Source organism: Ascidiella aspersa, chromosome 2 (genome assembly GCF_963924565.1).
Source record: "Ascidiella aspersa chromosome 2, kaAscAspe10.2, whole genome shotgun sequence".
In the NCBI taxonomy this organism is placed as follows: domain Eukaryota; kingdom Metazoa; phylum Chordata; class Ascidiacea; order Phlebobranchia; family Ascidiidae; genus Ascidiella; species Ascidiella aspersa.
Window position 1 is genome coordinate 9,794,061 of NC_139448.1, and position 67,952 is coordinate 9,862,012.

The 67,952-nt window shown below is 37.7% G+C and overlaps 8 protein-coding genes and 1 non-coding gene across 9 annotated transcripts in view; 1 reads left to right on the forward strand and 8 right to left on the reverse strand.

Annotated features, from left to right (window-relative positions):
* LOC146163518 (protein Wnt-10a-like) overlaps positions 1-1,975 on the reverse strand; it is a 4,565-nt gene extending 2,590 nt beyond the window's left edge. Inside the window, exons 1-4 of the mRNA XM_083380531.1 lie at positions 1,925-1,975; positions 1,323-1,428; positions 340-454; positions 160-266 (exon numbers count right to left, since the gene is read on the reverse strand). Coding sequence (XP_083236657.1) covers positions 160-266; positions 340-454; positions 1,323-1,428; positions 1,925-1,975 — 379 coding nt within the window. The remainder of the gene's footprint in view (positions 1-159; positions 267-339; positions 455-1,322; positions 1,429-1,924) is intronic.
* Positions 1,976-17,784: 15,809 nt separating this feature from the next.
* LOC146163519 (serine--tRNA ligase, cytoplasmic-like) lies at positions 17,785-26,456 on the reverse strand. Its single transcript, XM_083381052.1, has 10 exons — positions 26,286-26,456; positions 25,807-25,958; positions 25,282-25,440; positions 24,524-24,668; positions 24,248-24,402; positions 23,711-23,932; positions 23,033-23,116; positions 22,159-22,356; positions 19,745-19,874; positions 17,785-18,683 (listed from the first exon to the last, which is right to left on the reverse strand). The coding sequence occupies exons 1-10, from the start codon at positions 26,419-26,421 to the stop codon at positions 18,553-18,555; spliced, it is 1,512 nt and encodes a 503-aa protein (XP_083237178.1). The 5' UTR covers positions 26,422-26,456; the 3' UTR covers positions 17,785-18,552.
* A 1,171-nt stretch (positions 26,457-27,627) lies between these two features.
* On the forward strand, positions 27,628-28,974 carry LOC146163520 (cytochrome c oxidase subunit 4 isoform 1, mitochondrial-like). Its single transcript, XM_083382017.1, has 2 exons — positions 27,628-27,963; positions 28,508-28,974. Exons 1-2 carry the CDS (start codon positions 27,765-27,767, stop codon positions 28,849-28,851), a joined length of 543 nt encoding a protein of 180 aa, XP_083238143.1. The 5' UTR covers positions 27,628-27,764; the 3' UTR covers positions 28,852-28,974.
* A 1,148-nt stretch (positions 28,975-30,122) lies between these two features.
* LOC146163521 (solute carrier family 35 member E3-like) lies at positions 30,123-33,033 on the reverse strand. The gene is made up of 5 exons (XM_083381603.1): positions 32,583-33,033; positions 32,365-32,475; positions 31,902-32,055; positions 31,269-31,472; positions 30,123-30,863 (listed from the first exon to the last, which is right to left on the reverse strand). The coding sequence occupies exons 1-5, from the start codon at positions 32,970-32,972 to the stop codon at positions 30,781-30,783; spliced, it is 942 nt and encodes a 313-aa protein (XP_083237729.1). The 5' UTR covers positions 32,973-33,033; the 3' UTR covers positions 30,123-30,780.
* Positions 33,034-35,854: 2,821 nt separating this feature from the next.
* LOC146163522 (mesencephalic astrocyte-derived neurotrophic factor homolog) lies at positions 35,855-38,543 on the reverse strand. Its single transcript, XM_083382257.1, has 4 exons — positions 38,341-38,543; positions 37,985-38,109; positions 37,388-37,529; positions 35,855-36,326 (listed from the first exon to the last, which is right to left on the reverse strand). Exons 1-4 carry the CDS (start codon positions 38,438-38,440, stop codon positions 36,160-36,162), a joined length of 534 nt encoding a protein of 177 aa, XP_083238383.1. The 5' UTR covers positions 38,441-38,543; the 3' UTR covers positions 35,855-36,159.
* Positions 37,071-37,145, reverse strand: Trnat-ggu (transfer RNA threonine (anticodon GGU)). Its single transcript has one exon. It is a non-coding gene; the product is annotated as a tRNA-Thr (tRNA).
* Positions 38,544-40,748: 2,205 nt separating the features above from the next.
* Positions 40,749-41,665, reverse strand: LOC146163524 (RWD domain-containing protein 3-like). Its single transcript, XM_083380532.1, has one exon. The coding sequence runs from the start codon at positions 41,502-41,504 to the stop codon at positions 40,749-40,751; it is 756 nt and encodes a 251-aa protein (XP_083236658.1). The 5' UTR covers positions 41,505-41,665.
* A 10-nt stretch (positions 41,666-41,675) lies between these two features.
* LOC146163525 (proteasome subunit alpha type-5-like) lies at positions 41,676-44,241 on the reverse strand. The gene is made up of 5 exons (XM_083383117.1): positions 44,013-44,241; positions 43,861-43,928; positions 43,526-43,633; positions 42,803-42,964; positions 41,676-41,958 (listed from the first exon to the last, which is right to left on the reverse strand). Exons 1-5 carry the CDS (start codon positions 44,233-44,235, stop codon positions 41,794-41,796), a joined length of 726 nt encoding a protein of 241 aa, XP_083239243.1. The 5' UTR covers positions 44,236-44,241; the 3' UTR covers positions 41,676-41,793.
* A 47-nt stretch (positions 44,242-44,288) lies between these two features.
* LOC146163526 (COP9 signalosome complex subunit 8-like) lies at positions 44,289-45,255 on the reverse strand. Its single transcript, XM_083383118.1, has one exon. It carries the CDS (start codon positions 45,207-45,209, stop codon positions 44,628-44,630), a length of 582 nt encoding a protein of 193 aa, XP_083239244.1. The 5' UTR covers positions 45,210-45,255; the 3' UTR covers positions 44,289-44,627.
* Between the last annotated feature and the right edge of the window lie 22,697 nt (positions 45,256-67,952).

Below are 67,952 nucleotides of genomic sequence, written 5' to 3' on the forward strand. Positions count from 1 at the left end.
ACGCTAGCATAACGTTGTATTGTAGATATTTGTAAAGTATTCTGTAGCGGTTTATATCACCAGTTTAAGACGTAGGCTAATCTAAAAAAATAGACCAAAAGGTGGTCCATTGTAACATATTTTTAAGAACCAATAATTACGAATAAAATTCGGTTACACCTTTAAGTCCGATCGGAAGAACGCGATCGTCATATCGGCCAACAATTCTGCTGGTGTCATTTTTCTCTGGTAATGCTCGAAAGTCCCGAACCAGACTGCAGTTCCACCTGAATAATTTTTTTTAGTATAGACAGTCATTTTTAGCATTCAGCTTTCAATTGACTATAGTACTGAACGCACATTTCGTGGTAGAACACTTCCTCGCAAAGCTTGATTGCTCTTTCGTAATGCTGTACCACGGCACGAGCAGCTACTGGGTCCATGGAACAAATTCCCCGCTGTAATGCTGTCATTTCTGTATAAAATAGCAGTTCTGTAATACGTATAGATCTTTGCGAATAATGGTGAACATAAAAAGAGCCTACTGGCTTAACATAGTTTAGGGTCAAGACATTTTGAAATAATATAATCACAGAACAAAAACTTTCAATAATGAACAATTTTCCTATTAGCAAACGAAATCGCACGAATTGAAAATAATCTTTAATGTGGAAATTTAAAGCGTATCGGTTAACAAAACAGGTTAATTTTCTACAAGTATAGCATGAATTAAGAGACAACAGTCTAAACAAATATGAAATTCATTTTAGCAATGTATACAAAACCATGGTACTTGTGTCATCGGTGAGCGTTTAACCTTTAATTTTTTTTAATAAATTGTCAATTGTTAGTCCAGCGGCATTTCATAACTATCTAAGCTTCGGTAAAACACCTTAGTACAGTGATTCCCAACCTTTTTTTGGCGCGACCCTTATTCGGGTGTGGCAAAAATCTTTTTCGATGGTCGAATAGTCACCGTTTAATTTATATTAGACAAGGCCATTAGTGTAAACTATATGCTTTGGTCGCTGACTGAAAACAATACTTATTGTCATAAACACGACTGGTTTACTTGCAAGTCCCATCAACACAATTGTTAGATTGGCGGATGTTCTTGCCCCCTTCTACTGCTAAGATTTTACATATTGTTTGTTGTTTCTTGTCTTTTTTTCGTTTCCTGTCAAACTTTCGATCAACAAATCGTACATGGCAAACCCCCCTGACAACCTATTGCGATTCTCTTGGTGATCGTGACGCCCAGGTTAGGAACCATTGCCCCTAGTAGTTTCAGCTATAGACGAAATAAGATTCGCGGCTACTGTCGGGACAAATTTAGATTTCACCTTGGTCGCTGAGACACCAATCAGGAAGTTGAACTGCGATGAGCGAGGTTGGGGTGGAGGGGGGAAGGTAATCGTTGACCGAGAAGTGGGAATGCTGAAGCGGATGCTGGGAGATCATAAACCGGGGTTTTCTAGAAAAAAAAGGTTTCCAAGTATATAATATATAATAACAACCAGTTAGTCTATATATATTTTAGCAATCAAAGCAGTATTTTTAATTCTTTTCAGTTTCAATTTTTAGCATCGAGTGACGACATTTCTAATTGATTTTTCTACCTCTCTTTTTGAGTTCAATAATTGCACAATGAAGGACTCTACTAAATAATATTATTAAAAACGACTTTATAAATCTAATAAATTTGAGTTTTAAATTTACTAACCAGCTATGAAAAAAACATTTTTTTAGAAAATCAATTTTGTAAACCATCTTCCAATAAAACTGCTTCATTTACTCACACAAGCGCAGAATCAGTTTCCACCCTGAGCGCCCAGTGGCTGTCAATCAAAAGAATAAATACCAGCAACACATTTCGACAGAAATCGATAGTTCCTCGGCAGGCAGCAAGCATTTCAGTGATATTTCAACTTCCGATTTCCTATACCAAATCGCTCTCAAACACAATAACGAACTCCCTTGCACCTTTACGATCCATTTATGCTCTCTGCAATTCTTAAGAAGTGAGTGCTTCGCTATTCGTGCAAACTTTAGAAACTATCACATATAGTTTGGCTAAACTGCCGCAGGTAGAACCGCCTTTTTCTGCGCCAAATTTCAGCTGAACGCCATTATATCACGATATAGCGCAGTCTGGCTGTTCCAAGATTTTTAGCCTTGACGTAACGGATTACGTATTATTGTGACGTCTCGAAACCACTCACTTTGCTTGATCAAACGTGATCAGACTCTCAATGCCAATACGGTAGTAATTGTAGCTAAATAATGCAAAGACATATATTATATGCCTCAATAGCGAGTAAAAAACAAAAGGTATAAAATGATTGTTTTAGACAGGATAAAACGAGGTCGACTTTCTAATTATTATTTTTAATTATAGCATTTTGTGTATCGTTCTTCTTGCCAGTATTAATAAATGCCAGTTTCAGAGCAGTTGCAGTATTCTACGTTTTTCAAATCAAGTCTGTCTTGATCTTTCTAAAAATGTACAAGAATTCACCATGATTTTTTGAGCCATTTATCTTTATTCTAGGTTAAAGAAAGCAGTTTTAAAACAAATTATATAGGGCTGTCAAATAATTCATTCCTTGGTGATGGACGATTTGCTGTTTCGCGCCGAGTGTCTCTTTTCCGGTTTTGCACAGTTTGACAAAATGTTATGTTGCTTGAAGATACAGTCGACAGTTGAAAGTTTATTTGCGAAAATAGTTTAAGAAAAACATAGGCTGTGTTAGCTTCAAACGTTAGTTCACTTGAATTTTTGTTTTGTAGAAATTCACTATTTAAAATAGAAAATATGCCGCTCATGCCTAAAATGCACATCGGTAGCAATACAACTTAGTATTATTTATTGCCTTTGATCAGATAGCATCGGACATAACTATATAAAACAGGTTTCTGGTACTATAGTCAAATAAGCAAATACATTGGGATAACTGTTTCAGGGTTATAAATATTTGTTTTAGCGATTAACAGTGTGATTAGTTTTAGTTGTTATCGGATTTTGTTCTGTCAAAAATATCTTTCAAGGTAAAAATATGAATTACATCGATCACAATCGGTTGTTAAATCGCCTATAATAATTTAAAATCGAAAGGCTACTGATACCAACTTAGCATGAAAAGAAAACCGATTGTATTGCTTTGCATAGAGTGTGGACTACGCGCTGCGTAACTGCGTTTTTACTCAATGTTCTCCCTTGATGGTATTTTTTTGTTAAAGTTTTATCTAGCTAATACCATTTTACATAATATTGTTAATACTTTTTATAAAAGGCACGACTTGCCGCGGATCTGTAATGTTAAATTTCCATAAAGCTTGCTAAACGGAAAGTATCCGAGGTTGTGTGCAAACAAGAAAGCCCAATGCTTAGTTCTCAAGAGAATACACAGCTTTCAGAAGTGGAAACGAAACTCTTCAAGCGAAGATGGGTGTTTCTTGTCGCGCAGTGTTCGCTTCAAGCTTTAAGCGGATTATCGTTCAGCTGTTTTGGCGAAATCAGCAACTTTTACGTGGAGTACTTTGATGTGTCGTACTGGGAGGTGGACTGGCTAACTTTGACCCACGACATACCTGCTTTTGTCATAACGGTTCCACTGGCAATTCTCACTTTGTACGAATTTGTTCAGCTTCGAAACTTGACGCTGATATCAACATGTTGTGCTACAGTTGGATTTGGTTGTTTCACTGCGTCGCTTACTAATCGTTCTATGGTTTTAGTCATGATTTTGGGACAGTTTTTTGTTGGGACAGCAGCTCAAATAATGCAAGCCATCCCGCCTATATTCGCTGCACTTTGGTTCCCAGAAAACGAAGTGGGTACTGCTATTGCAAGCCAAATCATGGGCATGTACATTGGCTGCGCTATGGGCGCACTTTTGCCAGTTACCGTCATACAAAAGGATTCCGACATCCAGGGTAAAAAAGAAACGTTGTTAATCCTGTACGCTGTGCTTTTTGTGTTGGCAGTTCTAGTAAGCATATTTCTGGCCATTTTTATGACAGATGTGCCACCACTGCCACCAACTCTTGCTCAAAGTTTTAAACGAGAAAACAATTGCTCTGTCGAGGCGCAATTGGTGCCAGGAAAGTGTACGAAATTTCGTCAAGCGACCAAGGCTATTTTTACGAACAAAACTTTTGTCTTAACTTCGTTTATTTTGGGGATTGCTTATCAAGTCAACACCATCATGTTCATTCTAATGTCGCAAATTTTGAGGCCGCTTTCTGACACTTTGCCTCGCGAATTGACAGTTGATCAAAGTGCGGGCTATCTCATTGTTGCCTTAACAGGTGGCGGTGCGTTTTTTTCCATATTAGGGGGGTTGATTATTAACAAGTTCAAAAACTTTAAGCTAATCGCAATTGTTGGAAACATTTTCACCATTGTGTTCATGGTCGTTTCTCTGCTCAGCTGGGTATATCCCAGTTATCCATTACTGTTCGCTGGAATTCTTTTTACCGGAGCGTCGCAAAAATTCGTGACTATTCCATCGTACGAAATCCTTATGCAAACGACCTTTCCGATGGACGAAACTTTCGTCGGCGTTTGGATGAGTGGACTACAAACGCCACTTGGAATCGTGTATGGTGTGGTGGGCAGGGCTGTTTTCAACCAATGGGGGGCCCTTGGCGTGTTAATCGTTCCTCCTTTAAATGTTCTAGTTGGTCTTTGTATGTGCTTTGCCTTGTCGTCTGATCGTAAAAGACTCGATTTTGCCAATGTGATGCCAGACAACAACAATGTCTCAGAGGAAACCAACCTAATTCGATAATTCATGCATTAGAGACACAAAACGGTTTAACTGAGTAAGTTCAAAGGCCTCATCATTTCCAGTAGGTTCAATTCAAAGATACAATTTTACTCAAAACGATTGTCGAGATTAATTCTATCACTTTGCATGTAAATACCTTTCATGAACACCAACAAAATTGTGCTTGCATCCTGTGATTGCATTTAAAATAAGTAGTTTTTTGATTTCGCATAGAATGCCGCTTCGCGCAAATCTATTTTATATGTTAGCATGCCCAGTTTTCGCCGTGTGTCAAGTCGCATCTCAAAAATAAAAGTTTGAGCAACTAAAGCTATGCAAAGGCATTTGTTCTGGTCGACCCCAAATGTTGTGTTTTCTATAACTGTTCCGGCGGCATTTACACTTTTCAAAATTGTTCAGCTACGAAATTTAGGAAACTCCACTAGGAATCGTGTACACTGTACACCTTGTCGCGGGTGGGGATGCATGTTTTTAACCAATAGAGAGCCATAAGTGGTTGATTTTTAATCTTCAAATATTATAATACGTATATAACTTGTTAGTGTATCAGATAATAACAAACGGCTTGATTTTACCAAATTGCTGCAAGACAACATCAATTTCTGAAAGGAAGCCCGTCTATTTCCATTATTTATTTTAACGACAACAAAAAATTAACTTACAAAGGGTTTTACAATTTCGTATTTTTCCTTGCATTTCTTTAAAATTAACAAATCTGATTAACCATTGCCCACCTTTTTAATCTCTGAATTGCAATATTTACCTGTTTATAACATGAGTCGTCTTATTGTTAGTGTTTTGCCCAACTATAACCTTCAATATGTGTCTGTTTATCACCTTTTATATGTGCCTGTTTTTAACATCATATCTCTCATAGTTTTTTTTTTTAAATAGCCGGAATAAATGCTATTTACTCGATTCTAATAGTAGCGATCCCCTTTTCCAGATGCTTCTTGGTGAATAAGACAGCAAACTCATCAACGTGGCTTAAATTGCCCCACAACCAATGCTAAAGCAAAACGTTGTGTAACTCAATAGCAGAACCGGGTGGTTATCTGTTTTAATTATGGACGTGATGTTAATTACTTAGTAAAATCATCTAATGTTGCGTTCTAAAACCTCTAAAAATTAAAAGCTAAAAACAAACTCTGAGTCAAGGTATTGGTTCGAATAGGGGCCTCTTAATCCACATTTAGAGGTGTCTTATTCTATTTATTACTTCTTGAGGTGCCGTACGCCATAAAAGTTTATAAACCACCGCATTAAGAAATGGTTCTTAAAACTGGAAGGCAAATATTTGGGGGTTTTTTGGGGTTTTTTTCTTACACGTGAACCAAAGCCATTCGAAAACGTTATGAGACCTAATTTTTGTCAAAAAGTTCCAAAACCAAGACCGGTTCGTGTTTTGAGCTAAAATGAGCCTCTTTATTAGCATAGAAACCTGCAACCGAGCCATGTTGACTTAACGCGCTTAATTGCTGAGTGACAATATATTGAGCAAAGCAATGTGTAATTGTTGTGTGCTCAAAACGTCATGTGTCCTAAATTAAATTTTACACAACTTAAAGCAAATAAAACACAAACTTTCGCGCGATAAGGATTAATTTTGTACTTTCATGGTAACTTAGGGGACCCAAGGCACAGAATATTTACAAAAAGAGGGCGTGCTAAAAAATGCAACAACCACTGCTCTAAAATAAAATTTGATTAAATAATGCAAAGGCTATGCAAAAAATCGTTATCGTGAGTTCACTCTATTGACAGTCGCCGTTCTACCATGAGTCGCTTTTCAGAGCCCGAGCCATATTTTTGCCGTATCAGCTAATGATTTTACCAAACTGCTGCCAGACAACATCAATGTTTTAGAAGAATCCCGTACTTAACTAGTTTATTTTAAAGATACCAAAAATTTAACTTGCAAAGTGTTTCACAGTTTTCTATTTTTCCGTGGCTTGTATTTCTTTGAAAATAACAAAACGGAACAATTTGTTTCACTTTTTTAATCTCTAACATGTAATATTTATCTGTTTATAACATTATTTGAAGGTTTATTTTATAAACTTTAATATCTGCCTCTTTATGGGGGGGGGGGGAATTTACGGGTTATAAGATATATTAAATCTTGTTCTAAATGTCCCTTTAGGTAATAGTTTTATTTTATTTTACTTTTTAGGTCGCTTTTTATTATATGGTATTATTACTTATTGATATAGTAAGTTGTGGATACTTACCTATTCATTTATATTGTTATTGCCGCTATTGCGTGTTGCCTATTTGTTCTTTTGTGCTTTTTTGTAATATTGGTTCAGACTGCGGGCTACAACAAGAACGCAAATGGAATTGACGCAAATGCATAGCCCAGTTAAGCATATCAAACGAGAAGTGTGTTGTAAAGTGTTTTTCAGGCGACTACATAAAGCAAGTTGAGACAATTCCATTTTGGTTTGTATATGCCATAAGGGGTTATCCATCAATTAAAATAAATCATAATCTTCTCTACATACAAGTAGGTGACCGAATTTAAAATAGTACAAGAACTTAGATGAAGTTGAATAGTCATAGCAAAGTTTAAATTACGCAATGTTGTTGATTTCTCCAAAACAGCGAAAGCAAAGTCTGTACGACGTCCAACCATTATGCTCCAAAATCTGTAAGTTATATGCAAAAATGAAATAAGAATAAGGTTGAAAAATTTGTTTTCCACTGCCAGTTGTGAAATTGACCAGTTTTGTTGCGAACACAACTTTTAAATTTGTCCTAGATGGACACTGAAGCAGTGTTGTAAGGACCTAATCAATGACATTACTTAAGTGTACTTATATGTCACTATATTGAAATGACTTGACTTGACGATAGTTATTTGGGCAAAATAATTTGACTTGGCTAAAGAGTTTTAAAAATGAAGTGTTTACAATAAACCATTTTTTATAAAATTGGGTTATTTTTCTTCATTTTTGCGCATAAATATTTACTTGCTATATGTTGCGTTTTTGCTATTTTTTACTTAAGTTATTGATCAATATCGGACGAGTTCATTTAAAGTTTTATGTTAATGACAAGGTTTGACTAATATGGTTGAGTTGATCTAATAATTACTTGACTGGGACTTGGCCGGGGAAACCGATGACGTGTACTGGGACTTGACTTGTTATTTATTCGAAAAGTCTTGTCTTGGGCCTAACTTATTTAATAAATGCCTTGACTGGAACTTTAGTCATTTAAAAATGTCTTGTTTACAACACTTTACTGAAATATGTGCGTTTAGTTTAAACTTTTTTTATAAGACGTGTAAACTTTCTCAAAAAGACATATATGCTTACTTTCAAAACCCGATCTGCTAGAAAGTGTAAATTTTAAGCTTTTAAAACTGGCCTTCGCAACATCGACTTAAAAATAGTCCAGGTTATATTTGTGAGACAGTCACTTGTTTATTAGAACTAAGACCAAAGCACACTTTGGCGATTCTAATTATTGACTACGGATGTCCGATAATGTCTGATCGAAACTGATAGCAGTTACTCAGTGGTAATGTCGGCAACCGCCCGATACTATAATAAGGCGGTATCGGCGGCGATACATTATCAAATTACCATAGATATTTTAGCTATCATTTACAATCCAACGCAAATAAATTAATCTTGATGGGTAAATTTATCAAAAAAAGTGTAGGTTAACAACTGGCGTTAACTAAACGTCTTAAGGACTAAATGCATTGCAAAAAGGTCTTTGAAGGTTTTGATTTGGTCAGTTTGCTTTTAAGAGCATGGTGATGAAGGTGCTTGGTGTCGGATCGAATCCTGGTACGTTTTGTTAAAAATATCGGGTTTTGGTATCGTAAAAAAAATATGGAGTACCGAGCATCGCTATTATAGACTATTTACCAAAATCTGAATGCACAAATGTCCATTTCGGCTACTATAGTGTGGCCGTGTCTACTGCTAATCCTGTTTCTATACAAGAATAAAGTTCTGGCAGGAAACGGCAATTAACTCGCATGAATGGTGGGTAAAAAATAAGTTATATTGTGCATTGGGTGCGCATATAGAGTTTTTAGGAGGGACAAACTAAAAACAATTTCGATATAAACCAATTTGAACTTCAGTTGACAGTTTTGAAAGACGTATTAGTCCAGCAATTTAAGACTTGAAGACAAACAGAATAACAACATTTGTCGTACGCAATTGCAAGAGCTATCAGCCCGTGGTTCAAGCAAATTGCGTGGAAGGGACAATTTTAATGTAACATCTTTTCTGAACGCTCGTACTGCGCATACCGGGGTCAAACTCCAACGTTATGTGCCATCACCAACTATAGTTATTTGTTACATTGTGAGTTATTTAGTGGAAGGTGGAGTGATGAGTCCGTTATCAACTTCACAGATGCATGATTTAGAACTTTCAGAAACTACACTTTTCAAGCGAAGATGGGCATTTCTTGCAGCGCATTTTATATTGCAAGCCATTTGCGGCCTTACGGTCAGCTGCTTTGGAGACATAAACAACTTTTACGTGAGGTACTACCATGTGTCCTACGGAGTGGTTGATTGGCTTACTTTGGCACACAACACGCCTGCTGTCGTTATGACAATCCCACTGGCATTTCTCACTTTTTACAATATTGTTCAGTTTCGCGCCTCAACCCTTATCGCAGCTTGTTGTGTAACACTTGGGTCTGCTGGTTTCGTGGCTTCTCTCACCAGCGCTTCGCTGTTTTCATTGATGATTTTGGGACAACTTGCAATTGGAATAGCAGCCCAAATAATGCAAGCTACCCCGCCTATTTTAGCTGCGCTTTGGTTTCCAGAGAATGAAGTGGGCACTGCTATCGGTGTTCAAGTCGTTGGCTTGTTCTTTGGACTGATAATGGGGGCACTTCTTCCAGTGACTGTAATTCGAGCTTCGACAGGTTCTGGCATGGCAGGCGAAAGAGAAAACCTGTTTATCTTGTACACTGCTATTTTAGTTTTAGCAGTTCTGGTCAACGTATTTCTGATCATATTTATGACAGATGTGCCTCCACTGCCGCCTACTCTTGCTCAAGCTGCTAAAAGAACTAACGAGCACTCGCCGAATCCTGCACTTTGGAAGCTCACAGATTTTGTCCAGGCCACTAAGAAATTTTTTAAGAATCGAACTTTCGTTTTGTCTTCATTTATTTTCGGAATAGTATTTCAGGTCAACATAATTATGTACTTGCTGATTTGCAGATTGGGCAAATTTCGAGCGCTTTGCCATCCGGCCTGACAGTTAATCAAAGTGCGGGCTTGATCATCGTTGCTAGTACCTGCGGCTCAGGCCTTTTCTCCTTTGTAGCTGGGGCTGTGGTGAACCGGTAGGCCTTTTCTCCTTTGTAGCTGGGGCTGTGGTGAACCGGTTTAAAAACTATAAGCTAATCGCAATCGTAGGCAGCTTTGTAAGCTTAATTTTCCTGATCGGTTTTGTAATTGGTTGGTTGTTTGCCCGATTACCCAACGTTGTGCGTTCCAAACTTTTTTACGGGCGCAACACAAAGATTGGTGACGATACCTTTATTCGAAATCGTTATGCAAACGACATTTCCGATGGACGAAACTTTTGTCGGTGTTTGGATGAGCGGGATACACACTCCCCTAGGAATTTTCTACGGGATTGCTGGACGGGTAATTTATAATCAATGGGGCCCTCTGGGTGTTTTCGTTTTCATTTGTTTAAATATCCTTATAAGTTTTTTTCTCTGCTTTGGCCTTTCCTCCACGAACAAGCGGCTTGACTTTGAAAATGCAGTTGCTGACAACCAAGCTCTTTCAGAGGAAAGCAATCTAATTCCAGAAACTTTTCGTTAATTCTGGTATTACCTGTACAAATGTTTTTATGTACTTGGGCGCGTAAAAAATATAACTATACAAAAATATGTATTATATCAACTTTACGCTACCACTGAAAATCGAATTCATGTGATTGTATACGTTTGGTTATTTGCTTTATAATAACCTACTTTGCAAACGAACCGAGGGAGTGAGTATTATAAAATAAAAAAACATTATCAAATTTTAGTAACAATTCATTATGTTTTTGCGCTCGACCAACGACAATGATAAGACTATAAAATAATTGTTTTTTACGTCATTTTTTATACCACAAGTACCAAAACAGACTAAAACAATAAGATAATGCCGAGTAAAACAATAAGATAATGCCAAATTTTAATTTACAATTTTTATTCATCGTCTTTATTTAAAGTATTAGAACCGAACGTTCATTGCATCACAACTCGTGGAATTCGTCGAACAGTTAACTCGGGTGACCAATAACTTTGCAAAACTATAAATAGTCCCACATAACTAAAGCAAACTTTAATGTTGTTATATGCGCAACTTTGCACAAAAGAAAATTAAAATTTTTGAAAAAAGTATAAAAATAAGCAATGTGTCATTGAGGTCGAAGAACAAACAACATGGAACAATTCAAAATCGTAGAAACAGTAGCAACCTATCGAAATCAAACTTATCTGTAAACTTTTCCATCAGTAACGCCATCTAAACACAGCATGGCGAAAAATAGTTTGCAGAGCGGCCAGAAAAAAATCGTTTTTTTAGAGTTTCTATTGCTACTTTTGCAGCAGGACAACGCCCACTTTGACGTTAAGTTTTGTTGCTAACATTTCCCAAAAACGTGAGGCGTTTGCCTTTGAGGCAGGACCGGAACTTCAGCTTCCTAAAAAGTTGTTGTGACATAAAATGGCGTAATTTTAACGCGCGCAATCTGTTACGCCGCTGCGTATAGTTTATATTTTGCGCAATAGGTGCGAAGGATTTGCAGAGAAAAGAAGCAGAATTTCAACCTGGTCACTGTAAATTAACTCAACCGAACACCAAATCTGTGAATAAAGAGAAAACTGCTTTACTATTAGAAAAACAACTGTTGTGGAACGTGCGTTGGAGCTTTAGAGCAGATGCACGTCCTGGACATGGAAACTAAACTTTTTAAGCGAAGGTGGACTTTACTTGCAGCGCATTTCGTATTACAAGCCATGTGCGGACTTTCTTTTACCTGTTTCGGCGAAATCAACAACTTTTACGTGGCGTATTTTGGCGTATCGTACTGGGAGGTGGACTGGCTTACTTTGGCGCACGACGCCCCAGTTTTTGCTCTGACAATCCCACTGGCAATTCTCACTTTTTACAATGTTGTTCAGTTGCGTGTATTGACGTTCATATCCACATTTTGTGTAACATTCGGCTTCGGATGCTTTGTGGCATCGCTTACCAGTTCTTCGCTGTTTTCACTGATGGTTTTGGGACAACTCTCTATTGGAATAGCAGCCCAAATAATGCAGGCTACTCCGCCTATTCTGGCTGCGCTGTGGTTCTCAGAGAATGAAGTGGGCACGGCCATAGCTTGTCAACTCACGGGTTTCTTTATGGGGTGCGCTTTGGGTGCCTTGTTGCCAGTGACCGTTTTGAGAGCCACGACGAATTCTGGCATCGAAGGCCAACGAGAACCGCTTTTCGTACTGCACTGCGGACTCTTGGCAGTCGCCGTTATCGTGAACGTATTCTTGGTCGTTTTTATGACAGACCTACCGCCTCAGCCACCAACCGCTGCTCAAGCAACTAAACGAGGAAAGGATAACCCGTCTAAACCAAGAAAGCTCGCGAAAATTGTACAAGCCACGAAGACTATTTTTACAAATAAAACTTTCCTTCTATCATCGATCATTTACGGCATAGTTTTCCAAGTCAATACTATTATGTTCCTCATGGTGTCGCAAATTTTAAGACCAATCTCTGCGGCTTTGCCTCTCGGCATGACAGTGGACCAGAGCGGCGGCTACCTTATTGTTATCAGGACAACCGGTGGTGCAGTTTTCTCAGTCGTAGTCGGGGCTATCGTTAACAAGAATAAAAACTACAAGCTGATCATAATCGTCGGAATATGTTTAACCATTGTTTTCATGCTCGTTTTCATCGTCGGGTGGGTGTTCAACCATTACTTTGTGTTGTGTGCCACGAATTTTTTCTACGGTGGAGCACAACGGTTAGTAACGATACCTTTATTTGAGGTTGTCATGCAAACTACTTTTCCAATGGACGAAACCTTTGTCGGCGTTTGGATGAGCGGAATACAGACTCCACTAGGAATCGTATACGGGATTGCTGGTAGGGCTATTTTCAATCAATGGGGTGCCCTGGGTGTGTTGATTTTCATTCCTCTGAATGTTTTTATCAGCTTGTTTTTATGCTTTGCCCTTTCGTCTGAAAACAAACGGCTTGATTTTTGCAACACGACAGTTTCTCCCGACGATACCTCAGAGGAAACGAATCTAATCCAATAGCACCTTTGCAAGGTTGCCGATGTGAAATTTATTTTGTATTTAACTCTGGTAATAAAATAATACACAGCATTGTAGACGTTAGACAATTTACACACATTTTAATGTTGTTTTTATAAGAGTTTAAGCAGCGTTAATCCCATATTAAGCTAAGTGAGGTAAAACAAAAAACTAAGTGACTTTAACATAAAAAGAGAAAAAAATTACAACAAACGTCCTGTGGCCCAGCATTTGGTTTAAGTCGCGATTTTTTTATTTAGGAAATATTATAGAGATACGAGATGTGGCCTGACATAATCATATCTAAAGAAACACATTTTAAGTTAGGAAGAAGTATAGTAAAGATACATAAACACCACGGTTTTAAACACACTATAGAAACGTTTTAAACTCTCTAGTCCAAGAGTTCTTAAACTTTTTTTAACGCGGAACCCTAATTTTTTTTTGCTTGGCGCGGACCACTGTAGGCAATTTTTGTTAAAAAAATGACGACATAAACTGACGTCACAATACAAATAGACTTCATAAATGCTGTTTTCGGTAAAAAAAATGTGAAAGTGAAATGGAGTCTATACTCCGATACTTCGTATTATTTTTAATTAAACCGTTTTCTATAAAAAAATGATTACTTCTTAAATATAGACTAATATTCAAATGGACCTTTATGGACCCCCTAAAACTAGGTCACGGACACCCAGGGGGTCATGGACCACAGTTTATGAACCCCTGCTCTAGTCTATATAAATACACTATCAGTGGGTTTTCTCGCAGCGCACAAGCGATGTGCTGTTTAACGGGATACCGTAATCGAAATGCAGCATGTAGTTTTAAGGCTTCGTGCCAAATTTTTAATTGGTTTCTGTGCAGTCACAGAACTGTTGAGCCCTTACAAGGTATATGCAAAATCATCTTAAAATGCCAATAAATCGAACTTAGTTCGAATCAATGATGTTTAATTAAATGCCTCTATCCCATGCAAGTTGAACGTTTAGCCAATTTTAACTGAATTAACGCATACTTTAAGTTTTTTTATCGCACATCGCACGAAAGCTTTGTCGTTGAATGTATTTAGACTCGATTCCAGTTGCACATTTACCCACATGTGTAAAAATATGCATTTACAATGATTTCCACGCGTTTTCTCGTGAATTTATCTATATATAAATAAATTTGTCGAATCAGGAAACAATAAAGAACATCACACACATTTTAGAGCTAGTTTAATGTACTGTAATGCAGAATTCAATCCGAATATTTGTAAAGCATCAGTTCATTAGTGAGTTCGAGCCATGTTAACAGCTACAATGGGTTCATTAACAGTGCAGTACCATGTTTTGGAAATAAAAACTAAACTTTTTAAGCGTAGATGGGCGTTACTGACAGCGCACTTTGTATTACAAGCTATGTGTGGCCTTGCTTTCAGTTGTTTTGGCGAAATCAGCAGCTTTTACGTGGAGTACTTCAACGTGTCTTACTGGCAGGTGGATTGGCTTACTTTGGCGCACGATGCCCCTGTATTCGTTATCACGGTTCCACTGGCAATTCTCACTTTTTATAACATTGTTAAGTTGCGGGTCTTGACGCTCATTTCCACATTCTGTGTAACAGTTGGATTCGTTTGTTTTACCGTGTCACTTACAAACCGTTTGCTGTTTTTAATCATGACTTTGGGACAATTTTTTATTGGAGTGGCATCTCAAATAATGCTAGCTACTCCGCCAATATTCGCTGCGCTTTGGTTCCCAGAAAACGAAGTGGGTACTGCCATTGCAAGCCAAGTCATGGGCATGTACTTCGGCTGCGCAATGGGCGCACTCTTGCCAGTCACTGTTTTATCGGCTTCGCTAGACTCCAGTCTCGAAGAAGAAAGAAATAAGTTGTTCATGATGTACAGCGGGTTATTGGTATTGGCAGTTCTAGTAAACTTATTTCTGGTGAAATTCATGGCGGACGTACCTCCACTGCCACCAACTGTTGCTCAAGCGGTTAAAAGAAGTAAAGAAGACTCGCCGAATCCTGCACCGCGAAAGTTCGCGGAATTTTTACAAGCGATCAAGATAATATTTTCAAATCAAACTTTCATTTTATCTTCTATCTCATTAGGAATAGCGATCCAACTAAGCACTGTAATGTTCTTGCTCGTTTCGCAAATTGTAGAGCCGATCTCCGACGCTTTACCCCGCGGCTTAACAGTTGATCAAAGTGGGGGTTTTCTGATTGCTGCAACCTCAGGGAGCGGTGCTCTTTTTTCATTAGTGGCAGGAGCAATAGTGAACAAGTTTAAAAATTACAAGCTAATGGCAATCGCGGGAGGCAGTTTAACAGTTGTGTTTACCACTGGTTTTGCCGTTGCTTGGTTGTTTCCCAATTACCCAATTATGCTTGTAACAAACTTTCTTTACGGCGTGGCGCTCAGGTTAGTGTCGATACCTTTATACGAAGTTGTTACGCAAACGACTTACCCGATGGACGAAACTTTTGTCGGCGTTTGGATGAGTGGTATACAAACTCCACTGGGAATAGTGTACGGTGTTGCCGGTAGGGCAATTTTTACGCAATGGGGGGCCTTGGGTGTGTTAATCTTTATACCTATAAACCTAATAGTGTCTACCGTTATATGTTTCGCCTTATCGTCCAACAACAATCGGCTTGATTTCCCCAAAGCGCTGGCAGACAACAAAAAGATTTCAGAGGAAACGAGACTTCTTCCATAAAGCATCGTCCGAAGAGGATTATTAACAAAAATATACCGCTGAGAAGTGCAAGACAACTAGTTATGATCTTTTCCAATGAGTTGAACTGCAATAATGTATAAAAATAAATGTTGTTTTTTAGTATGTGGAAGTGCCTTAATGTGTCAATTATAGTATTTTTAGCGATCGTGTGGTCTATAAAACTCAACTCTCTCTCATTCAGCGTCGAAATTGATATAAAAACGTTTACGAGATTCCGGTGTAAACTATTTATCATGCTCGGGTCGTATGCTGTGATCTAGCTAGATATTATTCGTTCTTCGTATTGCGTACCGTATTCTGTATCACATAAACCACCAAAGATAACATTTTATTATTTTCGGAAACTTTTCCGCTCTAAGCGCATGTTAAACGATTTTTAAGTACAGCATTGTGCAACAGCTAATTTAGTGTAGGCTACCCCAGATTAGCTTTAATTTCTGGATTTACTGTTCTAGGCACCTACCCTACACAGTAGCTGAGCAAATAATTAAACAGATATGTGAATTGCTGTAACTGAAGTTTTGCTTGAATATTGCCTACAATGCAAATCTGGTTTTATATATATTGCGAAATATATCCAATTTTCTAGAAATTATCGATTTGTTTGCGCAAGTTTGCTTAAAAATATGTTGACTAGTTAAAATACATTGTCAGGGTGTATGAAAAAGATTAAGTTATTGATGAGAGAACAATTTGCATTTCCGCGTTCATCAAAATAGTAGGTAACCAGCTAACATGGTGTTTTACCTAACAGATACATATTACGTTGTCATTGCAGTAAAAAATGTCTTGGAGCGGACTGTAATAATAAACCATGCGATGCGTACATTTTTTGGCTCTTTTTATGGACAGTAGGATACTCTTTTAGTTTTATTTTATAATGGAGCTCAAGGCTACTGAGTCTAAACACACAATGTGACCTGAAAAGTAACAATACCTAAAGCAAAAAAATCTATAAAACCATAGTGTTAGGACCAATAATAATACAGAATAAAGCTAAATACGCAGTAATATCCACGACAGAAAAACAATTAACTTAAACATAAACTTGTCAGAATAAGTTGTAAATTCAACGGAATATAATGCCTATGGCCAAAATAACGCCTGAAACTGTATGGAGAGGGTATGAGACGATCGGGAGCCATTGGTCAATTAGGTTGAGGGCTTCTGTTAAAATTGGGCGCTTTTATCATAAGGCATAGGTAATAAAACATGGTATAAGTTTTTGTATTCAAGTAGTCAAAATAGAAAAATACAGTTTACCGGGCATGGCCACGTGGTGCCGCCCTTAAATCGGCCCCTGAGTATAAGTAAATTGGACAATAACTTAACACGTTGTAGTTGAACGTTGGGTAGAAAGCCAAATTGAAAAATCGCAAGAATTTCCTTAAATAAGCTGTTCTTCCTCTTACTTTTTAATAGGGCACTATTTAATCACATTTTCCATTTTTCATTCTCACAAATTGCACTTTGGAAACAAGCTCATTTGTGACTCGGTGATTTAAGAGATTTGTCGGCCAACTAGGAAAGGTTTAGTTTACACCAAAATGTTGTGACGAACCCACGCACTACTTTTACTTCTAAGGTAACCGCTATGACAAATCGTTTCGAAATGACGAGGTTCCAGTCAAGTCATTTGTAAAAACAACTTCAAAAAATACTTGAATAAAGTCAAGTTATCTGAAAACAGTTTACAACACGGGATAACCGAGGTGAAAAGCGTTGTGAAAATTATCTTGATAAGAGACAACTAATACCGTAAAATTGCTAAAATACAAACAATTTAGGAAAATTGCATTCCATTATTTTTGTTGTTGGGTGTTAATATTTACCAGTTCAACTTTTTAGTTTTGTTGCCACGTCATCAAGTATTGCATGGTGATTTAAAGGTACTGATCTACACGAATATACCTAGCAGAAAGTAACAGTCAGTTGTAACAGCACATTACCGCATAAAGACCAATACCTCAATTATACATCAATTTTATTCACCAAAACAAGCTAATGTCACGATGTGGAAGCAACTTTTGTTCTTTAAATCAACAAGAAAATAGATTTTTTTATTAGCGGCACGTTGTAAATCCTGCAATTTTTTTATAAGCAATCAATGTTTTTGGACGCGACGCAATAAAAAATACGGCCGTTTCTTAATGGAAAAATTTGGCTGGTTTCCAACCAAAAACTTACTTTTTTGGTCAGATTAATAACAGTAAAAATCTGTTTCGAGACGTAACATGTATTATATTGCCCTACTGTTGTTTCAAGTAGCTTGTTGCTTCAAACTAATCATAGCGCGAATATATTGCCATTTTTAAACACGAATAAAAATAAAAAACGAGCAATGAATTCAATTGAGTAGGTCACCTAAATACCCAGTTTGTTTGTGTACAGCCAACAAGCTCGTTTTCACAGAACTAAACGCCACTTTTTTAATTAATTTACAAACTTATCCGCCTCGCATTCGAAGTTGGAACGTGAAAGGTATAAATGTAATCAAAGTTTAGAAATTTTTAAATATTCGGGATGAAAACAGAGTGAAAGCTGTATTAAGGTAAAACTGAAGTTTTCTACCTACATTTTTTAAATACTGTAAAAAATAACGACGGCAGCCGCAACAGGAAAACTTTGTCGGGCGTCGGACTGATTTTCTAAGCTTAAACTCGCGAGTAGGACACACAAGCGTTGCCTTCACTAAAGCGGCGAATTCTTCCGAGTTACGCGGGATTTCCCAGGGATCACGACTTGACGCTGAGATCCTTCATTTCACCAGTGACGTCACCGCCCTTCTTCTTTTTCTTCTTCTGCTTCTTCGCTTCCTCTTCGTCGATTGGCGCGGGCCGAGTGAACTTGATCATCTCGCGGTATTCTGCGGCATTTTTTAGTTAGAGGCGCCCTGCTGGGTCCAGGTGCGAGGTTGCGGTACGCAGGGTTGTGACAATGTGACGCATATAAATGGCCCGAATTGTGCCGTTTATATGAATATCTCCTTTTTGATATATAGTTTTTAATGTTTTTATTATATTTAACTGACGATGATCGCAAGAACTTGAAATAATTTATTGCCTTCTTATCTATCCTAGTCGGTAGATTAGAACCGGTTATGTTGTAAAGGGTGAAGTCAGTCTGCCTGCCGTGCAAGCAAGTAAAAAAATCCTGTTTTAAAGTTTCAATTTACGACCTTAGAGTCAAGCCGAGCACGTCGCTGTACTGACTTGAGCTTGGTAGGCTCATCTGTTACTATAGTCAAAAACAACTTTAGCACCCTTGCATGCTGCATCATTTTTCTATATATAGCTCAAGCAACTGAACAATGATTCGATCGCAGTAATTTACCCTTGTTTTATTTCGATAGCTAAGTCAATTAGCTATATTTAATTATATGCTAATTTTATGCGAAACTTTACTGATGCGTCGTGTTAAGAGTTATTGTCTGAGTTGGGGGTTCAAGGATTTAGACGATTTTCAAATTCGGATTCCCAAGGATATTAAAAACATAGATAGGTAATAAATGCTGCAACATTTTTTTATGGGTTTACAGGAGTTTAACAGAAAGGTTTTCAGCTGATAATAGGGTATGCATAATTTTTAGTCTGCGAGTTCTTAATTTCCCGCCACCCTTTACGTTTTACAGCAATGGTGGACAAACTTTTTTTGTCTCGGCCTACTCTTTTCAAAATTATGAAAGGCCCACCACGCAAAAGTACGAAAACAGGGGTTTAGCTATATTTGTTTTATGGCATAGCCTTTACAATAAAGGCGACATATCTGACCTAACGTATGCATTATCTTACTAGTATCCCTCCTGGTTCAAACAAAAAACAAGAAAAAAAAAACAGGCTAAACTAACTTCAACGCCACGCAAATCTGGCCAATTAATGCGCTGTTAGTAATAAGCACAACCAAATGACTTAAGGTTCTAGTTCTTACGCTCAGGCATGAAGGGCCGAAGTACTTCAGGAATGACGACTCCCTCCTCTGACTGGTAGGTTTCCAAAATGGCGCACATCACTCGCGTGGTGGCGCACATGGTCGCGTTCAGCATGTGAACGAATTCCACCTGCCAATAGAATACACAACTTATATTGTAAAGTGTACTTGTAAATAACAATTAGTTCAAATGCAAGGTGTTTAAAAATACAACACCAAAATATATTACAACTTTGAGCTGTCAAACATAACATATTTAATGAGGGGACATCTGAGGTTTAAGACAATACTGTGTTTCACATTCTTGACATACAAAATTACTTTTGCCTTTTGTTTCGTGTACAATTTTACTTCATTTTAATAAACTGTATTATAAAAAGAAAAAACATGGCAATAGACAAATGGAGTTAGCCTGTGTAACAGGCAATGGCAAAATACCCTTAAAAAAGTACCAATAACATTGGTAAATATGGAGCTTTAAGGGATCAACCAAATCAGTCGATCAAGTAAGGCCAAAATAGAAAAATCCAGGCTGGTGTTAGATTCCAACTCATGGCCATATAGTAGCTCTATCAACTGAGCCACGCAGGTTCAGAGGAGAGCAAGATTTTTGTAGATACTTAATCGAGTGATTCGGTTGGTCACTTCAAAGCTCCCGGTGTAATAATAATAGTGTTATGATTCGACTTGTGAACACCTAGATCAGTCGTTGTACATGTATGGTCGATTGGTCGTATATGTAATGAGTATGTATGTTTCAACTTTCAGTAGCATATAGTTATGAGCTGATATTATATTTGTACCGGTGAACTGGTGCACCATGATACAATCCCTTAACTCAAAAAAAAGAGCGAAAAAAATATTCTTTTGCAAGATGTCTAGTATTAAAATTTGTTAGTTTTACAGCACGTGAAAGAGGTGCGGGACAACAAAATTATCGTGGTTTAATGACTAGGATTTAAGGAATAAAGAGTACTGCGATAGGGAACAATTAGCTACATCAGCCAGGCTTTAATTAATGTTTGCGTTGTAGAACTATAGTCAGATATTGAACCGCAAAATTTATTCAATACAAGACAGTAACATTCTCGTGTTTTACAAAAAATGAAAATATATATAAAATCAACAAGTGTATTAACTGCACTAAAATGCTGGGCACAAAAAATGCACCCTTTTGGCAGCCCCAACCACTTGGTTTAATTTTTTTTACCCCTCGAGCGTCTTGAAAAATTTGAAAAACTGTACAAATGTATGTTTAGCTTTTGCGCGACATACGATGTACAATTTTACTGTGAATGGAACCCGGACCCAAAACTCCGTTAAACTAGTGGCAGTAAAACTGTTAGGTAAAATTTTTAAACACCGCGAGCGACTTGGAAAGCATAAAATTTGAAAAGCTGTATAAGTGTGTTTGGCTTTTGCGCGACTTACGATGTACAATTTTACTGTGGATGGAACCCGGACCCAAAACTCCGTTAAACTAGTGGCAGTAAAACTGTTATGTAAAATTTTTAAACACCGCGAGCGACTTGGAAAGCATAAAATTTGAAAAGCTGTATAAGTGTGTTTGGCTTTTGCGCGACATACGATGTACAATTTTACTGTGGATGGAACCCGGAGCCAAAACCCCGTTAAACTAGTGGCAGTAAAACTGTTATGTAAAATTTTTAAACACCGCGAGCGACTTGGAAAGCATAAAATTTGAAAAGCTGTCCAAGTATGTTTGGCTTTTGCGCATCATACGATGTACAATTCTACTGTGGATAGAACCCGGAGCCAAAACCCCGTTAAACTAGTGGCAGTAAAACTGTTATGTAAAAATTAAAATCCGATTAAATAGCCTAACCTCCTTCTAAAATTATAACTGAAATAAAATGATCGCTATTTCACTTTTAATCAACCAACTGGACGCTAGACAGTTGACGTTATCTAGTTGACTAATCCTGTTTGTAAATATCCAAGACCACTAAACCTGTCGATTTAAAGCCTTAAAAGAGTTCATTCTTCCACAGGAGTAGATCTTCGCACGTTGGATGGTAGGAGGAGATATTGGTGTTAAAGTATTATCAGCAATAAGAAAAAGATACTAATAAATAAAAAACTAAAAAAATGAAAATAATATTCGACAAAACATATATATAATAACAGAAAAATCAGAAAAAAAATTGTGGTTGATTGTTTTTTTGAGTAATTGTTATAGAAATATTATTGGCGTTTAAATATTATCAACAATATGAAAGAGACTAATAAATTAAAAATATTCAAAAAAAATAAAAAATATATAATAATAGGAAAATCAGAAAAAAAAGTGTTGCGGTTAATTTTTCTTTGAGAAATATTGTTAATGGTTAAGGAAAAATTATTGGCGTTTAAATCTTACCAATAATATAAAAAAAAATGAACCCGAACCCTACCTTTTCCATCATCTTCTTTGTCTGTCCGAATCGCACGCGCAGCCGGCGAGCTTGGTAGTCGAGGCAGTTGGAACAGGACACAAGCTCACGATGGGCGCCCGAGCCGGGGAACCAGGCTTCCAAGTCGAGTTTCTTTGCTGCGGCGTGGTTCAGAGCGCCGGAAACTATGTTCACGATGCGGTACGCGATCCCCAGGTCCTGCGAGTTTTCAAGAAAAATGTTACGAGTTGCGAGGATTTCAGATTTTCGGCGCTCTGGTTTGAAGAACCTGTTGTAGCTGTTTATTCCCAATTTTTGTATCGCGAAAAATAAAAGTTCGTACAGCGGTATATACGTCGAGAGGTTTTCGCCCTGATCTAATTATTCTAGTAGACAATGACACTTTTATTAATTTTATTATCATCGAAATAAACAAATTATAGTAAACTAGTGAAGATAGAAATTTGTTACATTTTTAATGTTTTCCGTAAGTGTAAAATACAATTTGCAAATGGATGTCAACACGTATACATTGGCTTAAATAAAGTTTAATACGGTGATTTTGTTACGACGACGGCGTTTTTTTCAAAGAAAATAAATCAAGAAAAAAAAAATTAACACCACCACGCCTCGTTCTGTTAACAGCATGATATCACAAAAACTGTGTTGAAAATAATCTTTAAAACTTGCAAAACACTGTTGTCTTGTGAGGTCTTGCTTTAAAGCTGGCCCTTACCAAAAATTCAGCAACCAAATAATTGCTATTTTATATATTATTGGAATGGTTTTATTATGAATAGCTAGTTTATAGATTCCTATACAATAGACCTGTTACGAAAATACTAGAATCAACAAATAATAATAAAATATTTTTGTAAAAAGTGATGCAGCCTACCTTATAGAAACCTTCAGCTGTGTCAATCATTTCATCCATACATTCCCACGACTTTTCTGGAGCAGAATAAACAAATTGTTCTACCTGAAACAAAAAAATAGACTGTCACTAAATCCCTCCGGCAGGTATAAGAAAAGATGACCTTACTTTCACTTAATGGTTTTTAATTATAAGACATTTTTAGCATAATAGCATTTTTACCAAAAACTACCAAACCAATTTCCAAAAACAAACAGTATAATAAATTCTAAATTGACCGATACTGAAACACAAATTTTTTATTTACCTGGAATATGGTAAATTTAAATCAAAATAAAATTCAAATAACCTTTCAGTTTATTTACAAATATTAATTTAACTCTTATTTTGCACATTAACCTTACATGATACTAAACTTTTTTTTTTGCAAAATTGGAAAATTTGTTTGTTTTTCAGAAAAAGCTATACCTTATTATCATAACAAAATATCAGCAATATTATTGGTAAAGCGACATATCAGCCTATCTCTAGGTAATTACCAAAACTTCTTATTTTTATTTCTTATCTGCCACTAGTTATATAATAAGCAGTAAACAAATATCATAGATATAGGCCAATTTGTCTATAGACATAAAACTATATACACATAACATTTGTGTATAGACATAGCAGTAGAGAAAGATAGCCAAGCAACTGTACCTTTTCAAATTGGTGGACCCTGAATATTCCTCTTGTATCTCTTCCATGGGAGCCTACTTCCTGCCTGAAACAGGTAGAAAAGCCAGCATACTTAATTGGCAGCTTATCAGGCTCCAACCAGTCATCTCTGTGAAAGGCAGCAATTGGCTGTTCGCTTGTCGCAATTAAATATTTCTCATCAACTCCTGCTTCATCTGACTTTTCACTTGATTTGCCGATTACCTTTTAATGCAAGAAAATGCATTAAAACAAATGGGCAAAAAATCTAATTTTTAAGCAAAAGGTTGTCAAAAACAACTACTATATAATAATAGCAAAACTGAATACCTCATTAAGAACAACTGAATATTTTGAGATATATACTGTAATATTATGTATTAAGAAACTGCAAAGTACAATTGTAATGTCAACATATGCATAAAAGGTGAGTTACATTTACATTCTGACAAGTGTTCCAATTATTAACAAATATTGTTGGCTGTTGCCATATCATTTATATTATAAAAATAGAGTAAAATGTAAACAAACGTAACCTACTTTGTACAATTCGTCGTCAAACTGGCTTAATTGAGCAACTTCTTGCATAACTTCTTTGCGCATGAAAAATGGAGTATATAGTGGCACATATCCTTTGCTTGCTAGTCTCTGGAGCGCAAAGTTGATCAGGGCTTGCTCCAGAAACACAAGAGGACCTTCATAATTGGAACAAAAACATTTACAATAATCCACCAGCTATGAATTACTTGCAGCAAACAACAAAAATTCCACAGAATAGTTTTAACTACAAAATCGGGCATGCAAATTTTTATTTACCTTTCAAGAAATAGCCACGGCTTCCTGAAACAATTGCACCTTTTTCACCTTCGAACCCATCCACCATTGTCACCAAATCGACATGGGAATATTTTTTTCTTATTGTACAGTCACCAAATGTTCTTTCTGTGCGATTGTCTGCATCCTAGAAATGATATGAGCAATGGGGTTTAATATAAGGAAATTAAAATAGTCATTAAACATAGCTTTGAATCATGGCTCTCCAATGAGTCTCCAGACTGGGTGTTGTGTTTCTAACCTCTGTTTGCCTCGGAAGTAGAGTAACAGAGTTCAAGTAAGCCAATGGTTTAATTCGAAAAGGAATAATACAAGAAGGGCACGAGCATTTATAGGCGAGTACTCTCGTAATTTACATTGCAATACAATTACTGTACAACACAATCAGTGATTGCTAACACATGACTAGAGCACGCGACTCAGGGGCCGCGGGCAATCTCTCGCAGGTGAACCGTGTGAACACTTCATGACAGTGTACTTAGTTTTAGTGCAAAATGATGTTGTTTTTAAAGCGTTAAGTGGTTGAAGACGGAAAAATTTGGTAAGCCCTGGTTTGGATTGCCTCACAAAAAATACAAATAAATTCTTAACTAAACAACAAAATATCAAATACCTACTATTTTCTGAATTAATTATAAATGTTTTATAACACCAACGTTAACTTGGTTCTGACTTAGTGCGATAATGATTGTTTGATTCATCCGACAAAAAAATAGGTGAAAATGGGTTTATTTATTTACCTCATCATTGCTAACAGGAACAGAGTCATGTAAAATGTTTCCAATTTCACGCAGGTTTGAATGCCTTACTACTTCCAGTTCCAATCGCCGTTGGTCACATTTTGCAATCTCCTCATCAACCATGATGCGGATTTTCTTGATTTGAACAACCGTCAGTTTCTACAAAAATGTTAGTGAAGATGGTTAACATTGGGGTTAAGTCAAAAAATGACCCTGAAGTTGGTCTAAAACTGCCACAAATTAGCAATGCATTCAATGAAATAACTACACACATATGTGGTAAACTACTGCAATCTAGTCCTTGTGAAGCTGCCTTTCGACCAACGAGTACATTGAAAAGTTTTCATCTTGTGGGGTTTTGTAAAGTAAAAAGTTTAGCAATAAAGTTATAGGTAACTTTAAAATTGTTTTATTTTTATAGTATGTCACCAAAGCACAGATTTAGCCTGAAAAAACACCAGCGAATTCATAATGCGTTAAAAAAATCTTTGACAGTTTGTTGATTAGAACTTTTGGTAAAATTACATTAAGAATTTCTGCAGACAGTTGCTCCAAGATGGGCAGATCATCGGGAAGTTTTTCATCATCTCCTGCTGCTTCCTTGTTCTTCATTTTAAGTCCAATGCACTTGCTACACAAATTCTTCATCTTGTTGAGGTTGTCCAAAGTGTAACGGCCTTAAATTAAAAAAAAAATTGTTATTTACACTGGAAGTGGGATTTGTTAAATAAATACCATCATTCTGTCAAAGCTTTTAAAATCTATTAACATGATTATACAAAAAGTAACAGGACTGGAATCGAAATCGACAATAATCAGTAACATTTGTTATATCAGAAAGATTTTAATACAATATGAACGTGAAAGCCAGCAATTTATTTGATAGCAGAGTCGCCCATGTAATAGAAATACAAAACGAGAGTTTAGTTTTTACCTAAAATAGTTACCCACTAAGCACAAAGCAATTTTAAATATTTCTAAAATTTACAACAACAAGCACTCACATTTTCTCCATTCGGTGTCAGCCTCAACGAGATTATCAACCAGTTTAACATCTTTGTAGCGCTTTGCCTGATTCTCACGCAGTTTTTCGGGATTGCCTCCTTTGTCGGTTCTGAACAAATCCAAATCCAGCACCATGTTGCAAGTACTTTATAAATATAATTATGCAAATTAATTTCTAGAACCAAAATGTAATTTTACAAGTACAGTGGAGAAGCATAAGCTAAATTATCCATTCATCGCATAGTGCACACGCGTAAGATGACGCAACCAAAGTATCACCCAACCCACATTTCATTGCAATTGTCACACCTCTGTAACGGTCCTTTCGCTGACATTTTATGTCTATAGTGACGACCGTAAATCAATGCGCATCCAAGTGTATACGCTTTAAAAGGGTTGAAGCTTAGGAATATAACTGACAAAAGGTTAACAAAGAATATAAAGATTAGGTCAGTATTAATGCATGTCACAACAACAAAATGTTTTTTTATTGTTTGTCCTAAGTTCCTAACCTATGTTGTATCTTTTAAACTCTCATGACGACTTTATTTAAAGTCGCTCACTTTTGGGCGTCAGAAATAAGACCCAATATGATTACTTTACAAAACAACTAACAACTAAATGTTTCTCACTCTTAAGCAAAAGCGAATGGTGCGTGGCTAATGCAAAAAATGTATCTTTGATGGCTGTGTATATGTTTAACCGACTTGGGAGAACCTTTTCATTTTGAAGGCGCTGTACGTAGCCTAACCATAGAACTTTCTACAAATGTTTGTTCGAACCTAAAAGAGCATTTATCGCGCTTCGCGCTTGTGTTTCTCAGCAAGTGAACTTTGAGAGTTCATACGCCTAATTTAAATCGCATTTTTATTCACATGAACAATATATACACGACTAAAAATTGTAATCAAGTTAAATTAATCTAGAATTTACAAAATGTAACATTTCGTCGATTTCGCGTGAACCTTATTTAGGCTAAATGATGTTTTTTACAGTCCCGGGGTAAATGACTCACAACTTGTTTGTCCGAATTATTTTCCTGTGCAAAATTATTAAACGTTTCCTCTAAATAAAAAAAATTAAACTTGATGAAAGACGCTAAAAAGCAATGTTTTTCCATGTTTTCTCGGCCGATTTTTTTACCCAGGGACTCCGTATTAAATTAACTCTGGATAAAATCGCTGCCATAGAAAACAGTGCAAGAATACAAAGTATTGTGGTTTAACAAACTTTTTAAATTTTTTGGTTGAAAAATAATTATGTTTTCAGAAAAAATATTTCACCTATTGTTTTGTTGGCAACCATTTTGTTCAAATATGACTCCACGCTACAGGATAAATTCAATTTCGCTGCAGGTTCCAGGTTGTTTGATTACTTTTTACTAACCAACTGCAAAAAGTCAAGGTGATTTATTTTGACGATACTTTGTTGGTTAATATTTTTTGTTTCGAGACAAGTCTACAAAACAACAGGTGAACATGGCCTCGTCCCTGCTACGTTTAGCTCTCACTCGCAATCCTGTAAAGACTCTTCGTGTCTTAAACTTCGTTCGAAACTCCTCTGTTGCCGCCCATGGTCCTGGCCCAGTCACCACTTACGACCCAAACATCAACCATTGGTTTTACGAATCTATTATTGAGCCATTTCCAGACAAACCAAGAACGATCGGATTCGAAGGTACTTTGTGAATTTCATTACTAAATGGGTTAATAGCTGGTCTAGAATCCTACCACAATGCACATTATTTGGGTTAGGGTGGGTCAAGTATTATTATATTTATCATTTAATAATACCCACATCCAAACGCTAACTCGCACCCTGACCCAAATATTGGGCGTTGATTTTAACTGTGGTAGGATTCTAGTCCATACCCAGGTTGGAAAGTAAGCCACGGTCATAGCCGCGCATTTCATGTAAAATCAACGTAAATCGCTCAAACTTTTGTCGCGCTAACTGTTTTCAGTATAGTACTTCACTTTTTTTCATTTGACAAATAACGTTATTAGTTTATTACAGCCGCGCAATTTCTAGCTGCAAAATCGCCTCCCCGTGCAAAAGTTTCCAATCTGGTCCAGCACCTTAGTTTGTAATGTTATAAATTAGTCCTTTTTGAAAATTTTCAACTTTTCATAATGATTTTCTTCAATATAAATGAATAATTTCAGATTACCTATGGTAAGCATTATACAATTTAAAAAAAATATATTCTTATCAATTTCAGGTGAGCTCAAAGCCTTAAAAGAGCGAGAGCTAGGCGATTGGAAAAGCCTTTCAAAGGAAGAGCAAATGGATTTGTACAACATGTATTTCAGTATGTCGGTGGCCGACATGTGCCGCCACACCGACACTTGGAAATCATCCTTAGGTGCTAGCCTTCTGGCACTGAGCTTAGCAATGTGGTTTGTCTATGTCCTCAAGACCTACATTATCACCAAACAGCCCCACACTGTCACAGACCCAGAATGGGTCAAGGCAAGTTTGAAAAAGCAGCTTCAACTGCACAATGGCCACATTACTGGCATTTCATCCAAGTGGGATTACGAAAACAACTGCTGGAAGAAATAGACACTTCCTGGTGTTTATTGGTATACAAAAACACTTTACAGTTCATTCTATTTACTTAAAAAACAAAAATATGTGTTGCTTGTTTTAACAAAATTTATGTCAAATACAGATGGGACTTAACCATACTTTATTTTGTGAGAAAAAATAGCAGTCCAAAAACACTATTTATTTTTTTTTTGAAGTAGTATTACACATCTTTACAACTCAATTGTTACCAATTTTAACCCAAAATCAATAATATATGTCAAAGTAAAAACCTAAAGTGCACATTGTGTCACAAAATACATAATGTATGAAAATGATTGCAAATCACAATCAATTGTAACAAAAAAGCTGTGCAACATCTTTATTTATTTAAAATGAATGTAATTATGGTCTTCTGTGAGGATACTTACATGTCCTGCAGTTTAACTTTCTATTAGGTGTAAATAAGTTATTTTGGAAAGTGTCAGTAATTCTTTTGAATAAATAACAAGTTCAGGTGCAGGAACAAGTCCAGTCAAAGTTAAGTCCTTGGTTATTAAATTAATGCATTAAACTATTAAAATTGGTAAAATCTTCCTATTATTAGCATTAACTAAATTAAAGACTAGAAAGCAAAATTAAGATAAATGTAACCAAATTTGATAAAAACAATAGCTTAAATGAAAACACCACATTTTAACCAGTCATTTGTATAAAAGACCCAAAGTCAATAAAAATAGTAACTTCTGTGCACTTTATTCAATACATTAAAACACTGGGAATAAGTCCTCTCCCAAATGGGTGGATATGCACATTTCTGATGGTAGAATAATTTTATTTTTTGCCTATTATTAGTAAACCAGGTTCCAGCTGCTAAGAACCATAATATTCTCTATAAATATCCTTTCCTACTTACTATCATTCTAAAAAAAATCTAAGTACCAACTTTTGAGATTTAATCCTAATAAAAAGTTGACAAAGAGAAACCAGGGTTAATGATTGTATTTTTTTCAAAGTAACACAAAAGCCTATATACAGAGTGTATGCCTAAACTTTTAATAAAATAAAGCTTTAGGCGTATACAGCAAGTAAGGTATATAATGTGCAGTGTATAAAATAAGTTGTATAAATATGAACTACAGCTAAGGTTAAAAAATGCATCAGTACAGTAGCATAATTTTCGGACAGCGCAAAAAGAAAACACAGAAAAAATGAAATAAGCACTAATTAACTTTGAAGTTAATGCACAATTACAAGCAAATAAAATAAAAACTCCTAATGCAGAAATATTAAGTAAAGCAAATATCACAGGGTGACACAGGATAAGCACACTTTTAATGCGTTTGCCCACTTCTAGTCTAGTACATGGTTGTTAGTTGGTCTAGCTGTCTAGCACATGGTTGATAATCACAAAAAACGCCATAAACAGTTAATGTAATGGGCATAAATTGCACCTTGAAGTGGAGTTAAACATTAATAGTCTTTGAAAGAATTGCTTCAGGTATAAATAAATTTCAAAACAACACTTTTTTGCTGCCTTGGTTAGGCCTACAATAAATGAATTAAATCCTACCATATATATAATATATGGATTAAACATCACCACAAATTCATTATCTGGAATGCAAAACAAAAATATGAAAACATTTGATTCTAAAAACAAAGCGCTATGTTTTTTTTCACAAAAAAACTAAATTAATAAATACTAGAGACAACCAAAAAAATTTATATTCTAGTTTTGTAGCTGATAAAGGGACCTGATTTTATGATAATTTTAGGAACAACAAAACGGGGTAACTTACAAAAAATAAGACATCAGTATGACAAGTAAGATGTGTGCTTTACGAAATTGTAAAAATATATGGATAAACAACAAAGCAGTTTACATCAGACAACAAAATAAAAAACATAACTAAAGTATACAGAAATGAATTACAGAATACAATAGATATACAGTGCAGGTGTTTAAGGTTTTGTGGACAATGAAGAAGCCTTGCTCGTTGGAGAGTCATTTTGTTTCAACTTTAAATGTGTATAAGTAATAATTCCTGAAATGAAAAGTGTCACGAAATTAGAATTAAAAGTAGGGAAGTGTGATCATCACCTCTTTTACATTCTAACAACTGGTATTTGAAAAAATATTTTGATTCTAAACATACTTTATAGACCTATTTTTCAACTAGAAATAAATATTTGTCTTGATAGAGAATAACATGTCATCAATATGTACACTATTCCAATATAATGTCCTTTATTAAAAGTTATAACTGCTGAACAGAAAATATCAAACAGACAAAACATAAAAAGTAATTGCAAAAAACAGGAAAATTTTGTTTTGTAAGTCGCTAGTACCTTTATGATGTCTTATAATTGCAGCATGTACCCAATGCTTGCCAAACAATGCCATTGTTACTTAAAGCATGCTTAAGAAAATTCTTATTGGTGCAACTTACCACACAATGTTATGCAGATGCCAACCAGTTGATTAAATTGTACTGGATCATTAAATATCAGGTAGCCGCCTAACAAAGTTATACAAAACTTAAAGTGACCAAACATGTTGTAGGTGACCGGAGATGTGTTGCCAATGATCCAAAATATAGTTAGATTGATGAAGAATGCAACAAATGCAGTTAAGGCAACCAGCAACAACACATCTTGAATACAACATTACCACATTACATACATACAGCTAAAACAAATTATTAAATCTTTTAAAAAACAAATATATGGTACACTTTAAAGCAAATAACTTGTAAATCAACATCATCTTGATAAAGACGTTTTGATACCTACTTGTATCATCATGGCATTAGTCTTTACCAAGATAATGTCGATTTACTTGACCATTTAGGCTTAGAGAATCATACATTTACAGTACATTTTATTAAAATCCCAACAAACAAGTTTTTTTAAATATAACTTAAAAGGAGAGTTATAAGTTAACTGAAATATCTACATCGATATATTGTGTAAGCCCTTAGGAGTCTCAGGGGCATATAAGTACATTTTTAATCTCAAGTTATTTGATTTGAAAATGAATAACTTTGAATTCCTATTGTTTCCAAAATAAATGCTTAACCTACCATTATCCCACTCTCCACTGAACATTCCCCCTTGGGCAAATACTGGCTCAAAAAATGGAATTACTACGAGAAGCATAACGGAAGACAACGGTGCTTGATAATACAAAAGTTGCATTGAATTTGCTTGTAAATCTTTTTGCTTGCTGCCAACAAACTAAAACGAAAAATGTATTATTTCTATTAATAAATTTATTTATACACTATTACCAAAATCAGCAACAGCAAATCTAAATTTAAAAAGTGAAGTTTTTTTTTTAAATAAAATATAATTAGAATGTTTTATTAATTCATTGAAATAAAATTACATGTTAACAATAAAACATAATTACTATATTTCACATTTTTAGCCCATTTTACTTTTAAGTCAGTCATTTTGAAGTAACAAAAAGTAGGTTATGTCTAACTTTCTATTCAGACCACACAGTTATGAAGGTTCATCAACAAACAATATTGATAAACTCACAATTTGATACAAAGAAGTAACTGCTACACCAATCATAGCAAACGTGGTGCCTATAAGGTTGAACTTGATGTCATAATACGAATTGATAAATACACCAATTGTGATAGGAATCTGAAAAGTTTAAAGATAAAAACATAAGGCAACGCTAAAAACTGATTAACTAGTTTTTATCCACATACAATTACACTAAAACACTGTAAATTTAAAAAGTGACTTACCAAAGTTGCTTTAATACCATTTGAAAACTCTTTTTGATAAAAGTATGTTTGAATTAAGATTATAACAGGTGTGGTCAGTACTTTAGCAAGTTGGTAAGTACCAACTGTGTTATTTTGTAATGATAAATTCGTAAAGACAACAAATCCACAGAAGGTTGCTGACAGTGGCAAAATCTGAGTGATTGGCAATTTCTTCGGGGCAAAGACACCAAACGTTTGACATATAAACAAACCCAATGAGGTAGCCAGAAAATGAACACAAGTTAGCGTAATGTTCGGAAATCTTTTCCTCGAGTATAACCATTTATTGAGGAAAACAATGCTGATTGAACAACAGAGATTCAAAATCAATCCAGCAGCTATTGCACCATCTTGCTTTTTTATTGCCATGATACACTTTATTTAAAATTGGTATTACTAAACAGTTGCTACTTAAAATACTGCATATGCATCGTCTGTGAAAAATAACCTTTATATAGTGATGTTTTACAAAAAACAGACCTTAAGTGTTGATAAACTATATGCCACTTGAGATGTTTTGGGGCACAGGTCTAGGATCCTACCAACAGCAACAAAAATAAGTTGACAACATTGAATTGCAAAGGAAGAAATAAATGTAGGATAATAAATATAACAATAACACTTCAACCACCGGAACCCAAACTCGCACGTTACCCCAAATAATGTCCCGATAATATTGCCCAATATCGACAATAGTTTATATACTTGCGATAATGCTTAACCTAATATACTGCTAATTCATCTCTAAAATCTGAAGCCTTCATTTCAAGGGCTTTGCCGAGCGCACACAATAGAACTTTTTTACTCTTTATTTTTAGATTTGTCTCATATGAAGTTTTACACTTGTGGATTCTGTCCTACAACAATTTAACAAGTGTTATAACACTAATGTTGCATGTGTTAATTTTTTACTACTTGGTCATGAAAATGCGGATCAGATAATTGTAATTTTTGGTCGAAATATCCGGTAATGGTATGATGGTATTAAAATAAAATGAGAGGCTATTTGCCCGGCACTAACCGACACCCTAACCCAAATGTTGTGTGTTGCTTTAATAATAAATTGTTTCAACGCTGTGGTAGGATTCTAGACCAGTGCCATATTTGAGTAAGGGTGACAGTTAGTGGTAGATGGTCAGTCAAGTATTATTAGATTATTATTATTTAATAATTTGCTTAGCCTACCCAAACGCTAACGGGTAAAACTAATTTACGGAATGATGAATGGTCGGAATGGTCGGAACGCTCACTAATTTAAGTGTTACCCCGTTAAAACAATTATTAAACCAACGCACAATATTTGAGTTAGGGTGGGGGTTAGCGTGTTACCCACGCTAACCCGCACTCTAACCCAATGTTTGTTGTGGTAGGATTCTAGACCAGCTCCCAAATGGCGCTCGTCTAGAATCCTACCACAACAAACATTATTTGGGTTAGGGTGCCGGTTAGCGTTTGGGTTTGGGTGAGTCCAGTAATAGTGTTAAACAATATTACTTGACCTACCCACACCCAAACACTAACCGACACCCTAACCCACATATTATGCATTGCTTAATAATCATTTCAACGTTGTGGTAGGATTCTAGACCAGCGCCAATACTTTTGTTGTACTATATTTTGCTTATTTACTTTTACAGAAACCATATAATCCTATCAGTGTTGCAACGAATTAGTACAATAAATACAACCACAGTGCCACACACTTCCGACTTTTCGCGTGGCTTTGTTTACTTAATGTTGGCGAATGTTTACTCATGCGTAAAATTGCCAACGTAACGTTATCTGGGGAAAATCAGTTGCCGGGTTAATTTGTCTTTGCCACTCACTCCTCTACCTCGGAAGCAAAGAGATTCAAGTCTCTTTGCTCGGAAGAGATAGTTTTTACAACCAATTACACTGTGTTACGGAAAATACGTGTATAAAATTGGACCTCACGTTATTTAATCTAATCCATATGTTTCTTATCCTGTAATATCTAAAAGCAATAAAACTGTTTCGAAGGGGAACACACAATAGGCCTTAACAGCAAACAATGCCTAAATACAAAGCAGAAAAATCTATAATATCATAGTATGTTTGTAGATCAACGACATAATAAAGCCTAATACGACTATTAGGTAATGGTCCTATTTTCGTCTTGTTCTGAACTGTGTTTTACGTTTATTTCGACGTTGATCTTGTTCTTATTTCGATCTTATGACTGGAGTCCTTTCAAAGTTCGACCATAGTACTTGGTAAGGTCTCTCTGGCAGTTTTTACCAGCCAATACAAAATGGTAAGACTATAATTCCTTAATTTACTACTAATAATGTCAATTGACAACAAAAGCAGCTGATAATTTCGTGTTGCCATTAAAAGTTGTAATCTAACAGTGCGCTCGTCCTTACTTTTAACACATCCACGATTCGAAGAAACCTCTGAATTTTTCTGATGGATATAACTGACAAAATACCATTGTCCTTATCACAATATTGTTGAGGCTGTGTGTACTTTCTGTCATGCTTGCGAAGCCAGTTTGACGTTGTGTTGCACCGTGTCCAAAATAATTCAAACGTGTTGTCCGTTTTCAAATAACGATAAACATTTTAGAACGCGAAAGGGATTGCTAGCGAAACAACAACAGGCCATTCTAACATCGAGAGAGCTGACAAATTGGTAGTTGCTTTCTAATAAAAACTTTTTTTACAGAATAGTTTTTAAGATAAATACAGTGCAAAATGTTTCGTTGAAAACTCTGCTAATGACCTCAACAAGAACACACAAGAAGACCTACAAAGCTCAATATATATAGCTAAATAATCTATAATACCATAGGCCTACTTTACGACCAATAACATAATAAAGCCAAATTCGCAGTAATAACCGCGGCAGAATGAGATCTAAAATCGAGAAATAAGACCTAAATACGTAGAAATAACTATAGTCTACACTGCAGGGACGGGTAGTCGGGTATGGGACGATTGGAAGACACCTGTTTAGCATCGGCCGACGTTAGGACGCCCTTTGGTTGGTTAGGTTGAAATTAGAGGGGGCGTTCGTGATAAAGCTAGGGGTGTAATTTAGGGTTAGGTGAAAGGTTTTGTAGTCCTTACTCTGGTCATTTAAGTCTTATTCGGACTTGTTTGGGTCTTATTAGGATTTCGACGTTGTCACGACTATTAGGTATTAGTCCTATTTAGGCTTTATTCCGGCGTTAAAGTTTTTCTAATTTCGATATTAAGGCTGAAATCCGACCTCAACTATAGTGCTTTTAATAAAAAACATTTTCAGTTTATTTCGTAGCAAGGAGTCTCATACAGTTGCAAAGTAGTTGCAAAACAGTTTGATAATATATATATATTTAGCGCAGTTGAGCGCACGAACGAGCGAACGAAATACAGCAAACTTTTGATTGGCGTAAAAGTCTTTACACTCATTCATACACAGGATTTTCACGTTTGCCTGAAGAAAAGCAAAACAAAAATAGAATCTCTATTGCAAAACCAGTTTCCGTTTTTTAGTAAAAATGTAGCCACATAAATTTTCTAGTGTAGAAAAGAGACATATAACACGATCATCATAACTCTTCACGAACGTATTGTGGCTTTAATTTGTTAATACGATCGACAAAGTCCTGCTTTTCCGCGCAGCCCCTGCAATCCTCGTTCCAATCGCTTAGAATCTTTTTCAGCTGCTTGACTCGCATTTTGTTCAAGTTTAGGTTTTTCCAATCCAGCTGTTTCTCTGCGATATTAAAATAAACAATGCCTCATTTCTAAAGGTCTCAAAATTTTGTAGAATCACATAATATGCATATTATGCTTAATTTGATCGTCATTGACCAAGTACCACGGTTGTCAAACTGTTCTTCTTGCATTTTTTTCACTAACTTACTTCTTACACCCAAGTAACTTTATTTATATATTTGTCTTCGAAAATCACAATCAGTTGCTGTATTTTTAGAAACATTAGGCTGAATTCAAATGTTAGGTTATAAATAATAATATATTTAGAGAAATGTTATTACTACAAAGAGGTTAGATATAGTTACAGTAAAGTGTATTAAAGTTTTGTGGTAATTTGCAGTATTTAAAAACCCTTGCAATGCACATTTATGTGTCTATGTATATTGGTATATGTTTATAGCTTTACATAATTGACTCAAATAACTAAGCAATAGCCAACCATTTATGAAACAATTACAATGTGACAGCTTAGAAAACTTGAAATGAGGGGGCCTGGAGTTTATAAGAACTTTTGACTGAGGTGATTTTTCAGTCATACTTCTAAATAGATACCAAATATCAGGACATTCAATGAAACATATGTACACACATAGGAGTGTTAACATCTGAGATCTAGCCCTTCTGAAGCTGCTTTTTGACCAGCGATTACGGCTTACATATCATTAGTACACAGAATGTCATTGTGCAGATTCAATGAATCTGTCGATCAATGATGCAAGCAGGGGGCACTAGAAAAACAACTAGCCTGCAGTGAGGTTCGAACTCACGACCTCCGGTCAAACCGGGACCGTTGATCTACCAACTGAGCTATGCAGGCTCAGAGATGAGCGAGTCAAGAAACAGCCATACGCCAATGCTTGCTCAATCTGTTAGTACAAGCAACTTCATATTGAAGGGGATCCACAGTACCATATCATTCATGATCCACAGTACCATATCATTCATCCCTTCAATATGAAGTCACTGCAGGCTAGTTGTTTTTCTAGTCTGCCCATCAGGACAGCGCAACTTTCATTTTATCTAATGAGAAAGGCTAAACAGTTTAAATACTTTGCTTACCATATCTAAGTTCGCAAATTTGTGCATCCTTCTTCTTCAAGTTGGCGCAAATCTTATTTGGTGGCATGTGATAACTGCAGGGTTTCGTAATATCGCCAATAGTTCCAGTGGCTGAATCATCAGTTCCACCGATGTAGTAGCACTGAATAAACATACAGAGAGCTGTTATGCTAACTTGCAAAATTGAAGGGGCAAGTGATAGTAACAGTACTCGTTCAATACTAGTGTGGTATGCTAATCCAACACCACCTTGAATTTCAATCCTGATTTAGTATCTAACTTAACATTTTCCACTTTACAAGGCCCTTTTTTGGAAAATTGCATAATACTAATAATGGTAGCTAGGTTACTTTTTCAGTTTTTCTATTTGACCTTGTAGTAATGACATCATTTCTGAGTAGGCTGTATTAACTGTACTTTTTTTATAAAAAAATGCATAAGGGTTTAAAAAAATAATTATTGGACATCTCCTGCAGGGAAATAGTATTGTAATGTGTATGTTAGAGGTCTCAAGGTGCGGTGTTCTTATTAAAACCTGGCAAGTTGCAGTTTGAAAAAATGCAATATATGTTTATTTTTTATTGTATTAGTACTTACAAATCGGTTATCTTTGCCTTTTGCCTTTCGACATTCTTCGCGCAGCCTAGTTTGGATTTTCGGTTCTTGTGAAATCCCTTCTTCTTCCAACGTTTTTTGGAACTTTGTCAGAAACTTGATACAAACTTTAATAAAGTAGAAACAACATTATTGACGGGTGCTTTACTGATATTACAAAAATAGTAGGTAAAACGCAACATCACATAACACTGCCATGTATTAAATTTAATTAAAGGTTATAAATTTAGCAAAGAATAACTCCATAGTCTTATAAAAATCCACAAGCCAGCATGATAAATATACCTCTTAAAAGCAACACAATTAAAAATACAAACAAAAATACAAAAACAATTTACCTTCACAATCATCTTTATCGACTTTAGCAGCAACTGCATTTATGTCCAATAACAGCAGTGCCATTATTACCAATACAGCACAGAACAGAATTGAATTCATCTTGATGGAATGATACAAACTTGTATAATTAATAGTAGGCAGTTTTATTTATTGCTTTTTACAGCAATATTAATATTTTGCACACGTACATGCAATGTTTACTGAAACTGTAAAACAATCGTGTTTTTATTATTGACAGTTAATTTTATTTTTCAATAATAAACACACTTCTCCTACCACAAACTGCTAACTTTACAAATCCATACTATGTCTGAAATTTTATAAAATTACAGCAAAATGCGCCGCGGCACTGGGGGCAGTAATACACTATATAGTCGATATACCAGGTAAACTAAAACTGTGTACTTCAATAGATACAATTTTTAACGTCAACCCTACTAAAATACTAGGCGAGATCTATTGTTCGTCTATACATAAAAATGTGAATAAAAAATGAAATCCCGGCAACTACGTATGACTTTCTCTCGTTGTTAATGATGTAAGAAGCTGTCACGGCATTTCTATCTTACTTTAGCACCACTGTTATGAAACACAGGGAATTCCTCTATTTTCGCTAGTAATACGTAGCACAGTTTGTAGAGGGGATTTGGCCATTTGTGATTGGCTGAAACCGATCATGCGTTACAAATTTCCGCCGCATACACAAAAGTCCCTATTATGTGAAAAAGTAAAGCCAAGTTTTCAGAAACAACTAAAAAACAATTAATTTGGTCAACATCAAAATACTATTTGGAATATTTTTAAAACACAAAGAAAACGCTGTCGATCGTTCCTATCTAATTCACGCAAGCCATTAAAATCTATATACAACGAAGTCTAGTTTTCAGGAACAACTAGAATTCATACTTCACGAAAAGTCCTCCATGTAAGCGTATAGTATATTTAAAAAGTTCGTTAATATTTCATATAAACTGAAATATTTTGAACAAAAACAACTAGATGACGTCGTAAGTCGTTAACACCCAAACCCAGCGTTTCTCAACCTATGGGTCGTGACCAAAATTTGCCGTTTGATATGGTTGGGTCGCCGACTGCAGTTCCTAGTTCACTTGGTTACATTTGTTAAGATTGGTTCGGAGCAAGATTGCTAATAAAATTTGAGAAAACCGGCAATAAAATATGTTGGCCATATGAATTAAGTTTACACTTACAAACAGGGAGTCGAACCGTTTGACTTTTCCGGTTCAGGTTCGGTTCGGGTTCAAAGATTTTTTCGGAATCTGGTTCAGTTCTGGTTTCGGTTCGGAGGAATTTAAAAGATCCGGTTCAGCTCCGGTTCGACCATCGCTATTTCAAAACCGGTTCATAAAGTTCCGGTTCAGATACAATATAATTTGCGTTAAATCTCAAAATGTGGGTCGATAAATGTAGAGAATAATGTTTGAATTGTAAGTCATTTAATCTAAGTTACGTGACTTATCTAAAAAACAGCAACTCATTATTGAAATATCTAAAAAATAAAAACTCAACAATTTTTTCATTCAATATTCATATTTTTTTCATAAAATTTCGAACATGGCGTAACTGGACTCTGTAAAATAGAAGTTGTGACGTCATGCAGGAGCGAACCGCTTTTATTTACAGGTTCGGGTTCGGTTAAGGTTCAAGTACTTTCAAATTATTCGGTTCAGTTCCGGTTCGGCTCCTTAAAATCTTATAAAAACCGGTTCAGGTTCGGTTACGGTTCGGATAAAATTGACCCAAAACCGGTTCATAAAGTTCCGGTTCGGTTCCGGTTCGACTCCTTGCTTACAAAACGTTAAATAAATAGAATTTGGTCGACAAAGCTTCGCTGCTATAGTTGAGCTTTATAATTGTGTCGCCTCGAAAATAGTTTTAAATACACTTAACTAACCGAATCAGTCGATAAATCAAGGATAGGCTACTCATGCAAGACAGGCTACAAAACAACTAGCCAACGGTGAGGTTCGAACTAACGACCTCTAGCCATACGTGGACCTTCGCTCTACCAACTCAGCTAGTTAAGCTCAAACGGGAGCATGTAGAGAAAACAAACATAGTAACACTGCTTGTACCGGTACCCTTTTAGTACCAACAACTGCATATTGAAGGGGGTCTACAGTTCCAAATCAAGCCAATTAAAGATGCATCCACATACGTCATAGAACAACCGTGATCTGGCTTTTGTAGTCGTTCTTGATCAACGAAACGGCTCACAATCTTCATATTGAAGAGGGTTTTCCGTCAATTCAATACTGTACACGTATTTGTATGCATCTTTAAACGTTTGATACCCAACATTTTTATTAGACAGCTTTTTACTTTCAATCCAAATCAAAGCATATTTTATTATAAAATAACCACCCAAGAAATATTACTAAACTAGTTAGGCTTGAGTAGCTAGTTTAATATGCTTTACGACAGCAGGAGAGCATTTAGCATTTCGCAAAGTTTGCAACAATTTATCAAGCGAATTTAATTCTACGACTTTAAAGTTTTCCAAAACAATAGGCGAATCCACTTCTTCAAGTAAAATCTTCGACATCCGTTCTTTGCAAGGCCTTCCGGACGAATCTACGTCAACATTTTGTGTGCGTAACTGAAGGATAAATTGTGAAACAGACGAATCCGGACCATGAATAACAACGAAAATCAGGTGCCTGTAAAACGCTATTAGAACCTGTAATACCAGCTTCCTAGCCCACGTTTGCAAGCTTTTAACGTACTTCGTTCTGTTGCGCATGTGATCTAGTTGAATCAGAACAGTTTTGTTGGTTATGCCAATAACAGCAGCGGTTTCAGTCGTTTCTGATTGTAAGGTACTAACTCGTTCTTTAGCCCAGTCCACCACCTCAGAGAGCATTGGCTGGTTAAGCAAATCGCGCTCTTGAAGATGAGACTCAAGGGCGTTCTGCCATCGCGCAGAATCATCACGGTTTTGACCGAACAAGCAAATTCTTGGTGGCGAGGCGGGATAGTCGTACGGCACGGAAAAACTACACTTTAAGCACTCATTTGACAGAGTTGTGAATTGTATTGTCAGCAGGACTTGCCCAGACGGAGCGTTGTAGTCCACTGAAAGCTCGCCAACCTTGCAATAAATGGCACTGAGAACTGATAATTCTTCTTCCAGAGAGCACATCGAAAGACAACAGCACAGTAATTACAAAACCAATATTTCCTATAGTGGATATTCTACAATAAAACAACGAAATGCTTATCATAAACGCTAAGCATTAGTAACTTGGATTTCAAAAAGGCTTCGCACTGTTTGAGAAATAACAAAGTAAGCAAAAACGATTCAATGAATTACGCTTAAAACAAAGCGCAAAAATGACCGCTTATCAACACAGTTTGAAAACTTCAGGTTCTGAACAAAAGTGAACTTTTTCTATTTCGGTATATCGAAAAACGAACAAACGGAATCAAAATCACAAGTCTTTTATAATTTCTTCAACTTCGGCTTTGGTGAACATATGGTAGTTTTGCTCCTTGGTCACAGTGGCAACTTCCACGTTCGTGGAGGTCAACTTTTCTTCCATGACTTGCTTTAGAATCGTTAGAACCGCCTTGGTTGCCTCTTTGAGTGTAATTGACTGTAAAGAAAGCAAAAGTCGGTGGCTGTTTAACTTGGGTAGATGCAAATATCAAACTGAAAATTGATACAGAATTATAGATTATTCGGACGTGTAACACCAGTTGAAATCTGAAGTAGCATCAAAAACCTTTAATATTTTTATAATGCGTCTGCTACTTTGAAACATCTATTTTGAAAATTCAAAATGTTGTTGTCACGGGATAGTATTACTGTGATTATGAAAGACTAAACGTTTTACCATATAGGCAATACGAAACAATTACTATTTAACTATTATTGACTATTGTCTTCACAGTACAATTAAACAGCACATACTGTTGGAATATTTTTCTATGATTTATAAACTTTTAAAATGCACTGAAATATCGTCCATTGATACTGAGGATTTCACCTGTGTACCACACACATTAACATCCCAGAACTTATATTACATTTTTATATTTTTAATCAGTGATCAACTATTTTTTGATTACCTAGAATTATAAAATAATGAAAATATTTCAATAGCTTTTCTACTGTAAAGCTTAAAACATTCTCATGATCATGACATGAAAAGACGAAGCGAGACAATACACCAACATGTCTAATGACAGTGTTTAAATAAGCAAAAAAAGTAAAATTGTTGTAAAACCAAAAGGTAACTTTCATTATATGCATTTTAATAGACCACAACGCTTTAAATTATGCAATGTTTATATACAATTATTATGAGTAAATGACATTTAAAACCACGGTTTTGCAAACTTCAAATAGCTTATTGGCATAGCTTGTCATTCAAGTTTTAGCTAAATGAACATTGCTGCTTTTATATTAATTATGATGAACATCATATTAAGGTGTACCTTGTGATACTGTTCCTCTAGGGAGGTTTGGGCCCCCTCTGATGCTGACCCAATAGCCTTGGCCAAACATTTCACAAATGTGCCTGATGGGTCAAGATGATAAAGTTGTGGGCCTTTTTCGTCATGCCCAGCAAACATGAGCGCAACACCAAATGGGCGACTCTGAAAAAACACCAAACTTAATTGATGAAAGATATACACTCTAAAGAGCATTTATGATATGATATCGTATTATTTAGAACATCCAAAAAATATGAAAATCGACGAAATCAAATGTGTTGCACAATTTGACGTTCCCAGGAGACAGCAAAAGACTGTAGAGTTTATCGAGTCAGCTTTCTCCTTTATTTTAGTTTGTTTCATGTACATAAGGTTAACATAAAGTAAAAATGGCATATAAAATTTAAAAAAAATCAAGTTTGAATGACAATTTGATTTTTTTTAATTCTTTAAAATTGTAAATTTAACCATTACAAAAGAAGAATAAGCAGTTAATTTTAAATTAACAATCTATCAAATGCAAGCAAATAAATTCTAAAATTCAATATCCCACTGATGATAAATAAATATCTGTTTCTTTATAATAAGGTAATCACTTGCCAAAATATTACTTGTGTGACAATCCGAAGTTTATAGTGGAAACTTCACCTTCAAAAAAACTTAAAAACTATAGATAAGTTTTTCAAAAGGCTTATATCTACAAGAAGATCAGGTGGTACTTACCATGGCACCAGGTTCTGAATCTTCTTCACCAAATTGCAAAGCAAGATTTGAAACAGCTTTTGTAATGCTTTCGATTCCCATTTTCTCATCATAAGTAAACCAGTGATTCTGAATAAATAAAAAGTTTGTTTACCCAATATTTTGAAGTTTATTTTTAACCAAAACTCTAAATAACAAAAAGATTTCAGAGGGTAATTAGTTATCACAATTTTTGAGAAACAAAAACAAGATAGGAATTTTAGGAATGGTAAAACACATAATTAAGAAAATAAAATAATTTTGCTAATAAATTCTTATTGCTGTTTATGTAAGTCAGCTATATGGATTATATATACCTGTGCTTCAACTCTGGCACGATCAATCATTGTTTTTGAGTCAGCAATAAGGCCACTCATCGCACAACCTAGAAATAAAACCAATAAATAATTAATAAAACATAGCAAACACAAGGTAACATCAACTTTCTATTCAAACTACAATGCCTTACCAACATGAGTATCAATTTCAAAGATCTTCTGAATGCTGGAGGCTTCTATCAAAGGTGATGTTATTCGCTTTTCTACAGCGAGAACCACCCCCTCGGAAGTTTGAATTCCAATTGCAGTTGATCCCAACTTAATCGCCTCTATTGCATATTCGACCTGGAAAATTCTTCCCTCTGGCGAGAAAGTGTTCACTCCCCTGTCATATTCTGATCTTGTCATAAACATTGTTGTTGTTTTATGGTTATCTTTAATAAAGTAGAATTTGCCTGGAAAGTTCCTATTTGTGCATAAAGTTATTAACCAACTTTACTGTATATATTCAATTTTCAGAGGTTAAAAAAAATAAAGCATTTGGCGCAAAACAATGCATTTCAGTGAGAATAGCACTTTGTTCAAAACCAATCGTATAATGTTTTCAACATTGTCAAAAAAGTTGCCCAACTTCAAAAGTTATATTTTATTGATATTATTCCCATTTATGAATTCCATTTATTTTAATAAAAAAACAATGTAAATAAGTAATGTGTAGATTTTTCAACTACCTTGTTACATTTGTTTAAATTGTATTGCAAAGTATTTTATATTATCTCAAATCATTTTAAAGCAGAACAGTTACTTTACGTTTCCAGAAATAAAATATATTCAGTTAATTTTTCCAAATGTTCTTCATTATTTCTTGTGTTCTCAAGCTGCTTTTGGCAAATGTTTGGTTTAACTATTTTTTTCTCTTCGTTATATGTCCACCCTTTTTCTTTCGCCATTTCTAGAGCCGCAGCTTGATTTAGGCCCAAAATTTTCATCAGATGATCCACATTGACCGAGGAATAACCGTTTTCAATGAAAGACAGGCAGTTTTTCTGGAGGTTTTGTTTGTACTGGTCGAAAATCCTCTTACAAGTTGCTGACCATTCGAACGCGTTTATTGCTTCATGCACGCCACCGAAGTCGCGCTTCCACGCATTTTTGCCGATCACCCAAATTGCCTCCAACTCCGCAGATTCCGCCTTTACCCCAGCCGGAATCCGCTGCCAAAGAAACCTCGCGTTCGGCAAATCTTCAGTTAGTAGGTACAGGCCGAGAAACTCGCAGTACAGTTCACTTGAGAGCTGGCCTTTTGGAGATTCAAGTTCCTGATTTTCTAAAGAAGATAACCGACTCGCAGCTTCTGTTGCAGTGTATTCTATCGCACCACTTTCCATAATTTTAACAAGGTTTTAGTTCGTTAAACCTTCAACATGTTTTCAATTTTGCTGCGTCAAACCGCCGTAATCCAGATCAGTGCAGTTCGCTTAGTTCAATTTTTCCTGCAATATAGAATCTATAAATCAATTTATTTGAATAGAATGGTTTCCTACAGGTATTGCTTATTGATTTATTCGTCAGGTAATTAATAAAACACGTTTTAGTAACATTTAACCCAGCATAAAGTAGGTAATCAATTAAAGGTTATTATAGTTTATAACACATTTCTCCGATATAACTCGAGTTATTTAAGTCAATGAATGTTAACTTGGTTTATGGCGGACCACCTAAAAACATTTTTTTGGGTTCGCGAAGACCAGGGTCGACATGGTGTTAAAAAAAATCAACGCATTTTTCGTTACCCTATACCAAGATTTGAACTGGCCCTTGATCTACCCGCTAAAACTAGTCCACTTACCCCAAGGGTCCATTGACCCCAGTTTAAAAACTTTTGCGTCAAGTGAAACACTATTTCGGCCGGTTAGGGTTCTGCTAAGATTAAATAAGTGGTGTATAGTTCTTGTTGGACACCTTAAAGTAGGCTATAACAAAAAACGCTTGCCAACAATTCGAATAAAAATAGCCTAGCGGCTACCTCAGCATAAATCCGTTTTTTTTCTAACACGCAGTTTAACAATCATATTTATGACATTTTTTTAGTAAAAATTCGTGTCTATTGCGTTATGTTACGCTTGTTTTCAATCAACTAATAATAGTCTTGAATGAGAACGTTGACCATTTTTTGACCACGAAAACCCGTTTTGTGTCATTCGATAAAACTCTCGTACATTCAAGATAAAATTAATACAAACATAAAAAACTGCAATCGTATAAAATCGTTATAATCTTTATTTAAAACCAGTTTATAACTTTAGTGCAGACATAGGATTACAAACCTGAAGGATACCAATCCGTATTGTGCAGCACTTTACAAGTTTAGGTGAACTCAGTTTTTACAGTTACCTCAAAAGGAAATCATTGGGATCAAAATGTGACAAGGATGCAAATGTTCATTTAACCAACAAATTTAGTTAAATTCCTTACTTTTGAAAAAAAACTATCATAACAAGGCAGTGGTTCCCAAACTGTGGGCCATAGAGCTATTCGAAAATATTGCAACTAAATGTTTTTCTAAATAATTGTAAGCATATCTAAAACTAACTAGGAACGAGGCCATTTTCCATATTTTGGCTTTTTATGATCTATATCAGGGTGGTCCAACTTCTTTTCATTGCGGGCCAAAAACAAGGTTTATTTTATCTTGCGGCCCAATGTTTTTAAATTGCGATGCTTAGGCTTATTGCTGGCAAATTATACATAGTCTATTACTCTATGGCATATATACTAACTTTATGGAATGTATACCTTTGTTCAGTTACGGTAGTTATGAAATAATTTCAACACCAAAAAATTAAAAAAACAAAATTTGAAGTGATATTGCCAGATTGAACCAAAGCTATATCAGTTCGCAGGCCAAAAAAGCTGAACTCCTGCATTTGGATCACGCTGATCTATATACATAAAGGCAAAATCTTACGTCATGTGGTTTTTTTACTACGCAGTTAGCACGACAGTTTACTTTAAATTCAGTTTACTGTCATAAAGTAATTAATTCCAATCTAAAAATGAACCGGAAATAAAGATAAATATTTGGATGTTGCTGGAACCAATACATCCATTGAAAAACTGTCCGAATAGCCTATGCAGGCGAAAAAAGTGTAGACAGGTAGCCAGGTTTGATACATCTTATTTGGATTATGGGCTAAATGGAATACAAAAAAGGTTACGGCACATGGTGGGCCACAAACTGTTTTTATAAAAAAAAATATAGGCCACGGAATATAAAAGTTTGGGAACCACTGTAATAAGGTGCCCTGCAAGTTTTAAAATATTAAAAAGCAGTGGCAAGATAAACAAAAAGGTTGGCAGCCACTGGTCTAGATAAAATAGATCTGCAAAATCACAAAACATTTTTTGTAATAGGCTACATTTCAATATCAATAGGGAGTCAACATTTGTAACGCGCTTGTTTATGTAGTAGAAGGTCAGGCTACGTGATATAGGCAAACTTAAGTGCGGTCATGTAACAATACCAATGATTTCTAATACATACTTAATTTCCAGCAGCTAGAACTATAACTAGGCTACATATACCACTTCAACCTTTTCGAATGGCAATCAGGGGCATTGGTGTAGACGAGGCAATATTAAATGGCCCTCAAAAAGTTTAAATCCACCAAAACTAGATAGGGTTTAGTAAAACAGATAAATAGTTATGCCAAAGAAAACTGGGATGCCTATTTCAGTAGTTATTTCGTGGTGGGCCCTCTTCTATAGGCTCCCAACACACTTTTTCTCACTTGCTCAATTTTTGGAAAATTGCTTCATGAAACGTAGCAAAATAGGTTTTTAAGTGTAAAGTCACAATGAAAACCAACAATTCGATAATGAATGAATAATTTTGCTCGTTGCCACCGAAGAGTGCCCCGTGCCCCTGTCCCCATCCTAGGATAAACATTAAGCCTGGCTAGGATCACCATAAACCTTTCACATAAAAATAAATAAACTTGTTCGTTTGAGGAAAATGAAGTAAAATAAAGGACCCTTTTCACGGCGAAAATACAGCATTATTAGTTCAAAAAATAAAATTACGAGCTGGCGCCGGTTAAATAAACCTGCTTATAGGTACAGCACGACATGAGTCTTGTTTAAATGCAAGCAGTCTCGTAGAACCTAAATATTTTTGTTGTTGTTAAATATTTTACCCGCATGGTGACGCTCGCGGTTCAATTAAACTTCATTTTGTAAAAGGTTTACTAAAGCCCAAGCTTTGCTGTCAACGTGTTTTATTTTTAAGGAGACCCAGTAAAAAACAAACTGTTATTTCCCTTTTATCTTTAGAAAAGCAAAACCGTCCTTGCAAGCACGTGTTGTGGTGGAATGGATTTTTTAAGAGAAAAATACACTCTGTAATGCGATCTGTTGTGACATGCTGTTTTTTGCCAAAACTTATTTTTTTCGGTGGCAAAGTGACGCAAAACTAGTATCAGTAGCAACGCGCGACGTCACAAACGAAATTTGAAACCGTAACACAGGCTTCGCAAATCGGTTGAATTCTAACTGTAGAGGCTTTGACAGGTGACGCCGTAAACCTCGTCACGGACAATTCACCTGCACAAAAACGCCGAGAGCCCAACCAAGCCGAGTCAACGCAGATAGGCAAACATTTTAAGCTGGGTCAGTTTTGGCGGAAATTTGTTACGTCACAAGCTCTATATTGACTTAAGTCAATGACTTGACTTAATCGTACTTATGCCACTGTTTTTAAATGGCTTGCCTTGAGTTTGGGGCAAAATGGCTCGAATTGAGTTAAGTCAATTTGATAAACGACCTGCCTGTAGAATGATTTAGACAAATAATTTCACCTAAATGTAAATGCTTGGATTAATACATTTAAGTAAAATTGCGTAATTTTCGTTAATATGTAAAGATCTTAACATGCTATACTTGCTATATTTGTATTGTTTTTGGTGTTTTCTAGGCAAATATAACGCGACCACCGATTTGGTAGACTCAACATATAGTTCGGATGGCAATGACGCGACTTGAATTGTTTTTTTGAAATGACTTTTTTTCGAACTGAGACTTGACTTAGACTTAAGTTGTTTCCCGAAATACTTGACTGGGACCTACTTACGGCATTTTAAAACCACTTGTTTACAACACTGTGGACGCAGTGAGTTTTTCCTCATTCCAATTAACCCTATTAAAAAACTTACTATAACTTTATTACGACCTTTTCATCGTCGTTCATCTGTTTGTGCAAAAAATGGTTCCGGCTACGCTCGTGGAGGCCTCGTAAACCAGGCCGGGCCGACTTTGGCAGACAAGAGAATACTTGTTTACCTGGCGGACTGCCATTCAAATCACGTTTTGTCGCTGTCCGAGAGCCGACTGACGTCACAGAAATTCCTTTTCGCGTATTGTTGAGGCGGCGCTGTGTTTTTGGGCGGGATTGTTTTTTAATCCTTCTAACGCCCAACAGGTCATTTGTGGCCACGTTCGCTGACCGTTGGTCAGTGTGTACGGTAAACAGCTAATCTGTTGCCACGAAAGCGAATTAGCACGGAAATGACGTACATATGAAGACGTATCGAAAAAACAAATCACACGGCACTTTCTGACAGATTAAGTTATGCGCGTTTAGAAATACTTAGGTCAATATATCTTGGTTGGTTTATGCTTTTTCACTTGTGATGATATGGAGTGGAGAAGCGTTGTTAAAAGCAAAAAAACAAAAAAAGGAGTTGCTAAAAACGAAAAACTGTCATTTTCGAAGTCCGATTTATCTGACACGAATTTGGCCAGGCGTTAAACTGTCAGCAAAACAAATTAGTTGGGCCTGATCGGGATGTGTCTCAGCCTTGACACTTGGTTGGCCAAAAAACTTGAGGCGCATCGAATATAGGGAAAGGCAAAGGCTAAATGCGTCCAATTAACGCTTATTATAGTCGGCAGCTTCCTAAAATACCGCCGTTGGTTTAAATCGACCCTTATCACGTGCTGGACAAAAAAAATTAAGGGAACTCAACTGCAGAACGCCCTGATCCAACCACAGAGCGGACGCTTCGGCTAAAAACAAACTTTACCGATGAGAGTTAATTTATGGTGACGACATACGATAGTCAGAGATATTCTTCTTTCTGGCTATATCCCGTGTATTGTTCCCTCCACGTGCTTCTTCCTGAGTTGAAACGGACGTGGTCTCGACTCTTTCTCGCGACATACAGCAGGCTAGCAGAGGGTGGCCGTATTTCGGAGACCCAAGTATCTATGTTAACCGGGTTTTCGTCTCTATTTCCATCCCTGGTAAATTGGCTGGTAACGTAAAAGGCATGGTGTTATAATTAAATGGACATGACTTCCCATTTGCGTTTTTCTCAGTCACTTTGTGAAAGTTTCACGCCACTTTTCGCTCAATGTTTCCTGTTTTGCACACTTTTTTACTAAAATCATAACACCTTATTGAGAGGCTAAAATCACAAGTTCTAATTAAAATGACCGCAAAACTATAAACAAGGAGTAAATAACGCAAAAGTTAACTTTTGAGTTAACAAGCAATTTAAATTGGGTAATTCACATTTACGAATCACAATGGCTGTAGGCATGTTTATGGGGTTGCATTGCAAACAATAGCTTCTATACCGCGCACTCGCGCAGGTTAGGTTATGTGCAAGGCTGCAAAACATTTTCTTGATACTATAGGGACGCCCGGTAACAATTATATCGGGGATCCGATAACTGTTCCAAGAGCGTAGTATCGTTACCCATACGAAACTTGGTTGGTATCGGTACCGATCCGATACTGGTATCGGAAAAAAGTACGAAGTTTCAGACGTCACCACTTACAACTGCAACGAAACAGGTCGTTTGAGCAAAAAAATCGATGGTAGTCCAAAAATGTTCTTTTGTACATATGCTTGTTTTAGTTTGCATTACCCTTTTGAGTTTAACGCAAAGTTAGCAGGATCGTAAATACATTAGAAATCTTATATTAACTAGTACAATTAGTTGCGATTTCGCCACAAACTTTGCTTACTGCAGAATTCACACCGTTTGGTTGTGTTTTTGTGCCTTAGAAAAGTTCGTGCACCGGGTCCAGCCAAACCCTATAATAGAATCCTGATTCCGCAAATAAGTGCGCGATAAGCACATTTTACTGCGCAAATGATCCGATGTTTAGCGTATTTGCAATCGACGTACACCTTAGAGCAGGGGTTCTTAAACTTTTTTTACCGCGGACCCCTAAAATATTCTTTCATCTCGCGTGGACCACTAAAGCAAATAAATTTAAGAAATGACGTCATAAATTGACGTCACAATACAAATATACTTTATAAATTTGCTGATTCTGGTCCAAAAATGCGAAAGTGAAATGGAGCCTAAATACATTCAGTGCAAAACCGCTTTATTTTTTAAATTGTTTTCTTTAATGATCTGATTACTTCTTAAATATACACTAATATTTCAATTAGATCTTCATGGACCCCCTAAAACTAGTTCACGGACCCCCAAGGGGTCCATGGACCCCAGTTTAAGAACCCTGCCTTAGAGGTAACACTGGGAAGAGGTAACTCCCCTCTAAAATCCGTCCTGCCGTTTTTAACGTACATATGGATGTATTGCGCGAAAACGTAGCTTTTCAGTGTTGTCTGAATTAATGCATTCACTATTTTGAACTTTGACCTTTTTAAAATTTGAAATGTTGCGACTTTAAAATCTACTTTACATAGTTAAATGATATAGTGTCTGGGTGGAAGATCGCTTTAGAAATGCGCTTTTTCAGTGGGGTGGCCATTCTCACAGGTGCAACAGTGGGTCTGCACCTGGACGACCAGCGTACGAATCGGCTACTGGCAAATCTGTCGAGCCGATCCCCTCTCGATACGGTTCCGCGGCTAACCATAGGGCCGGTGGGGCGGCAAAGCGGCGGCGCCCCTTTCTATATCGTCACGGAGCCAAGGCGCGCCGTCGCAGTTTGCCGCTCCCGCTGAGGAAAAGCGCAGCACGTACGTGATGTTTTTAAACTCGCGACACGGGTGACGCAACGACGAAAACAAGAGTTCCATGTGAGATCCATTGGATACCATCAATCGCTAAACAGCCGACAGGATGCGAGCTTACGGAGAAAGGGAGTGAATGCGCTTCCTGTTTGGATGTTTAGCTGCTGATGGCTCTGGAAAATAACAAAGTTGACTTCTGCGTAAAACCAGCGACATCGCAATGGTTTGTTAGTGGGCGAGTTAGTGGAAACCCGAGTTGAATGAAAGCGCTTTCAATCAAACACGCTTCACTGTGGTGTTAGGTTTGATTTTCGCCTTTTCCACGGTTTAGATCAATTTCCACTGTGCCGCGTCGACGCTAACTTCGTTTCTTTACGCCAAGCACCCAACCCGAATAAACTCAAAGCATTAACCTGGACAATATACCCAGGCTAAGAATCACCACCAAGTGAAGAATACAAATTAGCGTGGTCTTGCCGCTATTAACAAGGTTTACAAGCATATGACTACAGTAGTGTAAATAGAATTACAACCTACTCAGCAGAAATGTGAACACAAAATCTTTAAAGCTGTGATTGGGGGGAGATAAAAGTTACGTGGAAACGCGCTTATAATGCTTTGAAGTTTAACCTACCTTGGCCTACGAAAGGAAACATGTGTCTTAACTGCATTCAGTATGTTCTTTTGAGTCATTAGGTGAAGGAAAACAAGTTCTCCATATAGACACAGCGGTGACGAATTAAGTCATTACACGCGTTCGACGCAGCCTACCTTTGGGACACAAGTTAATCTTGGCGGACACTTACGTCACAGTTCCGTTGGCACCTTTTTCAAACGGGTCACGTGACGCGGAACTCAGCTTTCCCTAAGGGCGTATCAGCTTTCCTGACCATCAGCTACATAACGGAACTCTGCTTTAGGCACAGCGAGGGGACTTAACGGAAACGAGCCGCTAAAAAAAAACGAGCCGCAAGCAGCATTTTTATGTTTAACAACTTTATGGTTGTTTTGATCTATTGATTAGCATTTTAATTGTGTGATTAGGAACCTTCAACGTGTTTGCTTCTGTAAGGCAAGCAACACTTCAGACTTTATTCCACAACTTTGAATAGATATGGTTATACTTTAGGCAACTACAGGAGTTCTCATTCTTACTTAAGAACTGGATATGTTCTGTAAAGCATTGCCCGTTTTACATAACATGTAAAACATAAAATTGACCAATCTTATATAAATCATTTATTTTTTAGCGCAACTTTGCTATGTGTTAAGGTTAAGGTGCATTTTAATGGCCTAATTCCCCAATTAAAATCATATCGGTTTATGGTTTTTAGGCGAAGAACAGTGAGAACTTTTGCCCATTAGGGTATTACGGAATAGACTCCAAGATCGAACATCCGCACAGAAAAAAGCCTAAAAACAAAGAATACGCAAACTATAGTGACGTCACAGGATGCCCCTTGGGAGGCGAGGCGCGCGCGTTTGAGGCGTGGATCGGAATGTCGCAGCGCCGCCGCGAATGTCAACTCGATTGAAGCGCGCCGCCGTTAGGACGGCTCGGGGCGCCCTGAAGTACCTTGCCCACTTAAGCGGGATCTGTTATTTCGAGAAGGCACCCCACTGCTGTGACGTAGTCGTCACGGTCGAGTGGTAATCTGCAAGTACCGCAGGATCACGTGACGACCGAATAAGGCGCTTTGTGCATACGCCGATGTTGTTGACTCTGCTGCTGCTGCTAATGTTGATGCTGGGTCCATGCCTTTCGTCATTTCGCCAACAGTGTGCTGGTTTGTTTGTATATTCATGCACTAGGTCACTGTTTTTAGTGATTGACTTAAGTCATTACAGCACTCTTTTTACCTGCCTATCATTCACAGATGTGGAGCGGCCTTCAAAACGTTGTGCGTGTATGAGTCGGTTGCTTTTAAAGTGGCCAAGCAGCCGATCGAGGGGGATTTGAGATATTAATAGGTTATGAATAAAACATGGTGCCTGGCGATTTAGTTCTTAACGTAAATGACTAAAGGTGCCAGTGCCAGTCAAATGGCCACTTGGGAAAGCGTTCGGGTCGGTTTTTAACTCTTATTTTGTTTACGCAGCCGGTTTCCCTTTCTTAGCGGATTGTCGGCGTTGTTTTCCCACCTCTGTCAAGAAATGCGCCTTGGCGATTGTGAGGGCTTAAAAGTTGGCGATTTTGTGAACTACACAGACAACTGCGTATGCTGCAAAACGACCGTGCCTTGTGAAATGCACAGAAACATCCGGTCACGTTAGGGCGCAAGTTTGCAATTTCCTGCGCTTACATGGCATAAACAATTCGGCAATCTGTTGTCGCTGAGTATTGCAGATAAGGCCTTAACAATGCTGAAATTTCAGGATGACACACAGCACGTTTAATCGTTCATGCAGCTAAACGGACCTGCAACTATTCAGCACTGCGATAGCGCCGGATATTGACTAATTCCAAAACAATGCTTTAATTTTAAACCGATATTCAACCAATAGGCCAATAGGCCAGATATAGAGAATAACATTTTTTGGATATTAGACGGTTCTCCTACCAATGGCATCGATAAACTTCTAGTTGTCCTTTTCCAACTCTCCGGCCGTTTCGACTTATTGACAAGGTCAAGCGGAAATGCTATAACCAAGCACCGACAATTAAACCTTGATACAATCCACTTACCCTATGACCTTAAATGTGGCGCATAGACATTTCGGAGTACTACCTGTCGCGAAACCTGTGCTTCAACGTCACATTACGTGGCACTTTAATCTTCTAAAACCGTGTGTTTATCACTAATCTATATATGATATCGTCATTACAAAGCGTGCTGCTTTGTTTGCTAAAATTCGTCTGGAGAGAATTCTTTTATGGAGAGCAGCTGGAAACCACAGGTGCACTTGGAATCCAAAGCCGGATATATCAAGGTTTGATCGATCGGTCTTAAAACTCAAGTGTAATTTTACTATCGAAAACAAAACACTTATGGTACCTAGCACGTAGTATCGTAAAAGGCTCAGTGAAATATTTTTTTAGTGAAAGCAACATGAGTAAACGACTTTAAGGCTCGTATTGCCGAAAAACATTTGCTCAATTGGTAGGTGAACTGCATTATGCAGTTGCCTATTCACAATCAGAAAAGCATGTAACGTCAACGTAAGCGCAATATAATTCGGACTGGACAAAATGACATTACACTCGAAAATACACTTGTCTCGAGAAGAGCAAAGGAAGGTCGACTTTGCATCCAACGCAAGGGATGTCCATAGTCCACTCTTGACGCCCAAACAACGCCGTGACGTCACTACACTAAGCTTAATTATCAAAGAGAGCGGCGGCCCTTGAGTTGTACTGAAGGCCTTGTGTAGGGCAAGGCCCTTGACCCTGGCTGTATACTTGAAGAGCGACGCGCCGCGAACAGGTCTTTGATGGACAATTGGATTCGGACAATGACGACATGCCGAGGAAACTGGTGTTAGTGACGACGTAATGATACGCGGCGTAAAGCTGTATGGGCGAAGACCGGAATGTCAGAGTCCAGGATGTCTGACTTTCAGCAGTGAAACTGCCTTATACCTGATTTCACCTTTTTCTGAATATTTGACAATAAGCATGTGTTAATTTAAACCGTAATTTTGAACACATCACATATACATCGGCAAAAAATGACAAAAGTTTTAATACATTGTTTTAAAGTTCCGAAACAGCCTCTTATATTTCTCCGACAGTACATCAAAATAGGGCCTACTGCTGTCACCATAGCACAGCAATGGCAGTTAACCTTATTTCCCGTATCTTAAAATTTGTTAATGGTCCTCAAAAGCAAAGCACAAGAAAAACCTTATCATGAGTGTTTTTGTAATGTTTACCGTTTAAGTCAGACCAATCGAGGTTATATGAGATTTTTCGAACGAAGCGCAGTATTTAACGGTTTATTTTCTAGAAGGTTTTTAATTTGTCACAGCCATCGCGACTTCAACCGAAACGATTCGATTCAAGCTCTCAGTCTTCTAGAAAAAAAAACACAGGACAACAACAAACGAAAGCATGCTTAAGCCGAGCCGAATTTACTAATGAAGGAAAGGTGGCGCGTTAGACCGGGGAGGAAGTGCTGTCACCGCTTCATTAGGACGAGCAAGCCAGGATAAGACGCACTACCTTTTCTCATTTCCCCATTTCCTGTAGTCAGCATAATTAAAGTGGCGCAAAGGCCTCCTCCCTCTCTTTCTATCTTCGCGTTTTACAACAAAGCGATCGAGAAAGCGTTTTCTCTTGTAGCGACCTGGAGCGACATGCAACTCTAAGGTTCAGTTTAGGTTCACATGCAGCACAAGTCTGCGATGTCAAGGTGTCGTTTTATAGCCAACGAGGTATGGCGACGTCTCTTGGACCACGTTTTATGGTTGACAAGCCAAATTTATGTAGTTTTCTTTGTAAAATCCACCAAGAACCACGGAGAAGGTCTAAAACAATTTTATTTAAAAACACAGAAAAATGCAGTTACGTCAAAACCGCCATCATATGTTCTCTTCGTAAAAGTTAGAAACCCGTAAAAGTTACAACACCTCTTCGTAAAAGTAACAAAACCACTTTATTCAAAAACGCAGAATACTTCAGTTTCGTCAAAAACGGCATCATACGTTCTGTTCGTAAAACTTACAAAACCCGTTTGTTAACACTTTTGCATTAAAAACAGTTGGTGCTGATATTAAGCTCATATTATGCGATAAGAATATAACCCTTTCTGTATGTTGCTATACTTAACATTTTACGCCGTAAGTAATTGTTTTTGTGCTTCGCAAGGAATTTTTTGAGTGTGTGTTTTATTGGAAAACTTGCTGAATAAGCTTTACGTAGAAAAACACTGAAAATACCGTTCCATACAGCAAACAACGACCATTGGCATTTTACATGTTTATAAAACTCCCATTTCCGCAACGCACGTAAAAGTACATTAGGATGGAGAGAAACTCCCTAAGTCGCCGAAACGCAACCACAAGTCGATCGCGATTTTCAAAACAATTTCAGTCACGAGTTAACGCACTCGCGGTTTTGCAGCAAATTAAATCACAAACCAGGCCAACAGTCTCATTCGTGATTTCATACCATTTTGACATGTGCCTCTATTCGGCAGTGTACCATTGGATGTAATCATGACTGATTCATATTAAAAGTACAAACGAAAAAGCGGTGGCTGCTGCCTGAGAGAGAAAAGTGTGACCCGCATGTGCACCTCTGTTAGCGTGCGACGAACTGGCACAAAATCGAATGACAGGTGCACGGCACCACGAACGCGTAAACACCAGGCCACCAGCAGTTTCTGCCTGCTTTAGAGAGTCGGATAAAAACGGAGCCCGGCGCCGTCTGTTGCATCCAAATCGGATGAGATCCTATATGCGTTGCCTTGTGTTGTGTCGGCTCGCATCATCCCTCGGGCTTACATCGAACACCAGCACCTGCGGTTATCTGAAAGCGCCAGACTTGATCTGTATATTTACCGTCTCGCTTCTTCGCCTTTGACCGGCGCGCCCGCTTGCCCCTAAGTTTAAACGGAGACGCTTGTAATGCTTGTATGGTGGCCCTGTACAACGTACAACGGCGCAATAGAGAACACACAGATGCCTCGTTTTAACCGAATTAGCGGTTACTCAAATAATTGTTTTTCGCGGCAACCGTGCGAAACCTTTTGATGGTTTCCAGGAACGTCACATAAACCGTGTGAAATTCGGTTTGGCTTTTATCGTCAACATTACAAATGACATAATTCTTGCTCAAACAAAATTTCAACCTGGTGTACACGAAAAAGTAACTTCCGTTGCCAATGGTTTTGGGAACAACGGGGAATTATTGTTTTGAAGTATAAAACGCGACCTATTTCATACAGTTCTAACCGGCATGTTACTATAAGGTTCCTTGGTATTTTAACCACAGATTACATTTGTGCGCTTTTGGAGTGTTGTTCTGCCGTTTATTATTGTTTTGTTACGAGCGTAGCCAACAGATTGACAATAAAAAAAGCCAGGAGTGTGGTGTTTTTTTTCATACAGCTTATCTCTTTGTTTGTTCTTTTAGTGTGCTAAAGGTACACAACCATGTGTTGGGTAAATATTGACCAAAGCGCGAACTCAATTACAGCAATTAAAGATAAGCACTAGTTTTTTAAATTTTACTGGTAAGCTCCGGTTTAAAGATAACCTAGTGTTCGCTTCAAATAGTTTTCAAGATAGTAGAGGAAGAACTTAATGGGTCGGTAAAGGTGAACACCAATCCAAATATTGTGGGAAATTCTTTAGCCAGACAGGAAGTCCTAAAAATCATGAAATAACTCACACTAGAGAAAAACCTTTTAAATGTGAAGAGTGTGAAAAATGTTCTTTCCTATAAACTGTAATATTGCAATGCAATTAAAGTTTGGAAACTTCAACTTTTATGCAGTTCTTCTTCCACTTTAAAACAGTGACGGCAAATATATTCTTGTTGACGACTTTGAAAGCGTACGAATCTGTTTGTATCGTATACAATTGCCTTTAAGTCAGTGTGTCGGCATATAAGCGTTTCCATTTAACCTAAAGGACAGCGCATATCGAAAGCAGGTTGCGGCTAAAAGAGGTTTTAATTTTTTTTCGCGAGACGACCCGTCGATTAATCACGTTTACATCACGGTCGAGATGGCTGACACAAAATCCTGGAAAGTTGCGTAAATTACCTGATTCACGGGAAAACCCGCGGAAAGAGCTCAATGTGCCTTTAATTCAATGTTGCAGGAATAGTCGACCAGGAAACGAGGCCTTAGGCGCTTCCCGAGGAATTCCGAAAGTTTTGTTGACGTTGTAATTGCCGGCAAGTTCTCGTCAGGTCTGCACGATCGAGCCGGAGTCGGGACTAATTTCGTAGCGTGTACACATACACAGCGCGACTGTTGGTCCACTGGTAATGAGTCGAAATGCAACCTTGGAATGTCTTTGAGGTGGACTCCTACACCTCTGATCTTCGCACGAGCTCCCGAGGTTAATTGCGTTTAATTTGCAGTCGCAACAAATACGGCGACGGCAAGGCGCTGTGCTTCGAAAAGTGAGGGCTTTAATGGAAGGGATTCTGACTCCCCGGCGTAAAACAGCGTGTTGGCAAATCGTAATACAGGTAAAGTTGCGATTTAACTATCAGAGGTTAAAAATAAAACTGGGGAATTCACAAATTGCGCCTAATCCACGATAAGGCGCTAATCTATTTCTCGATAACCTTTCCGCTGACCAATCACGTACGTCAACTGTAACATTTCTGACGTAATAAACGACAAGGTTAGATTAAAATGCTCGCGATAACAACTTGGCGTCTATTTTGAAATAAATCTGAATTGGCCGACAACAAGGGGGTTAATTAACCCGTCGGCAATTTTCTTTTAATACGCTTTGATGGCACACAAGTTGTTTTGCAGTTTACATTGCAGTTACATGCTAATTGCCTAATCGAGCGAAAAATTGCCGCGATTTAACTGTCTTTTGGGATTAAGTGGTTTATGCACGGCGCCGTAATCCCAAGCGCTTAATTACCGCCGGCATAACCTTTCAAGTTTTTTCTCCACAGCAGAGGCACGCCGTGTGTTGATGGAGAACAGCAGGCTGCGGGCATTTGTTTACGCGATTAACCGCCGGTTGCTATCAACTAAACGCCATGTAATTGGTCTGGCGGAAGCGAGCGTCCGGTAAAGCTTGCATAAGTCACTTTGTACCCGACTGGTCAGGATCAACGCTAAACCTTTGGAATGTAGTTCGCGCAATACCATTGTCGATTTGTTAATGATGTTCAAGAACACGGTAAAAACACTGAAAAATCGGAATACCTTTGCTCTAGGAAAGTGGATGTCATTTTATTTCAAGTCAAATAGGCCAGGATTTAAACTTTATATTTTATGTTTCGTGCGTCTGATTTTTGCGCTGTGTAATTCGGGTAATAAAAAAAATGTCTTTATACCACTATATACCACTGTATACAGTGCTACCGTAGTCTTTGCAAAGACTATTGTGTAACCTCTGAGGTACACAAATGCACGGCACCGTTTGTGCAGTGAAATTTCATTCTCGCGCATTTGCAGTGTAAGCTATTATTAGGATTTAGTAATAAAAAAAAACAGCTGTGTATAAATTAAATTTGCATTTCGTTCGTATAGTGGGAATATTTCACACTAATTCATAGTGTTGGTAATTCAATTAATATCATATTGCTGTAACTCAGACGTTTTATGCACACCAAACATAGCATTTACCTTGTTATAAAAAAACATCTAAAATAGAACACTTTTTTAGCAATGACCAATCTGTAAGCAAACAACCAAAGTATCGCTGGTACGATATTGCTTTACGATTTTACTAATTGTCTGTAACCGTACGTTGAATTATTAGGGCAGAGTAAAGGTATGCTGTTGTTTGTCGGATGGCTGCAGTTTGTTAAATAGTTGGTGATGCGGCGTTGTTTGAATCGTTATGTTACATCGGTTCTGGTCGAGCGTTAGTAATTTTTCACCACGTAGCAGTTTGCGCGGGCCAATGCAGAAGCAGTTCTACGCATTTGAAGTTGGGGCATTTCCAACGACTAGTCAGTTGTTACTTTCAGCCGGAACGTCTGGACACGAACTGACTTTCCAACAGTTCCGGTCGAACGTTTTTCGGCTAATCGCGAACATTTTTTGCATTATCGTGCAAAGGCTACGTATATGTGCGTTCGCAGCCTATGCACAGATGCCCTACATAAGATAAGGTGGCCGCCGGTCGCTCGGTTATTGACATCGCCTTATCTCCAAGTCGTGTATGCACACATTAAAGCGATGTCGCCGGCGATCTAATTTAGTTAGCATCGAAGGCGCAGCAGCACCCGCCAGCTTCAAAAGGTGCCGGAGCCTTTCTCGGAAACGCACAAGTCAAAGCGGAACTTGTTCTACAGTTCTACACTAACGAACGGGCAAGAGACTAGTTTCGTTTGTCGGACAAAACGAGCGTGAAAAATCCGCTTTACACAAAAGCTTGTCAATGTAACAAAACAAAGTTTAACGTTTTTTCAAAAGATAAATTTTATTCGTAATTAATTGTTAGGTGACAACGTTACGCAACGTTGCAAAACAAAACGGTAATACCATGTCAACCTCAAAGCGGTCAACTGGGAGCCATGGGTGATTTCAAAACAAATGCGTTTACTTTACACAGCTAATATGTTTATTTTGCAAATGACTACTGCATTTCGTGACAAGGCAAGTCAATACTAGGCCGTGTGATTCTTGGTTGGCGTCAACCGCCGTAGTCAGGTAACCGTAATGTATCCATTGTGGCCGCCACTGTTTGCGCGATAATAAACAAACACACCAACGCCCACACAGCAAGCGAATAGAAAGATGAAAAACAAATTACTCCGTTTCCAGTTTGATAGAGTGTCGTAACGCAAACGCAGCAGAGAATCCTGAAAAACATGTTTTCCGCACGCGTCCGCAATCTAGTTTTTTCGGCTATTGCAAAAACCGCCGTGCGCACTTCGTGTGGATTCGTAATGTCACCTTTTGCGCGGCAATAAAGGGCTACTCCGCTGAAGCATTGAGCCGTCTTTTGTTACCTTGAGCCTTCTAACGCGCCCAGGCTTTTCCAGTTCCTGGCCTGACGTTAATGGTCCCGCCAGATCTGTTCAACCGATCACAAACGATAAGATCGGTGCGGTGTTCTGCCAAAGCGTAAACCAATACACCCTATATACGTCAACGACGGGAATCGCCGAAATAAAGCAAAGTTTAAAAACGTGTTATGGTTGTTGTAATATATAACATATGACTTAATGTTCCCCGTATCATATACACAATCGTTTTCACGCAGCGGGAACAATTAGGTTTTAAACATCGTAATCGATTTGAAAAGGTAAGAACAATAAACAAATTTTGTTTAAAATATGTTTTTGTATAAAAAACACGAATGCCATTTTACCCGAATCAACACAAATTTCATATTTTATTATCTTAAGCAAGCTAGTATTGTGGTTTCAATATTTTATGTTAAATAGTTGAGGAATTTGATTTATTTTTTATCGAAATCATGTCGAGTACTTATTTTAAACGCCTGAAGCAAATCCGAATTTTTCCAGCGCATTTTTTCGCTTTAAATCGTCGCATTTCAATACTTTCGTACCGGCGCGCAATTTCTTCGAAAATTTTAAATCCTTCCTAAACGCCCGGTTCGGGCGAGGTGACGAAAAAGCGAGCAGGCGCATTAGGCACGCACGCCCGGGCCGTGCACGCAACAAAATTCCGGCAATTGCCGGGATCACAATTACACGCCCGGCCGTTGATGTGGCGAAGACACGCGAAGAAGCGACCAACAATAGGTCAACAACATGTGCCCGGGCGCGAAGAAAGATGCACAACATCGCGAAGCACGCACAGAGGAATGGAACGCCAGCGATCCAGAGTGTTTATCAAACAGACGATAATACCCCCGCCGGGCCTCGGCCACTCTCACGCGATGCCATGCGAAGGCCGCAGTCGCGAAACGTAAACATTCGGCCCGAGTGTCGTGACTGGGCGACTTTTTTAACTTGACCGCAATTCGGTTGTTGCTGCTGCTGCTGTCACGGAAAAGCCGGCGTTGCGTAATTGAGGATTTAGCCGCCGGGCGCCGGACTGCGGTGGAGCCGAAATGACCGCAACACACGCGACATGCGGGATCCCATGAGAAATGACGTTCGCCCGCAGATCGTCCCGACAGATTGACGGACATGTTTGTTATCGTTGTTTGGACAACATTTGGAAAACTTATGCAACGTTTGGATTCCTTATGCAATCACTTTTGGAAAACTTACGCAATCGCCATGTTTTTTAATCCCGTAAGCGATGTTTCAGGGAAGCAGCAAAACGGCACCGCGAGTGCGTCAGAAACAACCGTTGCCTTTGGAATGATGTTTTCGGGCATTTTGTGACCTGATTTTCCCGGCTCTCCGTTTTCAAATTGCCACAATTTCCTGGCGTCGCTCCTAAACGTAACGACTTGTCACATAAGGATTTTATATAGCCAAGATAAAAAATAATCCTGTTAAAAAACACGATATAGGCGTGAAGCGAAAAGCACTAAAATTCCCTGACGTGCGTTTGCCCTGTACGCGCACATTTTTCCAACGAGATGCTTCGTTTGTCGTTTTAACGAGGTGCCGAATGGCGTGTTTGGCGTTTTGCATTGAAACAATCGCGCGGAGGCGGATGTTTTGCTGCTGTGTGACGACGGGTGGTCGTTACACTTGTTGCAAATGATACATCAATAAACGCGGCTTCGTGCGCTGAACCAGTGATGCGGTCACTTGTTTACCGGCCATTCGAGGCCGGTTAACAAGACAGCCGCGAAAAAGCACCAGCAGGCCAAAAGTTGTAAGCCACCAGGCCTCAAACGGCGGTCAGTCGACCCCAAGTGGCCTTCAAGGTTTAATGGGCCCGACAAAGTGATAAATTATGACAGTTTGAAACAGTTTGTATTTGTTAAGTTAAAACATTATTCTGATTATCTGTTTTTCTTGAATTATTAATTTTACTCTAGTCACTCTAGTGCAGTGTCTCTCTTAACCTGTTTTCTTGCTGCACCCCTTTAAAATCACCAACCAATTCTCGCACCACCGTATAGATCTGCTTAAATTACAAAATCAATGTAATTTTATATTTATACAAGTAAATGATAACACAGTAACACAATACCAAAATGTGAGTTAGTTTTGCATCTAACTGAGCAAAGAAATAGATTACAGTAATTTATTTTTCCCCTGGTTAAGAAACCCTGCTTTAGTGCATGAAACATAAGGTTCTGTTTGGAAACATAACAAACTAAAATTAAAAACTTGTCAGTGGCCTATGTCCACTTTAAAGGCACCAAAAAAGGTTTCTCAAGACAAAACGGTTAACAACTTATTCATTCGCCAGAACCTAATCATTTGTTTTTTTTTAATTCGGTGAAAAAATGTCACGAAAACAGACGGAGAACCGCATTGCGTAAGAGGCCCGTGTTTCCGTGACATTTTAATCTGGCCTTTAGACTAGAGCGCGACGGGTTACAAGCCCGTGACAGGTGCTGTCGCTCTGACGGATGACACATCGCCCGCAAATCGGGATCAATTGGCGGAAAACCTAAGTCGTTTCGCTCCAGGTAAGCCGTAAAAGCGAAGCCAAGTCGCCGTTTTTTGCGAAAGCATCTTGAAAGCGGGTCAAAGGCGTAAACAAGCGAACGAAGACCTGTTTGGGAAGTTGCGATTGGTCACGGTGCTGATGTGTTGGTGTGCTTGAAGAGGCGGCAGTTATTGCACTTGTGAGAATGGAACCGCCGTGTCCGCCAGCCCACCGCCCGTAAACAATATTTTGCGTTTGTTTAAGTCCATTTACGAAGAACAGGCTGGCTGGTTCAACTACGGGCTAAGCCCTCGTCAGCTATTTGTTTTCTATATACAGGTGGCGCGATGTGCGAAAACAGCAGAGCGAAACCTTAATTAGACTTTTCTCTTTGTACTGTCAAAGGCGTCCTCTGTCCGCATTATGCATGAGGATTTCGGTTTCAGCTAATGCGTTTTGCAATTTGGACTATTTTCAGAAGCGCCCAAGAAAGGCTGCGGTCGCATTTGCCGTGCGTTCCAAATGTCACGGGCGCACAATTTCGCCCGCTTGCCATCGGGCTCCGTTGCGAAAACTTCGAAAGTCGCCTTCTCCGTTCTGATTGGCTGAGCTCTTGAAGGGGCCGTTTCGCCCTTTCTCCTCGGGCGCATTAACCGTGACTTCAGCGGTCGCGGCGCTCGAATGTTTACGCTACCTGCTGGCAAATCTCGGCTTATCAAACGTCGAATCGGACTTTGGCGAGGTCCGTCGCACGCAAGGCTAGACCGCCGAACTTGCCACGCGGCAACAAATAAGCGGCCGCGGTTAGTTTTTCGGCGATTTTCGGCGGCCGAGAAAAAACGCTTTATTTCGCGTTTCTTGCTAAAACGACCTTTCGACAACGGCTTTGCTGATTGTATCGGGTCTGTGTCGGGCGGCCCATATACGTCAGTAAACGGCGCTTAGCAAGTTCGAGCACCTTTGAAGGGCAATTTTGCTGATCAACATTACACCCTTCGTTGTTCGTTACGTAATTGCAAAGCTTGTTGATGTTGCAATGAAAACGCAATTTCAATTAATAGTTTTGTGACGAAACGTTTAAAAGCGAGTTTGGCTTGCGAAACGTTGCACGAAGGCACTTCACGCATCTCTCCATCTATCGTCACGCTAATAAAATAGCAATATTCGGCCAACAGTTAATGCTATCGTACAGTCATTTGCACGACAATAACGCAATGGGACATTTCACTGAATCTTAATTGACTTTGGTTTTACTTTTATAGAGATGGAGTAGTTGTCTGATAGCTCACTAGATAAGTACCGTTCATTTTTACTGGGCAATTTTAAATGGCAACCGAAAAAAATCCTCGCTTTTAAGGAATCAGCTCTTATCAGCGTTTGCTAGGAAAAGGGGAATCCCCGATGAAATTGAAAGCTAAAAGCTGGTTTGCACTGTAAATCGAGGAAATCGATTTCGGTGGAATCAGACGATCGATTTTGCTCGAAACAAGCTGTCACTTAATGGACTTACTTCCGCGGGAAAACGACTCAACCGAATTACGTTACCTTATCGAGTAACTCGCCACCCAGGATAAAGAGTAACACAATTTACAACCGGAAGCCCGTTGAATCTTAATTGTGTTTTCTTTCTGCATCTTCAAGCGCAAAGAGATCAGAGTGGCTCATAAAAAAGTCGCGTCGGATTTGGCCTCGTAAAAACCATTACGCAATGCCGCTACTTAATTGCCACCTCCCGCCCGCCATATGTCTGTAATAAAAATTCATTAAGTACTTTAAGGCCAGACAACCCCGATTCCGACATGGGCATTTCAAAGGGGAAACCGTAATTATACAAAACCCGTAAAACAATCAATTCATTATGCCCGCGAAACGCCTAAGACGCACTATCTTGATCTTCCACTTTGTTTTTCTTTTTTCTCTTATTCCTCATTTTCTTCTCCCTTCCCCTTATCTCTCGAACTTTTGCCCGCCTTGTGTTAGCCCAGGGCTACAAATATATTATTCCCGTCTGTCAACGTTTATCCGCTGTCGACCTGCGAAGGCCGCTGTTGGTGTGCGGTTTGGAGGTCTGCAGTGAACTATGCAACCCCCCCAAAAATGCAACGTTTTTTCAAACTTGTGAAAAAAGCTTAGTTTTTTCATTTGTGTTTGCTTAATTATAAAACCTTTTTTATTATGACCCAAATGTATGTCTTATTTATTGCTATGTACCTAATTGTGTTTTATATGATTATTCCTCGCAATTGTTTTCTTCGCAAATTCAATCTTTAAAATATTGCTAAAACAGAAGGGTCAGTCTCTTTGTATAACAGCTTTTGGTGTTAGGCTGTTCCTTCCTCTAATCCGGTGACGTTAAGTACTTTCCTATTTTGCGTGTGCATTGCATTGGCCGTGGATCAAGAGAAAAAATAAATCTTAAAACTCGAAACTTTAAACCGTAGACTAGTAGTTTGCATGACCGCTTTAGGTACACCCGGCTCCATTTTCCCGACCCTTGGGGCCATTTTCGCACAACAGAAAGCTGCCACGTATAAGCTTGCCCACTCCACCAGACCGCCGCTTATATCCCCGACATGTTTAAGCTTCTACCGCGAGAAGCGCAGTTTCGATATTTTAAGGCATGACGTAACATATTTTCGGCGCAGGTGATTTGTCAGTTGGCCCAGCACTGACATTTAATTGGAGGCTGCGGCTGCGAAGCGATTACAAATCGCGGCGTTTACAGACGGGATTTGGCAATCATTTTGCTGTTATTGACTCCGTAATTGTGAGAAACCCGAGTGACCGCGGGTCAATTTCGCCTTTTCCTGTCCGCAAATTAATGTCGGTTCGTGACACAATTTTAATTGTCCAACTTTCGATTATGGTTTTTCCTTATATGGCTAATGTTGGACGATAACATGACGTGTCTGTTGAATGTTTTGCCGCGGTCTTGTTGTCTTTATAAAATTAATTTTCGTCGCATCTTTTCGATTTCAATCTAAAAGGTACTCGGAAAATTTGAAGATATTTCTTTGAATTTTGATGACAAAAATAGTTTTGCAAATACATAAAATTTGAACATTTATGCTTTTGAACGACACGCCCCATTTAAAACGTTTGTTTACTCGCAAATCGTATATCAAGTTGTCCAGTCGACTGAAATTTCAATCACCATGAAATTGCGTCAACAAGCGCGAAATAAACCAATTAAAAGTGATCTAATACTATTTGAGTCATTTTTCAATCAGCATCACGACTTGTCAGTCGCCATTTCGCCCAAATCTACTGAGAAGACAAGAGCGGTATAACGCGAATTATAATTCTGTCAACAAGCGTATCTATAGCCAGCCATTGGTTGAAACGAAAGCTCTTGTCGTCGACCAATACTCGCTTGTATATAGGAACTATTAATCGATCACCGTGATCGTTATCAATGCATCAACGCGCATTCGGGACACAAATTCGGCGAATTTTCGAGAACCGCTTCCACCTTCTACTGGCGGGAAAGCAGAAATTCAACCCTAAAATGGGTTCGTCGTGAACTTGAATTGTTTTTTGAACTTGGTGTGAGCTAAAACGGCTTGCGTTAAATTACAGCCTCGTTGTGGTTTTGTACTTCAGGTATGACCGGTCGCTCACCTTTTCAAATGAAGGTTTGCCGCTTGAAATCAGCAAAACATAAATACTTTTTATCAGGGTCTGCCATATGTTAAACACAATCCGACTATAGCAAGTACTTTTGTTGCTGAAATAAGTTGTGAAAACGCCTAACAAAATTACGCTCTTATTTTTATTATCATCCTTATGTTACGGGTTACCGCCGTAGCCTTGTGTTCATGTAGCCTATAGAAAAAGAATGTGAGAAAACGCATTCGCCTTCGAATTCTAAACACAGCTCAGGTTTATTCGAAATTTTATAGCTAACGTTGTGATGCAACATTTGACGTCACGCTTTAACATTTTGCTGCCCTCCTCCCTTAAAGGAACTTCTGGATCGACCATAAAAGCCCACGCATTTCTCAATTTAAGTGTCTTT

Bases quoted from the DNA above. Each gene is read 5' to 3' on its own strand.
- LOC146163519 (XM_083381052.1), bottom strand. From the start codon at position 26,421: ATGGTGCTGGATTTGGATTTGTTCAGAACCGACAAAGGAGGCAATCCC. The intron at 25,441-25,806 runs GTAATTTTACCA...ACATTTTTGTAG, and splicing joins TGTCTGCAGAAATTCTTAAT to AAACTGACGGTTGTTCAAAT. The intron at 24,403-24,523 runs GTAAATAAAAAT...CCAATTATGAAG, and splicing joins CCGTGGCTATTTCTTGAAAG to GTCCTCTTGTGTTTCTGGAG.
- LOC146163520 (XM_083382017.1), top strand. From the start codon at position 27,765: ATGGCCTCGTCCCTGCTACGTTTAGCTCTCACTCGCAATCCTGTAAAG. The intron at 27,964-28,507 runs GTACTTTGTGAA...TATCAATTTCAG, and splicing joins AAGAACGATCGGATTCGAAG to GTGAGCTCAAAGCCTTAAAA.
- LOC146163521 (XM_083381603.1), bottom strand. From the start codon at position 32,972: ATGGCAATAAAAAAGCAAGATGGTGCAATAGCTGCTGGATTGATTTTG. The intron at 32,476-32,582 runs GTAAGTCACTTT...TAAACTTTTCAG, and splicing joins ATGGTATTAAAGCAACTTTG to ATTCCTATCACAATTGGTGT. The intron at 30,864-31,268 runs GTAAGTTGCACC...TTTTCATTTCAG, and splicing joins CATCTGCATAACATTGTGTG to GAATTATTACTTATACACAT.
- LOC146163522 (XM_083382257.1), bottom strand. From the start codon at position 38,440: ATGAATTCAATTCTGTTCTGTGCTGTATTGGTAATAATGGCACTGCTG. The intron at 37,530-37,984 runs GTAAGTACTAAT...ATGTTTATTCAG, and splicing joins AAGGCAAAGATAACCGATTT to TGCTACTACATCGGTGGAAC. The intron at 36,327-37,387 runs GTAAGCAAAGTA...TTAATATCGCAG, and splicing joins AATTTGCGAACTTAGATATG to AGAAACAGCTGGATTGGAAA.
- LOC146163524 (XM_083380532.1), bottom strand. From the start codon at position 41,504: ATGTGCTCTCTGGAAGAAGAATTATCAGTTCTCAGTGCCATTTATTGC.
- LOC146163525 (XM_083383117.1), bottom strand. From the start codon at position 44,235: ATGTTTATGACAAGATCAGAATATGACAGGGGAGTGAACACTTTCTCG. The intron at 43,929-44,012 runs GTAAGGCATTGT...TTTTATTTCTAG, and splicing joins TGAAATTGATACTCATGTTG to GTTGTGCGATGAGTGGCCTT. The intron at 41,959-42,802 runs GTACACCTTAAT...CTTTCTTTACAG, and splicing joins TAGAGGAACAGTATCACAAG to TCAATTACACTCAAAGAGGC.
- LOC146163526 (XM_083383118.1), bottom strand. From the start codon at position 45,209: ATGGAAAGTGGTGCGATAGAATACACTGCAACAGAAGCTGCGAGTCGG.